General features: G+C 40.6%; 2 protein-coding genes across 4 annotated transcripts; one reads left to right on the forward strand and one right to left on the reverse strand.

The window, feature by feature from the left end:
* Nucleotides 1–2,875: 2,875 nt before the first annotated feature.
* LARS1 (leucyl-tRNA synthetase 1) lies at nucleotides 2,876–32,121 on the reverse strand. 3 transcript variants are annotated; one of them, XM_082006047.1, is made up of 30 exons: nucleotides 32,056–32,121; nucleotides 31,286–31,366; nucleotides 30,706–30,846; nucleotides 29,410–29,571; nucleotides 28,617–28,729; nucleotides 28,148–28,211; nucleotides 27,547–27,614; nucleotides 26,971–27,196; nucleotides 25,778–25,865; nucleotides 25,598–25,674; nucleotides 24,870–24,923; nucleotides 23,728–23,868; nucleotides 22,980–23,057; nucleotides 22,011–22,096; nucleotides 21,853–21,918; nucleotides 21,670–21,752; nucleotides 20,876–21,014; nucleotides 18,532–18,744; nucleotides 16,377–16,434; nucleotides 15,386–15,449; nucleotides 14,614–14,797; nucleotides 14,293–14,383; nucleotides 13,291–13,431; nucleotides 12,632–12,772; nucleotides 12,427–12,537; nucleotides 11,182–11,292; nucleotides 8,927–9,031; nucleotides 7,266–7,361; nucleotides 6,144–6,276; nucleotides 2,876–3,599 (listed from the first exon to the last, which is right to left on the reverse strand). In XM_082006047.1, exons 1-30 carry the CDS (start codon nucleotides 32,104–32,106, stop codon nucleotides 3,394–3,396), a joined length of 3,372 nt encoding a protein of 1,123 aa, XP_081862173.1. In that variant the 5' UTR covers nucleotides 32,107–32,121; the 3' UTR covers nucleotides 2,876–3,393. The 3 variants fall into 3 exon arrangements, with proteins under 3 accessions (XP_081862173.1, XP_081862174.1, XP_081862175.1); XM_082006048.1 differs by lacking the exon at nucleotides 31,286–31,366; XM_082006049.1 differs by lacking the exon at nucleotides 30,706–30,846.
* A 6,331-nt stretch (nucleotides 32,122–38,452) lies between these two features.
* Nucleotides 38,453–61,120, forward strand: LOC309409764 (RNA-binding protein 27-like; the record flags this gene model as incomplete). The annotated part of the gene is made up of 20 exons (XM_082005975.1): nucleotides 38,453–38,511; nucleotides 41,153–41,271; nucleotides 42,115–42,239; nucleotides 44,634–44,725; nucleotides 45,277–45,470; nucleotides 46,326–46,580; nucleotides 47,157–47,390; nucleotides 48,592–48,798; nucleotides 50,847–50,996; nucleotides 52,844–52,991; nucleotides 53,283–53,436; nucleotides 54,552–54,815; nucleotides 54,936–55,064; nucleotides 55,960–56,082; nucleotides 56,617–56,691; nucleotides 56,800–56,964; nucleotides 57,380–57,484; nucleotides 57,590–57,781; nucleotides 60,283–60,393; nucleotides 61,034–61,120. The coding sequence occupies 20 exons, from the start codon at nucleotides 38,453–38,455 to the stop codon at nucleotides 61,118–61,120; spliced, it is 2,988 nt and encodes a 995-aa protein (XP_081862101.1).
* Nucleotides 61,121–71,678: the final 10,558 nt, after the last annotated feature.

A 71,678-nucleotide genomic window follows, 5' to 3' on the forward strand; every position in this document is an offset into this window, starting at 1 on the left:
GCCGCTTCCCTTGGCTGTGCCGAGACGGGCAGCAGAGCAGCACGACGGAGATGTGCGCCTTCCGCTCTGGAAAACATTTGCAGAGAGGAAAAGTCTGCCTTCTGTCTCGAGCCGGTTCTCACGCTGCTGACATCGCTGCGCAGTGCCAGGCTCCGTCCGGCTTGTCGTGGCGTCAGGCGATGCAGCTGGTGGCACTTGCTCAGAACTTTTTCCAAACGTTTTAACTTCCTTCTGTAAGAAACATTATTTATGCCTCGGCACATCTTGGAGAAAAGCATCCGTGCGTTTTCCTGAACGGAGGACGACCGAGGGCCCAGAAAGCCAGGGAGATATCCCGTGGTGCTACAGGGAAACTGGAGGAGCCAGGAAGAGGAGCAACACCCCTGCTCTTTAGGGCTGTGCACGTATACACTTCAAAACCTGGCTCAGTTAAAAAGCAGAAAAATGGTTCCCTTTCCAGATTTCTCTAACCAAAATCATGACGGGAAGACTGCTAAGTAAGGACAGAATTCTGTTAATAACACGGGAAACCTAACACCAAGAAAGTCTCTTTATCCTGTTACTAGCTTTTACTGGGGAACAGTGCGCGTGAACTAGTTTAGTAGTGACATCTCCTGGAAGCCAGAAAAGCACTGTAGACAAAAATTCCAGCTTTTTAGCTCTATCTTGCTCATTAACAACATTTGACTGATTCACTTGAACACTGAGGCTGTAAGAAACACCGCTGCTGTTTAACTTGCCTCTTACGGCAGAAAAAAATAAACGGCACGTGCACCCCTCCCTTACGAACCAGCTCTCCCAAACATCCATGGGAAAGTCTTTGCTCTTGGGACAGCTGCTGAAGGGAAAAACCCCCATAGCTTATGAAGGAGTAAGGAAGCAATATTTATTTTTCTTAAACCCTGAACTAATTTTTATCTGCTCAGATTATCTGGCTGCTGCTTTGTCAACATGTTTTTATTGCTGTAATCCCTACTTCTTGGGACTAATAAAGCTGCTTTTGCGCAAGGAAAGGAAGGAAACCTTTCCGATCGGCTCGCGGCACCCGATCCTCGCTGCTCTTCGTGCTCTTTGCGGGAAGAGCCCCCACCGACGAGCGATGGGGCAGTACGAGGGCTGCAGCTCCACGACATGCCGCCTCCGCCACCGCGCAGCCGAAGCGCCAGCCTCCTCCTCCGGAGACGGCAGAGCCAACCTCGCATCTGCTTCAGCCTATCTGGAAACCCCAAATCCTGCTTCTTGTCTTCTGTAGGAGACTCTGCTGGCAGCCTTCAAGCCAGCTTTGCCGAAAGGGAGGCAGCCGCGCAGGACTCCTGCTTTGGTGAGCAGACCCCTCGCCACTCGGAATCTTGGTCAGACTTTCTTAAGCCCCTCTCCCCGCGCTGACCCGAGGCTGTGTCACGCCGTCAGAGCTTGCACGCTCACCCACAACAGAGCCGGGTATGAAGGTCTCCCAGCACCGAGGATATTTAAAGCCTCCACCCTGGTGGCTGCAATTCCTCCTCCCACGCGTGCAGGGTTCAGGTCGTGGTCCCGTTCCTGCGACGACAGATGCTCAGGAGGCACCGCAATCGCGACGCTGAAGTAACTTGTTTTCCAGCCACCGCTGCCGTCAGGGAGACGCTGGGGCAGCCTGGCTGGCTGGAGGGAAAGGGGCCCCAGCACCGGAGGAACGAGGGGACCTCTCTCACTGTCACCCCTTGGACTGGAAAGCAAGAAATCCAGAGGTGGTATCTGGGTGTGAAATGGCCACATACTGAACAGAAAAATGGAGTTCTCAAAGGCATCTACCAGAGCAGCACTAGCACAGGCATCTTGCCATCTTACCGGGAAAACGGCCTCCAAACACCTAATGCAATCAGCCACGTACAAGAAGTGGCACTGGATGTGTGCACTGGGGCTTCTTTTTCCAGTTTGGAAGGGAATTCACCCAGACCACACAGAAGTAAAGCTTTAGCAAGGGACCAAGTCCCAGCTGCAGTGGCACAGGGACGCAGCCAGCGCTCCCCTGCGCCCGGGGCTCTGCTCGCTCAGCGGCTGCGCCGAGAAGGCTCCGCCAGCTGCCCACCAGTCCAGCGCACCGAGGGACGAGCTCACCAGAACCAGCAAGCAGGCACCTCTGCCCACCACAGACATTCGCCTTGCCCAGGGGTAGTCCGGCAACTTAAAATGCCCTCCCGGGATCAGGCTGGCTAAGTTTTCCCCCAGGACCCTGCAGCAGCCTCAACCCTTCCACCTGCTGATCCCCAGCACCCAGGAACCACCTTAGACTGTGGAATCACCTTTTTTTCCCTCAACAAGCAAAGCTTTTTGGAGAACCACACGAGTATTTGCTTAGCAGGACTGGGGAGAAGCAAATAGCAAAGGAAAGCTCATATTGTGTCTGTATAACTACAAACAAAACCTGCCTTTTCAAAGGAGTAATAAAAGGAGGGGCAGAAAATGTCACACCCAGCAGCAGCGTTTGGTGCTTTCGGTACAGCAGTCTTGGGCTCTTGAGCTGCTCTTTCCTCCCACACCGTAGCATATTATTAGAGGAAGTTCAAATGTTAAGCCACATGGAGTATCAAGAATTGTGAAACTGCCGAAGAGCAACGGTGCAGAACAAAGTATGCTGTTTGTCACCAGCCACCTTCATGAATTTGCAGAGAGAAATCCTGAAGCTGTTTTGATTTGTGACTCACAAAAAGGGAAAAAAAAACAGCCTGTGATAGTCCTGAATTTACCAAAAAACATCAATTTAAAATCTCTAAAAAGAACATCTAACCTTTCCCCTTAAAACAGATTTACTAATAGTTTTATAAAAGAATAAGAAAAGTCAGTCTTCAACAGTGTTTGCCACAGGTGCTCTGGTTTTAAGAGCTGAGAAGCACGGGAACTTTCATACTGAACACTTGCTTAAGAGTTCTTCAGTATCGATTTACTTCTGAACTGCTAGTCCATGTAAGAGTGCCCTAATGGTGTTCAGTCACCTGGGTCATGGAAAAGTAAAATACAGAAGTGTGCAAGCAACTTTTTCCCCTCTATTAACAGGAGATTTGCAACCAACTTCTCTGCCCAGATCCTAGCCTATTTAGGAGGGACTAGAATTCTGAGTGTGGTAGTCTAGTTTGCTTCTGAAAATACTGGCCACAGCTAAAAAGGAAGATTGACCATGTTAGCATTCAGGTCAACTGTTTCTTTTCAAGAAAAGCCAAAAGGCCAGAGGAAAATAATTTTATTATATCCACATTTAAAAGAACAGGGGTGAACTTGCATGCAAGATAGGTTGTTTTGGGTGGGCTTTTTTTTTTTTTTAATAGAACAAGTTCTCATCTTTGTTCATTACAGGTTCTTTCAAAGTCACTCTATGAACTTTCTCACTGCCAGGGACCAAGCCAGGTATGCACCAGTTTAATGAACTAGATAAACAATTGTGTCTCCAATGTCCTTTGTCAGGCCATTCTCAGTAATGCAAACATGTTTCTCGTCCAGATCAATGTGGAAGATGGCTTGCTCCAGAATAGGTGTTTTCTCCGCTTCTTCTTTGCCAAGGACTGGAACACGGCGTGGCCCAAGCACAGGATCATCAAACCTCATCAGCTTCACTTTAGAGAGATCTGCAGTAAAGAGACTGGCTAGTTAGGCTACAGGATCTACACACAAGCTGTATCATCAACTGAATTAATCAAAACACCACTTAATACTTGGTACTTTAAAATATCTGCTCCAAGGAAATACATTATCTCAGGAAGCATTCATGTTAAGATTTATACCCGCTACAAAGATGTCGTTCAGTGGTTACAGAGCGAGTTACCAGCAGAAATGGGGTAAACCACACAGAAATACCAACTCCCAGTACCACACTAAGCACTAAAGTTGCCTTATCTGGTTTCGGGTCAGCTATGAGTAACTGAACAGCTATGGTATCATTTTCTGAGGAATGAAATTTCAGACACTGGGAGAAAGGGGAGGGTGAGAGTTGTTTTAAATACAATTCACTATTAAAATGCACATTAATAAAAGACTGCTAAGCAGACCAAGAAAAATCTTTAGGAAGCCTGGGATCTTTCAGCCAAGCCTTCCTCCACGTACAACCTTCTAGCCCTTGTGCACCAACAGAACAGTAACACCTTCTGGAAAAGGCACAGAGTGAGAAAGAGTCACTGCTTAATCTCACTTGTTTCCGATTATTTCAAAATATCCACCTAGCAGAAGGCTAGTAGATACACATACACCCTTACTATGTATAGGGTGCATTTCTCCCTCCCTATATTTTGCTACATACTTTATCATATATCCCTCTCTGTGTGCACCATCAGTGTGTAGTTGTCTTTGTTCTACACATAAACATTAATATAAACACAAGCTTTTGAAAGATACAGAAAGAAAAAATTACTGTGCTGTCACAAGCTTTTGGATGAGGTCCCGTTTTCCTTTTATACCCAGCTCACAGTGCTTCAGATCTGTTTGATTCTGAATTCCTGCATTCTTCAACAAAAACACAGCTGCTGTTCCTTTAAGAAAGCTGTTTTCTTTCATTACACTGGCCAGAAACTCAATGCTTGTTTCAGCAACGTCTAACATGAAATCTTATCATGCTGTTCTGTGTTTCCCTAAAATATCTTTCCAAGCAGGTGGAGAAGTGAGGAATACTAAAATTATCAACAAGTAGGCTAGAAAAATAATTGCTTATTTCCAAGAAAAAATGAGGAAAAGCACCCACTCTGAGATACTACTACTTACAAAGACCACCTTTAGACTGTCAAGATACCACAAACATTTAAACTGACCACTGCAGCACTCCTAGCAGGCAGCTTTTATTCCAACTCCAGCAAGGCAAAAAACCAAGAGAGGCTGAGGTTTTCTCAGCGCCACATGCCACACAGTGAGACAGTGACAAAGATGAGAACAGCATCTCTCCTCTTCTGTCTTGTCAGAGCACATCACCTCAGATGGCAGCATAAAAGCCCTGAATAAAGTCACTAGGCAGAAAACTATTTAGAAAGCAAAGAAGCAAGAGGAGGCAAAGTAATTATTTTGCCAAAAAAAGGGAGCTCCACAGAGTTGGATTTTTTTTTTCCATGATGTAATTCAGGTTCCTAAACCACAGTACACCAGCCACTCCAGAACTCGGCATGCTCTAAGTAGATATGCCGTAGCAAAAGCAGCACCGCCCAAGCTCTGCCCAGAGACCTTTATGACAGCCATCACTGCACCACCGAGGCACCAACTTCTGCTAAGCGAGCAGCGATGACGCTGTGACACGGCAGCAAGTCGTGGCTCCCTGGCTGCTCTCGCTTGGGTCTTCACTACTGGCAACCAGCTAACACCAGGGGATGGAATAGGTAGCATCACAGGAGCTTAAATGCAAAGTCAGGTGCACAGGTGATGAAATGCTTTTCTCTTAATGCTTTCAGACTGGAATCCACTAACGCCCATAGACTGAGTGCTCTAAAAGAAATTCTTCCATGACCTACTGTGTCTCTTACCACTGCGGAGTTCAACATTTAACCGCTGAGATAAAGTATTAGTGCATAAAGAATACAAGAGTAGAGAGGGAAGCAATAGCTCATAGGATTCAAAAGGAGTATTAAACTGGTTCCCGCAGAGGTTGCTAGTTTGAGTTTGCCATAAACAATGGTAATTGATAGGCTATTGAGCAATTCTTCAGTAATCCCAATTTTAAGTGAACAGATAGTTTTCCCACTATGGCTCCTAATAATTTCTATCCCAGTTCAAATGTAGCAACTGTTACATTAATTCACTTCAAGCTAAACAGAAAAATTAATTTGGTAAATTTTTTTACAGCCCTGGACTCCAAAACAGAAGTGGCAGAAGCTACCTGTAACCAGCTCTGGGACTAACTCTTTTTCGTGGAAATTCAAAGCACAAGGTGAAATACAATTCATATTCATCTCCGGCTGAAACTAGGTTTCAGTATACCACTGGCAGAACAAAAGGCTAATGAGGAAAAACCATTAGAAAAGCCTGCCTATTTGTAGATTATCTCTTTTTTTGTTCACTAAAACACGAAACTTCTTGCTCCTTTCTAAAGCATCTATGACAGCAGCACAAACTTCAGCAGCTTTGTTTCCACTTCTCTCCGGGAAACTTTAATCTAATCAGCGTGTAATAGTTCCATGTCTGTGCTACTATTTTACCTTTGATGCCTCTGTCCATTTTCATTAAGCGTCTGATCACTGTCTCTCTGTTGTCTCCTTGCCTAATTTCAATTTTCGTAGAGAAGTGGCCATTTGATGGTTGAGGGTTTACCAAAAATACAGACACACTGGGCTGTAAGAAAGTTAACACAAACGTTAAAGGAGAATCTGTATTTGTGATCCAACCGTCAGAGGAAACATGAAACTAAAGCAAATAAACATCATCTATCAACAAATATTCTGGATGGATAAACTTAATTTAGAAACACTGACTGCCACTGGCAGAATGCAAGCACTCCCACAACTCTTCAAAACATAAGCCACAGTATACACAAGCTTTTAGGACGTATTTAGGGAAATCAATCAAATTTTTACTGTTGAGAAGTATTAGAGCTAGAAATATTCATACATGATACCACTGTTGCACAGTTTCACTAATCTTACACATTACTCACTAATTCTTCCAAGACTCCATGACACAGCTGTAGCAATATTTTTGAAAGGTTTTATTTTTATGCAACTAAATGCTATTTATTAGACCATTATAAACTAACAGATAAACATAGAAAGTATTAAAACACACTTTAGGATTCAGCAAACAAGTAATACAAAGTTTCACATGGAAATTTATAATACCTTAAAACAAGTATACCAAGCAACACAACAATTTCTAAATAACAGTGGTGCCATACTTGCACAAGACCTTCTCAATTCTCTATTTTTGGCCTATGTTTTAACTAGAATATAATCTACCTTATCTAAAGAGTAGTAGTTGAGGCATATGGCTGAAAGAAACAAATGTAAGAATATGCTAATGCTCGTGTCACCCGTTTTTAACAGTCTTCAGGTCAAATTAAATTGTGCTGACTGGAAGAGCCTTAAAGCTAAGGTACAATCAGTGTCACATTTAGGGCTCTATACAGAGGAATAAAAAAAAAAAAAATCATAATTGCTTCAGAAGATGTCTCTTGTTTTGAAGGGGTGTTAGATAGAAGGCAAAACAATCCAATGTTCATGTCTGATTAAAGTTTTTAAATGGCCTATTTGCTTTTGTTTGGTTTGTGGGGTGTTTTTTTTTAAATTAACTTTTCAGCCTTCCAATACCTGAATTTCTGGTTTTACCTCAGTTCTGAATACAGAAAACGGTCTTCCAGGACAGCAGTCTTCTTTTATTTTATCTTCTGCCTCAGACGCAAACTTCACTTCAATGTGATCCAGCTGTTAAAAAAAAAAAAAAAGAAAAAGGGGTGGGGGAAGAAATAAACAGGAGTTTAATAATTTTGGAGGAACAACAGGAGCTACCAGGCCTATAAAACAGCTGTTCGCATAGTAAAGCGGAAAGTAAATGTGCGTTGACATAAGGCAACAAGAGCACACCCAAAATCACAACATACTGTTTGGAAGGGACCTCCCCCCAGCCATCTTCATGGTCCTCTGCTCAACATCTTCAAGTCCTCAAAGCCTTTTTAAACTGGGGGTGCAGAGTGGGGAAGGATGACAGGAAGCACAACACTGACACACACCCTGAATTCAGCCTCAGCAGAGCTGAGTGGAGATGGATGACTTCCCTTGACTCATCAAATCGTGTCCTATGTAGGTAACTCCTCTTAATGTAGGTCAACACGCAGTGTGGCTCATTTGCAGCAACAGCACACGTGCAGTAAGTCTACATTAATCTTGACAAGCCCACACTAACCCCAAAGTCCTTTGTAGCAGAGCTGATGGCTGGCCGGCCAGTTTCAGCTTAGACAGAAATGTGTGCTAATCCTGCCCTGGTACAGAACTTGGCAGTTCCTGTTAAACTTCAGGAGATTTTATAGCCCAGTTCAAGTTTCTCTAGATTCTCCTGCATGAAAGATCCACTGTTTAACAGATCCAGTGTTTAACTGCTCCCTCCCCCAGTTCAGTGAGTTTTGCAGATACTATTTTAAAACAGAAGTTGTTGCTCGCTCTTGACTTTGCTCTGATACGGGACAAGTCCAATAAAACCACATTTATTTCATACTGCACAGGTTACAAAATTAAGTTTTGCAATATATATGTATCTTTAAATTCTTGAAAAAGGTGCTTTTGTGCTTGTTTTTGGGTTTTGTTTTTCTTGTTTAGTTGGGGGTTTTTTGACAGAAACCTGCCCGAGCTGTCCCTTCATTAACATATTGCCTATTGAACTAAATTCTGGTTATCATATGAAGCAGCATCACTGCTACTAGACTGGCATCCATTTTACTATAGTTTTAAAACCATAGTAAAGTTTCAATACCACAGTTTTAATACCATAGTTTCAAAAGCCCTGCCCAGAACCTGCTCCCTGAAGAGGGAGGGTAATCTGCTACAGTTACCTCACCATTGCAAGAGTCCAAGGATACAAAGCTAAGGACTCTGATCATTCTTGCTAGTAATGCCTTGAAACATATCCTTCTCATTTCTTCAGCTGAAAAAATGTAAGCTACTGGTTGGCTCAGAGAAAAATGTCTCTTCAAACGTGTCACTGGACTTTACTATCACAAATGCAACCAGTAGTGCAGAAAAAGGCACTTCTCTTTTGCGGGAACATGTTTGTATACTACACACCTACCACTGTCTCATGCCTATATTCAGCAGATTTATAACCTGTATTTGACTAATTTAAACAACTAGATTGAAATACAGAAAGTTGGTAAAAAAATTGCTCGAGCAATGTACACCCAGAAGTTAATGTAAACAGCCTTAGAGCCTTAGGAATGGCTGGTCCTCCAGCTATCCTTATTAAAACCAACTAATGAATACACCAAGTATATACCAACCTCCAGGGAATTTGTCAAATAGACAATATTCTCCATAAGCACTGCACGTTCATCAAATTCCAGTTCCAAATCAAGAACACGTGAACCATTCTTCTCCAGATTTTCCTGGCAGAGGGGAAACAAAACAAAAAAAAAAAGGATTAAAACCCTCTAAACCCTGCAAGCAAAATGATGCTTCAAAATGGCAAGCTATCTACATTAGTCATGAAAAGAACAGGCTTTTAAATATGAGCTCTCTCTGCTGGAACAACATGCTAATGTAGGAGCAATAATTTTCTTGTAACAGGGTTTCTTCTACAGGGAGTTAGTGACACTGATGGGAGGAGTTAAGAGCAATTAGAACACATTTTTAATATAGAATTGAAAGGTGTTTGACATTCACAGTTATTTATAATCCCTACTTAATGTGCAGGTTGAGAATTCACAAAATAAGTCAGCATTTCAGTGGTATTTCACAGCAGGAAATTCATGTTATGACCTAGTTTAAAATAAAGGACAAGCATACAACAACTGGACACATTCACAGCAGTTGTAAAACAAGTTCTCTGCAGGGAAATAACAACTACTTTATATGTTAACATAAAAGTAACTTCATTAGTCCAAAAAGCCAACAGCAACAGTCACAAGACACAAAGTATTAAAGGCAATATAAAAACCACAAGAAATTTTTTTTTTTTTTTTTTACTAAAACAGAACTTCCTCTTCGGAATTTAATCTGTCCCTTTCTTGCTTTCATATGCTGAGCCAGCTGTCTTCTTTGAAGCTCTGTCAGACACTGCATGGATGTGGTTTCCTGGTTTCCTTGTCAGTTTAATGTGAAAGATTCCCTACGTTAACACTGAATTGCTTTCCTTTGTAAATCAAAGTTTCTTCTACATCTAAGCTCTCCTCTGGCAAACAGGAAGCACAAGCAGAAATGCTCCTTGTACACTGGAATTGCTGAATAATTGGTTTCAGAGAAAAACATACTGATCCAGGCAGTCTGAGCTCAGATGTTTCTACATCTTTACGTGAAATTGCTTACTGCTCTTTAGAAGTGAAAGGATCGATTACTGGGTAAGCCTCAGCATGCCAACCCATTCCCTGCATGCACCAGGATCACTAACTATTGCCAGACTAACAATATTAAAAAGCAGGGATGTTTCGGACCTAACACACTTGGACTGAAAGCTTGTCTGACCGTTTCCAACTGCATCAGTTGATCTAACACATCCCTACATCTCTTTACAAACTTCACCTATACAGGAAGCTTCATAGTCGCTTTGTGTTCCCCTGAAGGCTTTTGAGCTACTAGGCTTGGAATAACCCTAGAGAGAGGGCAAAAGAGCACATCCATTTATAAAATATAACAAATCTTACAAGTAGAAGACATTACTACATGCATTTTAAAAATCAGGCTAAAGCTTAATGAGAACGAGTAATATTTTTACACTCATTAAGATTTTTTCCATTACTAATCCCTCTCAACTTCTACAGATCGTAAGTAGAAGTCAAAATGGTTTTAAATTCTACTCTGCCCCCCCCCTTTTTTATTTAAAATTTTGCTAATTTTTTGCTTCTTGAACCTTTGTAGTTGCTGTAATGAATTTTTATCTGCAAAAGCAGGCACAAAAAGTTTCTTTAAAAAAATGCAAGCCAAGATTTTCATAAGCTTGCATGACTGGGAAAATAGTAATGATATATCAGAATATTAGTGATAAAAACCTAAGAAAATACATAAAATTCATAATTCCATTCAGGGATCAGAACAGTCCCTTTTTTCCCCTTCCTTAAATGTAGTAAAATCAGTTATCTCTAGCCTTGTTCTTAACTCTCAAGTGTTAAGCATTTTTTATGTCTCCAGAGCAACACCTTATTCTCATTTCAGCATGAAACACTGGAAAAGTCAAATATGATCCATTTGAAATGTAGAGGAATCCAATTGTATTTGAAGCACAGATTGTATAACCTGCAAAATACACAAACTACCAAGCCTCAACTAGACCCTTAGCTCACCTGGTCCAATTCATGTAGAGGCGTTTTTATTATATCCTTCTTCCAGTGATGCCAAAGAAGTTTACAATCAAAAACATGAAGATCCCAAATAAGCAAGGGTCAGGATAGAGACTGAAGTCAAAACTTAGTAGGAGAGCCAGGAATGAAATAAAGGAAACAAAAATACTCGTGCACAAAGTTACAGATTATCGTTGTCTTTGTCTGACATGTTTCATTCACAAAAGCTTTTTCTATACAAGAACTGTCCCACTGACACTTACCTTAATCATTGCAACAAAAGGCATAACCTTCTTCATATACTTCTTCAGCTCTGGCAAGGTGTTAAGCTCACTGGCAATTACTTTATTATCTGGCAGTTGGCCCCCACTGACCTAAACATTGATGAACATGCATTAAGAAGTATAAGTATCATTAAAAGAACTTGCTCTTTAATATCATACACTCTTCATGCTTTCCCATAAATACCAGCAATGTTTGCCAACATCATTGATTCCACATGTAATAATTTTCTCATCCCTTTGAAACGTTTCAAAAGTAAAATTTTAAAATGTTGACCAAAAAAACCCAGATAACTACTGCCATTCAGGCAACTCAGTATTATTTTGCATTTTCTTTATTCTTTTCGGTGACAGTGTATTAATGTATTTTCCACCAGAATGCATTTTAAATCTACATTCAAGCCTTACCACAAGCACATTTTTAAGCACTAGTGTCCTGAACTGTTTGGGTTTTGCATCCAGAGTTTAGGTATTTGCAACAATCCTATTTAGTGCATCGGGTCAAACAGCAGATTAACACTGATGCAGAAAAAAGTCTATAGAATACCCAAAGTTTAATACCCCCAAAAAAATTTCACATGAGGAATATCAGTTTATCTCAATACCGCAAGTTGGAAAAGTCACGACTCTCTAATCTATCAGCTACAATACTGATTTGTTTAAGGTGAGAAGGATGGTTCATCAAGATGCCAGAAGCCACTCCCATCAGTTTACCCATGTCAGAAGCACAGATGCTTCTGCTTTCAGAAAAGCTTATATTTCTTCTACTTATGACTGATGTATTCCATTTCAACATATTTCTTGTAACATCACTGAATAGTATAGACCTATTGCAAGGACCAAAACAACGCTTCTAAGCCCAGTTGCATAGTAAGGCAGCATTAATCTGTCAGTCAACAGTGTTTCCTCAGAAATATACTTGGGAATAATATTTTAAAAGCTATCCACTTACAAATGAAAAAAATAACAGAACATGGGCCACTTTTTACTCGGATTGCCAAAAAACAATGCAGTCATACTGTCAAATCAATTACATTCCTGGAATATTTTCATTAAGCAGCAAAATTTATTGGCCAGTTGTAAAAGCATAAAGAGAATTAAAACTATCTTGCTTTATAGTTCATCATTTGGTAACAAATTACAGCTTATAAGCTTTTCACAGATATTAAAAAAGAGTCCACAAAAAAAGCAGGAAAGCAGCCCAAAGAAACATGAAAGGATGGCCACCTGATAGTGCTCGCGCAGAACTGACAAGGTGGTGTGCTGCCAAGGTGGGTAGTTCTTTGCCACATAGATGGTACAGTGAGAAGGCTTCTGGGAAGGTTCTTTAGTACTTTTCTAAGGAAACAAAGAAAAAAATTGGGAAGGAGTCCTGAAGCAATATAGAATTATCAAGTACACACACTTAAAAAGATGACCTAGTACACTTCACCTTTCCTTTCACAGGTGCCATGTAGTTCTTTAGACGGAGTCGGAGGTCATGAGCTGCTTCCATGAGGTACTGAGAGGAGCGAATTAATACCTCATCCACAGGACCTGCTATTGGCCATGAAGCTCTCATGATGGAATCAGACTTTGAAGAAAGGAAGAAGTGACATGCACCGAGATGAAAACACATCAGTATCTCATGGTTTTTCAACTCGTTATAGCTTGACTGGAAACTGGAGTTCAGAGAGTCTGAACCTCAGCGAGCACCCAGATATAACTAGGTTGTAAAGGACTAAGAATACAGCCAACAAGCATTTATCTGCAAGTGTGTTAAGGACTATTCATACAATTAGATATGCCATATAGCTATATAACTTCACCTACAAACACAAGGCAATTAAAAAAAAAAAAACCTAAGTTACATGCGTAAGTGTAGGAATATTGTATTATCTGGGTTAATTTTAGATCACCTCTTTGTGAGAACACAACCAAAGTGTCTTGTATTAAAGTTGCATATATCATCACAATAACAGGCTAACTCTGCATATTCACTGTCCTATAGACAATAAGCTATTATCGCTCCTCATATTACAAGACAAACATTTCTTCTACTTGCACATGAAAGACATCCGTAAGCCTGAGACAAAACTGAAATATTCGTACCTTTCCCAGCAGTGACCAGATGTGCTCACACAAGTGGGGACAGATAGGAGCCAACAGCACAGTCTGAACTTCAATAAACTGAAACACCAACTCTCTGTGCATTCCTTCTATTGCCAGCTCACGATATTTATCTTTTGCTGCCTGAAACAGAAACAATGCAACCATCATTAACACACTCCTAAGTGTTTCTCCATGGCAATTGAAAACACACACAATTCTTTGCTCTAATATGCCTTTAGAATGTAAGCAGCTTAGAACTCAATGATGCATTATTACAAGAACTGTATTTTCCTGAAGCACCTGAGTGTGAATCTGTCAGTTGGCCACTTGATTTTTGCATTAATATGGTACTTTTAAAAAAGTGTTTATTGGCACAGACATAAAAGACAAAAATATCCACAACTGTGTATCAGGTACTACCATCCTGAATAGCTTGCATAAAGATACTAATAAGTACTAAGAAAAAGGCAGTGAATATGATCTATCATTACACATACAATTCAGCCTACTTAATCATATTCCTGCATATCATAAAGGAGCCACATAAAGGAGTCTCTGTAATTCATTAAATGAAGTGGCATGGTTCAGCAGACACTCCGGAGACATGGTTTATGGAATATATCAAAAAGCGCTCTGCTTCCAAACAATTTTGTTGATGTATCATCTGGATTTCTTATAAAGAGTTCCTTATTACAAAGGAGCTAAAGAAAGGAAACACTCTTTTTAAATAGTGTCTTTTTTTTAAAGCAGCTTTTTGCTCATATTAGATATCAGGTCTATTTGCAGCATCACAGTTGTCTTCCTCTGTACCTTTGTAAAAATGAGACAAGCAGACCTTTATAATTTCAGATTTATTCCATTAAAGTACTCTTGTTTCTTGGCACAATTCTGATTCCAATTCAGCTGTACAACTAAGGATCAGAGACATCAGGATCAAAAGAAATCCACAAAGTAACAAATCCCAAGTGTTAGTTTCTTACACCTGAAAAGATATCCCCCTACCTGAAATTCAAAGAAGCCAGTTTTCAGAGCTTCCTTGAACATCATCTTGTCATAACTTTGGTCGGTCTTCATTATGCCTGCACTCATTTCACTAGGGAGGGAAGTGAAAACATCAATATTGCATAGTTTACCCCACATAACGGCAACACTGTGTAAAACAATACTATCAATGTTACCAGTGCAGCACAACCACATAAGCTATTCTGTAATGTGTTTTGTTTTATGGAATTCATTAATTTGTAGGAAGAAAAAATAACTACAGAGATGCTCCCTGCAAGAAAAAAAATGGACTGAACTGTATTATTAGCCTTTTTACAGTACCTGGCAAAGACTCTGTCATTGAAGGTGTTGGCAGGACCACTTCTTAGGCTGTCTCTGTTTGCAATCATCTCTTTTACCCACTCCACCCATGTGTAGAGACGAAGAATACCAGCATCTGCCATGGCTTCCACAAAGTTGGCATCTTCAACAGTGTCTCCAGCATCAGCCAAGGCTAAACGCATGCCTGAAAGAAACTGGATCAGCTAACATGGCTGGCATGCAATTAGCTGGTAGATATAGATGCAGGAGGCATGGGACTCAAAATGAGTTGCAACTAATTTTTCATTATGAGTTAATAAAATGCAATGTGAATTTACAAACTGCGTGGCCAACTACAGAGAGATGTCTCAAAAGATGCACTTTCCCCAGGAGAGGTACACTACCCTCCTTAGGAAGGAAACTGAACACCAAGAACCAGGAGCCTAGTACAATCACTGTCCAAAAAACAAGAGCATGCAAGAAGGAACAAGGGCATGCATGTATACACACAGTGTGCATCAACAGCATGTGTTTTATGTTTTGATTTCTTAAGTGAATGTGGAAGAATGAAACAGGCACCCTCTAGGAGGTCTCAGCACCAGGAGCAGTTCTTGGCGGAAACAGGTGTTGTGCTAACATGCATCCCAATTTTCTAAATAGACTTCAGGAACAGGTAGTAAGCAGGAGATTTATTGCAATTCATTACACAAACAACCCACTGCTCCTTTGAGAGCAAAGCACAATTTTAGTCATTTTGGCATAATTGAAAAACCAGATGCAGGTCAGAACATACCATCTGCAGAAAACTTGTCAACAGCTTGAGTTAGGGTAAGAAAGTTGCCTGTAGATTTAGACATCTGAAAGAAATAGAAGAGTCTTTATTTTCTCACACATCCACTCTGTTGTTGGATAAGTAGACAGACACAACAAGGGTTTGGGCAAACCAGTGAGAAAGTATTTTCTCATGAATCATAGCAAAAGCAATTTGGTAAATCTGAACTAGGTCTCACAGTAAAAGCAGACTAAACTTCGCAAGCACTCATTTAATTCCTGAATGTTGAGCTTGTCTTGAAACTTGCGCAAGTTGTTACTACTAAGGTTCATACACACTACAGCTGCAGGGAAGTGGTAGCTGCCTTCTGCATCATTTGCGTTCCACCCCAGACTTTGTCAGGCTTTGAAAAACGGGACAACTGGTACCAAAATTTAATTCCAGAAATCACCTAAGTTAAACCTAAATACTACTTCAAAATTGGTGTTTTCGGCTCATTCTGCATTGATTTTTCAAGAAGGACTGGGGGTGGAGGGGGGCTTGGGAGGGGTGCTTCATATTGGACAGTCTCCAAAGCCTAATTCCTAGGCTCAGGCACTTCTGAAATGGAATTTAATTCAATTTCAGCACTTGCATACATTAACAAGTTATTGGCACAAACTTATTCCTCTCACTGCACCTATTCCAATGCTTAACAAAGCCAAAATTTAGTCCAAAAAAAAAAGTCATTCTACATTCTATATTACCCTAAAACTTAACAGAAATGCACTGAAATCTTTACTAAACTGGTGAAGCTATACAAGAGCTAACTTAAGCAAAGTGTTAGACAGAATTGGAGGAAAGGCAATTTCATTTATCTCCAATGAATGAAAAACTGGAGGGCACCAGTAATGAAACTAGAATTTTCACTATTTCCTCCTCTTAAATTCTGAGAAGGATTTTTCCACTCTGGCTGGCAAGTGCCTATTTTGACAACCACAAAAGCCATTTCATACATAAAACCTCACTATACCTTTTCAGAATTGAGAAGGAGATGTCCGTTTGCTCTCACACCTACTGGCCATTTTTCTCTGTTTGAAGAGAAGATACAAAGCATTTGGTAAATACATTTTCTCTTAAAAAAAACCCAAACTGCTCCAGTTTGAGATGAATACTTTAAGTGGAATCTTCAAAAAAATACCTAGGGGATGTCTTAAAAAAAAAATGAAGGAGTGTCTTTGCAGATGGAAAGAACTACAGTACAAGGGTTAGGGATTATCATTGCTGAAATGAGAAGCAGGGAGCACTGCACCTACAATTATACTTCATTTACTCCACCTCCTACTATTCAGCTACATTGCCATTCTTACACCTTTTTTACTTCATATTTCTAGCTTTGTGTAATCAGAATAGTCTCTTCCATTGTGAAATACATGAAGTTTCACACAATCTGGAAAACCAGTCCAACTTCTGGAATAATCAAGGAATTACTAAGTGTGCTAATTTCTGTTTAGCTCGGTAATTTTTTTCATTACAACATCCAATATCTATCTTAAAACTTCTTGCTAGAAAAATCTACCTTAAATTTGTTGTACTGGTGTCACTGGGAAGTAGCCCAATTTCTCCAAATTGAAATTCTCTTTATTCACTGAAGGTCTATATAAGTCATTTTGATCCTAACATCGGCCACAAATTCATTCAGCTGATTAGTACCTATGTTCATAATGGAATTGTTTCCAAAGTTCCATCACCTAAATATAATCAGTTTTCAGGCCAAGACCGAGTGGCTTGATGACTTGTCTTATTAAAACATACAGTTTGCTTGTGCCCCTTTTCCTGACTGATCCAGACCACTCCATATCACTGAACTCTGCTATTTGTTAAACCTCGAGTTCTTTGCAAATTTCTGCAGTTACAACTTTGTGGGGCTTTTTTAGCCCACTGATTTAAAAAAAAGATAAACAATGATTTTAGTGGGCATGGTGGTACTGGGTTGATGGTTGGACTTGATGATCTTAAAGGTCTCTTCCAACCTCAATGATTCTGTGTGATTTAATGTAAAGGCCAGTGACTGGCATTGCCCAACAGCACTTGATAGAGCTAAGTCCCACATATCTCTACCAATGGAGGAAGCAGATATCAAATTCCCCATGACCATCTTTACTATACATGAGAAAACAGCTTTTCCTATCTACAGTTTAATACAACTCTTAAATAGAGGTTCAAGGGAATGCAAACGTAGTATCTCAATGCACAGAACGATATCATTCTAAAAGCACCATGTGATAGAAGATTCTCAGCCTGTACTGCATAGTCCATGGGAATATGTATACATTGTTTTAAAGATCCTTAAGAAGTAATTAAGAAAACTTAATAATAAAATTACTTATAATCCCAGTGCAAGAGTATGATTCAATATTGGAAAATACAAAGGAGAAGATATTTGCAGAAGCCGTTTGACTTTTATAAAACAGTCCAATGAAAGCTAAAGTTAGAATTTGTTCTCCACTTTTACACATTTGGTTTCTCATGTGGTTACCTAACTGCGCATTCCTTGCCTCCACAGATAGCTAAAACAAATGAAAAACAGAATCAAACACTACAATTCCAACATCAGCTGCATTTGGATTTATCTCTAGGTGCTGCTACTTAGTATTCTCTCCACTCCCAAAGGAGGAAAAAACCCGAAAGATACACCAATGATGTTTCAGTATGTTTTTACACATATCCTCTAAAGAAGCACCGAGCCAAGGTACTGTTTAGTTAGGACATATAAATCACTAGGTTTGCTCTAGAGCTGATTGAAACTGACAAGTCAATTATGCTACATGCTAGAATCCCAGTGTTTAGAACAAACACGATTTCAGCAAGTCAACCAGAAGTCATATTATGCAGTTAGATTTCAGTTTTGCTTTAAAGGATGTTTTAGGATTTGTAAGTAAGAAACTTGCATCTTAAAATCTTTAAGGGATTCTAGAAAAAGCAGGGAAATAATGGTTACAAGCCTTCAATTTCAGTAACTCTTACTATAGACAACTGTAACAAGCAAGCTGCAATATGAAAGAATACATTTTCAACCCGATTCTGAATGTTGTATAGTCAAAAAAAGCCATTAGCAAATGCACCAGAACTACAAACTCTCCAGGTTTATTTCCTGCACGCCTGTTTTGCATTACCTCCAAACTTACCTTTGATCTGACCACATAGCCACATGATTATAGAGATAGTATGACAGATGATTTGGAACAAGATCTTTGCCAGAAACTCTGAGATCCACTGGATACCAAAATTCAAACTCCTCTTTTAGCTTGTCCAACTTTTCTTTTTGAATGTCTGTTTTAGGAAATGGAGCTGCCTTGAAGAAGATGTAATCCCAAACTTCTTTGCTCATTTGATGTGCCCTGCACAGAATTAGTCCCATATTAGGATGGCAGTAAAAGTTCCTCCTAACTCCACAGCATTTTGAATAAGACAGCTTGTAACTGTTGATTCATTCTCACAACATACTCCATTTGATAAGCAGAGCAAACATGGACAAAGAGTGTACAGGTATTTTGTCTAAGATCAGGTGAGTCCCACATCAGAAACAAAATCAAAACGCAGAACTGCTCAAGCCGTGCCCTGCTTAAAATGCCCTTTGATATCTCCCCATAAAGCATGAAGAATCCCTTAAAGAAAAAGTAATTAATAATTAAAGCATAATCTTGAATGTCTGAGAAACCTGATAATTTCTTTCCCAAATGCCACCCTCTCCCACCTCCAGCACCACTTGTGACCTTAACTGAATACTGAAAACCTATTACTAGCACCTCAATTTCTCTGCCCTCCCTTGCACTGGGTCATAGAGCCATTCCTTCTGTCTTCCATGAAAGTAAAAGAGCAGGAGTACAAGACAACTGCTGTGCCATTCAAGGTTGCCTCCTACATGGGAAAACTAGTGGTCTTTTCCCACTTTGAATGGAATTAATCCATTCAAAATTAACATTTACTGTAAGACACATTTTACCAGTTACTAGAGGTAGGATCCACAATTTTGAATGAAAACACTGACGAGATGCAACTTAGACCCACAGTTCTGCAGCCGCTGGCTTGCACTTTAAAAAATATCCTTTTTGTTTCTACAGAGACTTTTATTCCCACCTTCTTAGAATTTCACTGTAGTCCACCAGATACTACCTGCACACATTTCAGATTATATCATTTCAAATCAGTTTACTATTTATTAGCATCTACTAAGGTGCTTTGGCCTGTATTATGCAGAGAGGAAAAGTGTTCTGGATCCAAAGTACCTCCAGTACATATCAAACAGCTAGTTCAAATGACGGTTGATACCACTAGTCTAGAATTAAAGCCTTACATGCACCAGTTTGCTGGTTTAGATCTGGTAGTTATTGTTCTATGCTTTAAATTACTGTTGTATGCTGTGACTTAGCTTCTATGTTTGGTGCCAAAGATTGCTGTAACCAAACAGTGGCTGACAGGACGCACCATAAATCCTCTTTTACTTTACCCCACAGAGCAAGTCTTAGTAAAAAGTGCTTGCTAACACTATGAGAAAGATGTTATCTACTCGCGTAAGAGTACACTCTAATTGTATATACTTCATTACATCAAATCTATAATTCAGTAGTCGGGATGCTCACTTCAAAGTTTGTTTCCAAACATAACTAGTATGTTGGTAGCTTCTCTATAATTAGAGAGGTTTAAAACCTTGTCAAGTCTTTCAGAACTATTTCTGTTTGTAAGAACCTTCACTTTGGAAATGGTTTTCAGAATAGTTACAAGCATTGAATAAGGTAAGTTCCAGTTCCAATGTGTAAACTACTCCAGAAAAGAGTTCATAAAACATGCAGAATTAGAGCATAAGATTCAATAGGCAAGACTGGCAGCGTTTTTTTCAATTCCAGGTGAGTTGTACTTTCTCAACCCTCTGATCTCTATTACTGAAAGTTCACAACCACTCCAACCAAGAGGGCACAGAGCAGTCTTAGGAGGTATTTTGGTACAAATGCCTTCTTCCTTTTACTTTGAAGGTTTCCCTTCAACATACGAGTTGTGGGTAAAAGACGGTTCTGAGCTTCTAAGGAAGTTACCAACTTTTAATAGAGTGATGAAAACTAAGTGCTAATCTTGCCCACTTTGTACACTGAAGCATAAAGTTTTTTATAGTTGCAAAGCAGTCTCAATAAGCAGAGACACTTCAGCAGCCACTGAAAGCAATCACTGAAAAACACCTGGCAAGGACCATTTCAAAGCAAGTCAAACAAGTATTAAAAACTGATTTACTCTACACACAGTTCTGCTTTCAGGGATATTCCTCCCCTCTCTCTGGCCACCATACTCCTTCCTCTTTCCTTATTCCCCTTCTGCAGATTTGCTGTAATTTATCTAACAGGAGGTTAAGTTTTAATAATGATGCTTTTTAAAGACAAAAGCAAAGAATCAGCCTGCTTGGCAAGTCTTTGTCAAGAACAAATCAGGAGATAAGTAGAGCAAATTAAACATGAAAACTTAATGATCCACTCTCCTTACCTGATGCCTAGAGGAGATTCTCCTTGGCCCCTCAGGTTACCTCCCTGCAACAGATGAGCCACTGTGTAATAGGCCATGTAGATAGTTGAGTCGGAGAGAGACTCTATCAGCCACTGCTCATCCCAAGGTAACCGAGTACCTAGAGAAGGTGGAAGCCAGCTATCAGATACAGTCAGTATCATCCCTACTAACAAGCATGGTACTGAAGCATACACAAGCAGTTTATGACTTTCAGCGGAACGTGTATATATACACACATATATATGCAAGTACTGATGCTTATGCTTTTAAAAATCCTTTTTTTAAAAACTCAACTTATGCGTTTGAAAATTTTATTAAAGTATTTGCTATTTTTGTAGTCAGCTTCTTAGCACAACTGTCAAACAAATTTCAGCTCATGATGGTTTGCTGTGTATTATAAAGCAGTTACAACAGTTGTCCCATGTCACAGGCTACACAAGATGAAGGCCAGTCAGAATTTAAGGAAAACACTCAAAAAAATGGTATTAGTTCCTCCTTCTGAGGTCCCTTCCAAATCAACGGCCCAGGCAAAGAGCTACAGAGATGCTGCAAGGAATCACTGTAGTAGTGCAAAAATAAAGTTATTCCTGGCCACATGTGTTTTCAAGAAAGAGTGCCTTCTCTAGGATGCTGGGTCAAGATGTAAGTTGGATAAATCTGTTCTACACTTACCTATACCATTTTGGATTCTAGATAGCACTTAAGCCTTCCAAATGAAGTGCTGTGTACCGTCCTCATGAAGCACTGAGTGAGAAAAGGAGTGTTTTGCCTACCTAAGCCATATGTCCTGGAGCATGCATGCTCTTGTAGCCAGCCTAAAGTAGCTTCAAAATTTCTCCTAGTCTCTTCACAAAACCTGTAAGAAATAAGCTATTACTAATTACTCCTCTCAGTCCTCTTAAACGATCACCAGCAGCAAACAATCACCCCCCTTAACATCTGCTTTTATAACTTACGTCTCAAGATGTTTCAAGCACTCTGATGCCTGTTTCTTCCAGTTCACTTCACCATAATCTAAATACCTACAGTAAGGAAAAGTTTATTGTAATATAGCAATCCACAAGTAGGATATTATTCGTCAGTACCTTAGTAACTACAGCTTTACTTCACTTACCACTGATCACAAAGGGCCACAACACATTCATCAGCAGACCTCGATATAACTTGTTTCTCAGGTTCCATATAAATCATGGCTTCATCCTAAGAGTTGAAAGGGCAATAAAAGCTAAGATTTAAGTACTTAGCAGTCTGGAAACTCCTCACATCTTACTAAAAAGCACCCTCTCCATTCTAATCTGTTTTACAGTATTTATTGCATGGCTTTTATCACTGCACTGGCTCTCTACCTCAGTATCAGTAATGAGGGCAATGCTTGACTGTGTACTTCTCTGAGGTTATCAGTTCACATAATTTTGTAAAGAATGTCTCCATGCATGACGAAAAGGAGGACAGAAGCACGAAGTAGTACTTATGGACTATGTCCCTACTGAGTAAAATAGCTACTACAAAAACCTGAGGGAGGAGGGGGTTAAAGAAAAATATAATGTTGAGCTTTAATTCTACCCTCACAAACCACATATTCTGATGCAGAATGAAGTGTTATACTATAACCTGAACAAAACAATGCTGCAACAACAAGGAAATATTGCCTCTCACACTTCCAGTCCTCATCAGGAAAATTTTATTAGAGACACATTATAATTTTTCATTTAATACTCTTCCTTCTCCGCATGATGAACCCCAGAAATGGGGTGTCTACATCTCTCAGATACCTTGAAAGCTTGAAAAAGATTGACCATTCAGGTCCTACACATTCGCTATCTTCCCAACTGTATCAAACCATCAAAATATTTCCTAGACAAGGTGATGGGATGGAGTGAGTAAAAGGTCTCTAATTAAGCTGTTCATTCCACTTAGTCCAAGAACACAAGGTCCCTCCTTTATCAGTTATTTCATACTTTGTAGCTATCCAAAGCACCACTAAGAGGACTGCAGAACCAGAAAGGTTTCTTCAGCAACTTGGCTACTGTGAAAAAGACAAAATGCATAATTTAAAAGAAGGTGTGTGCATACTATCACATACATTATCCACCATCATCTTCTGAATAAGCTTCTTGACGTCTTGAACTTTTTGTCCTTTGAATCCATCCACCAACATTACCTGTAAAAGATGGGTCATAGGAGTTGATTTTTTTTTTAAATTGACAAGAAATAGGTAAATTAGCTATTTAGAACAACATAAAGAAATAGTAGTTAATGCAATATTTGACATGCAAAAAAATAGGTATACAGGTTTCTTTTTCATTAAACAGATGGCCATCTTTACCCAAAATGCATTTGTATACATGTCAGCATGAACACAGGCAATCAAACACAGCTTGTCAGAAATAAAAATTGTTGCCAGCTTACAAGAAAACAGCTGAGGAATCCGTCATAGTAAGTACACATAAAGACAGGAGATTTAAAAAAAAAAAGGAGAAACCACACCATACACCACCACATTGCTCTCTTCATATCAGTTTCCAAATCAATACTTGTAACAAAATTGATCAAATTCCCAGAATGTGATCACTGGCTACGAAACCAGATTATAAGTCTCAGTTTGCAGTCACACATCCCTCCATTCTCTTTCTTCAGTTCTACATAACTCCTCCAACTGCAGAACCTGACTGCAGGAGAAGTCTAAAGAGAAGTGGTCTGGAGGAAAAAAGACAAAAAAACCCTCCTTTTCTGTAGTCTTCTTTTTTAATTATTCTTTATCTTTACAAATTTTTTTCCTTCCTCCTAATCATACTCACCAAAAGCACGTATCAAAATCTTTTATTACTTACTCCCTCATAAAACCCTTTCAGGTACACTCTCTCCTTGGCCTCAGCAAGTTTCTCTCTGTCATTCTGGCTCTGGATTTTGAGCTCATCACAGACTGATGGAGCACAGAGGTTGCCATAGCCTGGGATTTCAATGATGGGCACCTGAGAATTAACAAAACAGTGTCAGATATTCAGTTCAAATTATCTCAGTGTAATAAAATCCACACAAAGATTTGTCTCCTGTATTTCACAAGCTTCACTAGAAGTGACACACTGAACGAAACAGAAACAAGTATATTTTGCTTGGTTTGCAGTCCCAAAGCTGACATGGGAGGTTGAACCAGAGATTACGAAGGGGAAAAAGGTACTTGTTATTACTGACCTGAAAGCATTTGTGCTGTGTGATATCTTGGCCAAAAGCTATATTAAACAAAGAACCCTAAAGGCAGCAGAAGCAGGTGCTAGGGCTAATGTCAAACGTCTACTGTATTGTGCTACTCTGTGTGTAAATTTGCAGCATCTATTACTAATCAAGTTACATAGGACTTACAAAGTATTAGTGCAATTCTACTCATCAAATCAAAAATTCCTAGCAATCCCCAGCGTGACTCCTGATCTGCCCTCCTACAAGCAATAACCCAGTTTTATTTCCTGACATGACACCAGTACCAAGCTGTACCAGTACTGAAGCTAGCGAGTGGAAGCAAGGGTAATGTAGAATATTGGGGTGGCTTTACTTGCAACCTATGTTTTCTGACAAAAATGGATTCAGCCATCAGTCTGCATTAACAGTAAGGGACTTTAGCTGTTTGCATAGAACAGATACAATAATGATCTGGCCATTAAGGTTGTAAGTTTTAATCAACCAACAGGTCATCAATATAATGATGCAGTCCATTCTCCTAAATAGTAATTCCCACAAAAATCAATACTTTGCTCATCTCTGAGGTATAGCATAGAATATAAATCTTGGTTGCAACCCCTAACAGACCAAATATTACAACTATAGCAGCACATGAAAACTTCAAACTTTTCAGCTCTTTCAGCTGAGGATGACATTAAACACATGTTCTGGAAAAGGCAGGCAGTTCTTGGCCCATTTCTCATCAGTGAACACAAAGTCACGTGTACTGCAGATGGACACATTTGGTAACCATACTTACCGGTTCAAATGGCAGGACCATTTCATCTCTGATGCCATATTTCACCCTCAAAGCCTTTGAAAGTTAGAAGAAAAAAAAAGCAGGATGGTTAGAAGAAAAATCTTCTAGATTTAAAGGTTTTCATCTATTCACAAGGTCTTTCTTGTACATAATATTTTGTTATAAAGCAGACAAAGCCAATTCCCTGCCTTCTCACCATTTCTCACACCTGAGTTTAATCCTCATCTCATTTCCAGGTGATTCTTTGTAATAATTGTCAAGATTTTTAAGAGGGGGGAAAAAAACCCACTATCACTCTACCCTGAAAATGAGTGGGACAAAAATTCAATAGCCAGGGATAGCTGTTTAGACACTGATGTACTCTTGAAACGGTAATAGCAACAGCTACTTAAGCCTCATTTGAAACTCATAGAGATCTTAATCTCATCTGTGGAAGTCACTTCCACAACAGGAATTTATTTCAGTTTCACTGGTACTCTTCTACACCTTAACGTGTGGCAGAAGTTACACGATTCTTGTCCAAAACTCTTCTTGAAGACTGAGAGTAAAAAAATCTGCCACAGCCCAGCTGGTTTTAACTTCATTTATTTTAACTACTTTGACTTCAAGTTACAGATGGCAAAACTCCAATTAAAGGAAGTTTCATTTTACCCATTGGATATCAACTTCTGATCCTCCACACTATGGAAAGGAAACAGGAACAGAAGCAATTCAGTTAACAGACTGACCTGTTTTTTTTTCAAATCTCTCAGGGCTGCAATGTCGTCTGGAGAATCAGAGGGAACACTTGTTACCACTCCAGTTCCTTGACAAAGAAAGAGATACAACAGATAAAAAGATTAGTCAACACGTACTGAATGCACAGTGTGCATCAAACAGGCTTTGGCAAGATGCTACTGTAAAGTTACCTTTATCTTCCTTGATCGTGAGCATGGGAAGAGCATATATAACTTTGTAGGTGGTGAGAGGTGCGGAAAGTGCAGCACCAAGAATCTCCTATGCAGGACAAAGGAATATCATTACAATAAGTAGCATTTTTTCAGCCTAGCTGAGTAAGCTCTCCTGGCTGGCGTTCTTCAAATTTGCTGCCATTCCTTACATATTACAAACAAATAATTAAAAAAACATATATATAAATAGTTAGACAAGGAGGAAGTAATATGAAAAGCATGCTTGTACCACTTGGGACAGTATATGGACTATTTACTGGTAGAAAAGTCAAATACCAGATAACACAGACAAAGTAATTTGGAGACAGCAAAACTACTTAAGTGTGGAGTTGGAAAAAGATAGTAAGCAGGAGCACAGTTTGCCTCCAAATATCTGAAGCATACCAGCATCAAGACAGGAATGAATTCGGAAGCCAGTGTCAAAAGCTAGACTAAACAAAAGTCAGGAAAAGCACATTGTCAAGACCATTTATGCATTGACAGGAGGTAGTCTAGATGTTGCAGGTGTCTTCTACCTCTCTAATTTGCTTGAATCCGCAAGTCTACTAACAAAGAAACAAAAACCGTATTTTCTACTTCATCCTGCAAAGCAGGATCAAGAAAGACAGTGTCAGGTTTTAGTGAATGGAGATCAAGTGATGTAAACAGCATAAAGATACCACTAACTACACTTATTCAAAGCACAGAAGTTAAGGATAATAAATATCAAACCCACTAACATTCAACTACTAAGCTAAGAAAGCTTAATTCACAAAGATGTACTGGAACTTTCAGCATCAACAAAAAGCCTTTTTCACAGAACCCTTTCTAGCTACCACTTTTTTCCATCCCTTTCTATCCCTTGTAGAGAAGTCATCACTCTTCCATGCATGCAGAAAAATGTTATTTAAAACCATTCATTCATCAAGTAACACTAAGGCAACAGTAATGCATTTGTCCACAGGTAAGTGTATCAGGTTAATCTCCCAGAAGCATGTGTAGCTCAACTGCCAAGAAAGCTGTCTTCTGCTTGCTTTTTTAGTCACTAAACACTCCAAAATTTTTTTAATAGTTCCTATATTTTCTTTATAAGTAGAATTCTACCATCACCTTTGTAAGTATAAGCTTCACAGGAACAGATAAGCCTGACCAGCAAGCCGCAAGATGCTTACTTCTCCCATCAGCTCCTTGACAACAGGTACGACTCCATTATCTTTTGTAAAGCCCTGGTAGGACATGTTCCTGGCAGCTCTTTGGGTACAGATAAAAATATCCCCATTCACAGTTTCAAAGCCGATGTACTTCATATCTGGGCGAACCCAGCAGTTAGTCTGTCCAAACATGGTCTCTGGTCTCAGTGTAGCAGCCACCAAGAAGATATTTTTTCCTCTTAGGCCACTGGGGGGAAAAAAGTATTTTATAAGTCACCAAAATAAAAACATTCAGGGCAATACAGAACATGCTTTTAAGCTAGTATGAACTTTTAAGAAATGTTTCCTACAGGATGAAAGTGGGGTCATTAAGTTTTTTGTGGGTTTTTAATTTCCTTTTTTTTTTTTTTTTAACTTCAATTTGAGTTCCACACAGACTACTGAGTATAGCAGCTCAAAACAGAGACCAAGTCTTTGAAGTGACAGAAATAACAGGGTGAAATTAAATTCTGCATTAGGCAAAACAGACTGTCTAATCTAATGGTCACTTCTGGCCATAAGATAGAATCTATTTGCCATTACGAATTCAAGACCTACCTTAACTTGGCAGGATAAGGATCCAACACCTTCATTTTTATTAGCGTATATTCTTGAGGCCCAACACCCTACAATTCACATACACAATGCAGCAATCAATATAGTACATTGACTCAAGCAGTAAAGAAAATAAATTCTATTCTGTAGTAACCTAACCTAAAGGCTATTTAAGTTACTTTCTTCAAAGTAAATCATATTTCCATCGATACAAATGGCTGTTTACTAAAATGCAGACTGGAGAGAGAGGTTATACTTTATTCCTATGTCCAAAAATTTACTCGTCACAGCCACTATCTCAGCAACATACAAGTTAATAACAGCTTATTTGCTTTGCTTCAACATACAGGTAATGATATCATGCAGTTGTGCTGCTGGCACAAATTGCCAAATAATCACAGAAAACAGCTACAATGGAAAATACTATCCACAGTTCAAGACAAATATTCTCAATAGAGGAGTTCATTCAATTTTCACATGTACTGACAAGTCAGAACTCATAACTGTACATACAAAATACATTTTGCTCCAAAATACAATTTATTTTCCCATTCAGTATTTAAGATCATAAGCAACACATTAAAATGTCAATTAAAAATAATACCTCTCCTGTTTGCCTGTCATGATCCATACAAGGCTGTCCATCTTTTGGAGAATAAATTGTGTATCTAGAAAAAAGTATATTTTCATTTAGCAGTAAATAAAATATGTAGACCAAGAGAGAAAAAAAAAAATAAAGATCTTTATGAAAAAGAGACCACTTAATAGTATTTTCAAACTTTGCATCAATCTGTTGCCACCGACGTCAATGCTCAGTTTTTGCAAGAGTTTTCAGTGTTGGCCCTATTTTTCTTTGAGTTGGCATCCATGGAAAAACTAAAACAGGAACACAATCTCACACACTTTGCTAGCACAATAAATAGACTACTGTGTCTAGTAGAACATTTGAAATGAAAGAACTTGAGTTTAATGTGTTATAAGCACATTCTAGAGACTTGTCTAGGGTTCCATTTTTGGTAAAGCTGAGCTTATCCATATTCACAATAAACTCAAGAGTTGAGTGGCAGGCTTACCGTTTCCCAAACTTAATCTTATTTCTTTCCTTTAACGTAAGAAATTGCCATCGTACAAAGGAGTCATAATAAGGATTAACATCTGTAGTAACAAAAGAACGCCTCCAATCCACCTGGAAATGCATAAAATACATATTGTATTTTATATGTAAATACAATAAAGAAATTCAAGGAACCTCACAATAGCAAAGCTGGTATTTTAAAAATAAAAAGAAGTTTTTCTCCAAAAAGATAACGCAAGTACATATCACACAAAAGGTACGTGTTTAAAAACATAACTATGCAGTCTGTATGTGCATGGTCTTTCAGAGATGAGATGTCAAAGACTCAAGGCCTTGTCTGCTGACTGTAATTTTATATATTTTGTAGTAGTTTTAACCAATTGCTCCCGCTAAATTTCAGCACTACCTTGTTTTGTAATCTCTACCTTTTTTTAAAAATCTGTTGCCAGCAGGAATAGCATCTTTATTTAGTATCATTACTCTTCCTAAAACTACTGTCAATACTGACTACAGAACTGTTATCCAATATGGAAACAAGAAGGGAAAGTCATAATTCCTTTATTCAGTTCTTGTTTTCAGTTGTGATCATTGCACAGGGTATAAGCTCTATATAAGAAAGCACAATTATCACCCAAGACTATTAAAAGACTAAATGAGTAATTCCAAAACTACCAACTACTGTTGGTATTATGCAGAAAATCTTCTCAAAAGAGAAGCAGCATATCCATAAACACAATGACAATACAAGTATAGCTGCTTGCATAATTTAATTTTAGATTTCATATAATTACCTTCAGTCCCATGCTTTTCAGATCCCGGACAGCAAGGGGAGGGAAATAATCCAGCCAATGCTCAGCTTCAGAAAAACTGACTACTTCTTCATCAGAAAGACCCAAAGACTTCATGATTCCCCACTGGTATTTGGAAGAGCCAGTCTTGGCAGCAGCTTTACTCTGAAAGGACAATTGTCATTAGGAAAAAGTTCACGTTCTTGTATTCACAATAGCTTTATACGCTTGAGAGACTTTTTCTCTAGTAATGTTACGATTTCTATTTCCAGGTATACAAGTTAATACAAATATTCTAGCATCCTTTCTCTAGCAGTAAACATTAATAATCAGACTTTCTGATCTACACCATTTCCTAGCTTGTATTCAACTGTACATACATTAACCCTCCTCTTTTCAACTGTTACACATTTATATCTATCTGATAGATCTGCAGAAAGGCAGTGCCATGACAAACTGGCAAGAAACAGCCAGTTCACTGAGGTCCTGGTCAAACAAATGGGAGTTTTTACCATGAACAGGTGGAGCAGTCCTGCACTATATCCTTGTATTAACCTTTTCTGCTGTTACTTTGCTCCTGTTACTTTCTCCAGCTATTGTCTTTCGAATATCTTATGTCTCTACCCAAGAGCAACTCACTACCTGAAACAATAGGCAAGATCACATCTTCTGTTGATGTAGAGCAGACAGAATTCCAAATCTAATGCTTCCAGTGTGACAAGCTCTTCAGCATATATACATAAGAACATCTCTCTTTTTTCCTAGATTTGATTCTTTTCCTTGCTTTGTAATACTCACAAAATCGTAAATCTCATTTAAACACCTGATAAGCTAAGATAGTTTGGATTATTTTACTTAGCCTATCTAGAGAGAATAGGCTAGATACCAATTTACAAGAGAATAATCAAAACAGTAGGTGTATATGTATCCCCTAACACTGAGAAAGCAGGGTTATTTCCTACAACTTGTTTGTGAATGCTTTGTGCAGAAAAAAACCAAACAAACAAAAAAATCAGAGTATTACTCTGGATGATCTCATATTTTCTCAGGAAACTATTAAACAGTGCCCCAGCTCACTGTTAAGATTTCATGCACTAAAATGACATCTCTGGAACCATGTAGCTGATGCATTCTTTTCATGTCTACGTTAAAAGTACCTAGCTCTCTTGGAAAAAAACAATCTAAAAATTTGTATCACAGGTTTCTCTGTGGAGTGAGAAGGAGGAAAAAGCCATAATGCACACTTTGAAGCTTTGACAGCACAGCTACCAATCCAGAAAGTCTTGGTTTAAAGTTTACCTTTTTGCCTTTTGCCTTGTCTTTGATAACAATTTCTTCTTCTTTTTTAGCAGAATTTTCTTCCTCTTCTTCCTCCTCATCAGGAAATTCAGGTGGGCAGCCATATAATTCCATTTCTCTTTTTAGCTTATCTGCACAAGCCTAAAGAGAGTTATTGGTAGTCTATTAGCACTTTTCGGTAGCTATGACTGAAGAAGTTGCCAAGAATTGCTTTTTACTGATAACATTTTGCATTGCACTACAATGTTTTAAACTTTTTCTGGACATTGCATTAAGTTGTAGGAGATCTTGCCACTTCAAGAATGCCTGCCACTGCAGGAAGAGATTTACAGCGAGGATTTTCTTGCAAATGAAAAAACACAGTAGGTAAACTCAATTTTAAAGCATTTTATTTTAAAGTCGTCATGTATAGTTCAAGCACAACACATCTTGACTATAAATTCAGGTTCCAAATCACACTATCTTGATGAATTTTTCAATAAATTAACATGACGTTCTGGATGGACAGCAAGCAATGCTCTAAGTAGTCAAGTATAAAAAAAAAATTAGAAAAAGCCTTCAGGAACTCAAAGCATCTTACCTTTATAGGCATCCCAGTGCAGTGTAGGCCAAATGGAAACAAGCAGTTCTTTCCCTTTAGCCTCTGATACCCAACTGCGAACTATATAAAGTGGAAAAACGAAACAGATTAAACATGAAAGGTGTAAGGCTATATTAGCACCCATCTCAAAAAGAAAGTGCAATTCCTTCTTTAATGTGAAACTACTGAAAGATAGACAAACGCAGCCAACAGCACCTAGGAAGCTAATCAAAGGAAAAGAAGGTCAAGCTAGATTTCGCTATCAGGTCTGCCACTGCCTGGCTGCATCAGTACAAGCTTTTCTAATTTTCAGGGGGCTGTTTTTGACTAGAGAAGAATGGGTGCAAAGAAGAGATCGAATTTGTGGAATCCTATTCACTAGTACCTAAAACCTGTTAACATACAGGTAATAGAGCACAATATTCACAAACAAAAGAGACAATAAGATTTCTTGTGAAGTTTGTGCCACTTGGCAGCTAGACAAATGGTAAGAAGCAGCATATCCTAAAAATCTTGGCAAATCTGAAAGAATGAATAGGGGAAAACGCCTGTAGTCTAGTCTCCTAGAATTAAAAACAGTCATCACTGGCATTTCTCCTCAACCAGCAATACTTCCACTGAAAATACAGGAAAAAAGGTAAGTTTTAATTAAGTCATTATTGAATCTATAAAGTAATTAACAAGGCATTCTGTTAGCTCAAAATGTAACTACAAAATTAGCATTTGTTCTAGAGTAATATTTAAAGGTATTAGCAAAGGAAAATTTTTACCTCACATTTAGATAAAGAAAATGTGTGTCCCAGGTGAAGGCGGCCATTCATGTAGGGATAAGGAAAGGTAACAAAGTACTTTCCCTTGCTGAGAACAAATTCAAAGGATTAAAACGTGATTAGCTTTGTAAATGATGATCAGAAGATGCACAAGTAAATCAGTTAATTCAGCTATTATCAGTCCACAATGACATTAAAATAACATTTTTTCCTGCCATTAACACGAGCCTTTGATTTTAAAGAATTGTTAGCCTAACAGGTTTTATCATCTTTAAAAAACAAAAAAACGCAAAATTAAAAACCCACATAGAACTGATATCACAGAGAAACCTTGAAACAGATACAGCATCTCCTCAAAGGTAACAAGTTCTAATCCTGCTTCTGTGAATTAATTACTGAAAGGGCTTAAAGTCATTTATTTAATCTCCCGCTGTCCAAGTTCAGGTCTTTGAGTGGCACACTGTAAATAATTACTCATTTCACAGAGATACGTTGTTGCACAGTGTTTTGAATGTATATCATATAGTTGTAACCTGACCTCTCAAAGCAACTCAGATAATTTCTACATCGTTAGGACATTGTAAATTTCTACCTCCACCTTTGCACCTCGCTTCGTGCCCTGTCTTTTCCCCTTCAGACACCACCACTCAGGTATAAACTTGCATAAATAAAGGCCAAGTCATTTGTTTGCTTGCAAAATATTACAGTTTAAGAACCTGCCACCTGTTACACCGCTTCAGTTATTATCATGGTTTAGTTTGACTTTCCCACATGACAAATAACTAACCCATATTACCAAGGTCACTGCTTTTTCAGCCAGAGACCTACTCAAATGACAAATGCTGTTCCACAAGGAAGCCTCTCTCTACGCTGCAAAGAGGATTGATCCTATCGATGTGAGAGGAATTGTGCTCCCAAGCACACTAAGCATTTCCAGAGGTTCTGTCTTAAGACAAGTTTCTCAGGGTTATTTTGGAACCAGAAATAAACCCAAGAGTTAAACGGTCTTTCTTAATTCCGCAGGACGCTCCCTTCGCCCATGAAATACGCTGCCTCCCAGCAGCTCTGCTCCATCCCTTCCTTGGGCTGTCAGGAACACAGCTCACCACGGGCTGCCACCCTCGCAGTCCTGCGCGAGCGGCGGCCAAGGCAACTCAGCAGCTGTCCCCCATCAGCGGACTCAAGCAGCACTGCACCCATCACCAGGGAACGCCGTCGCGACAGAACATGAAGGCCTGGTCGCTGCTCAGGCGCTAGAGCAGACTGTACCTGCCACACAGAAAGCAGTCCAAACCAGCACTACACCTGCCCGCTATTTTAGAAGAACCAACTTCAGAAAGCTGAGAACAATTATGAAACCAACCAGGTGGGAGAAAATTTAAGCAAAGAAATAAGCACCTTCTACAATCCACAGACAGCAGCTCAGGAATATTTTACCACAAGACCAGAAAGCCATTATCAAAGCAAAACCAGTTATGTTGACCAAAACCAGCAGAGATTAAAAGTAGAATACTCTATAAAAAAAAAAAAATTCCTTAACTAACAAGAAAAACAAGGTAAAATTCACAGCAGTATGAACTGAGAGGCAAATACCAAAAAGGAAAGGAAAAAGACTCAGCTAAATTCAATAGAGATTCACACACAGAGGTGGTGTCAACAAGAGGGTTTCTTCTTTTATTTTAACACAATAAAAGAACAAAGGCAATGCTATCAATGGCATTATTACATGGAAACAGCAGAAAACAAGAGATGACTCAGACACAGTTCCTCTAGAAACACAATGAAATTAAGTTCGCAGAGGAAGCTTCAAGCAAAGAAGCAGAAATACAACAAATGCAGTGACTGGAATTGAAGTTAAAAAACTTCATAGTGAATAAAAAACTTTAGATAATAATAAAAAAATAAATCAGGAACATTGTTAACCATTAAAACAACGAAGACCTATGGTGGAATTCCATTCCTTTTAAATAAGGGTTAGATTTTTTCCTAGGGAATCTCCTCTAGATCAAACAGGAATTCTATCAAAGAATTTATTAAGTTTGATTTTTGGAAAAGGCCAACCACATTATAAGTCATCTCTCCTGGTGCATTTTCTTTGAATAACTGTGATCTTAATATTGATACAGCTGTTCCTGCTATCGCTTCCTAGGATTGAGTTTTGTATGAACAGCAACAGACCTCTTACAGCAGTTCCATCTACATCATAGTAGAGCTTTACTATCTCAACGCAAGATAAAACATTGTAAGTAAAGTCTTTTCCTGGCACCGGATGAAATCCCACTGCGACTACATAAGGACTGACTGCAGAAATGTTCATGCCAGCATCATCTCTTTCACCTCTAGGGTAGCTTCTAGTAGTATCAGCTGTTTTATAAAAACAGAATTTTAAGACAAAGTTCTGAAATAAATACATGGCAATTTAACTCAAAGTGTAAGAACATTAGTTTAGCAAATGTCCTTGTTTCAGCTGGGATGGAGTTCATTTTCTTCCTAATAGCTGGTATAGTGCTGTGTTTTGGATTTAGTATAAGAAGAATGTCGATAACACGCTGATGTTTTTAGCTGTGGCTAAGTAGTTGTAGTGCTTATACTCAGTCAAGGACTTTCCAGCTTCCCACACTCTGCCAGCACGGAAGTGCACAAGGAGCTGGGAGAGGGCACAGCCAGCACCGCTGACCCAGACTGGCCAAAGGGATATTCCCTACCAGATAACATCACGCACAGCGTGTAAACTGGAGTTGGCGGGGGGGTGGGAATCACTGCTCAGGGACAGGCTATTGATCACTGGGTGGTGAGCAAGTGCTGCATTGTGCATCACTTGGTTTTGTATATTCCTTTATCAGTAATATTATCATGATTATTTCCTCTTCCTTTGTTGTCCTATTAAACTGTTTTCATCTCAACCCACAAGGGTTTTTTTTCTGATTCCCTCCCCCATCCCACCTACGGGGGGAGGCAAGCAAGCAGCTGCATGGTGCTTAATTGCCGGCTGAGGCTAAATCATCACAGCAAAGCAGCTTTTTCTCTATTTATAAGGTGGTCACATGCTACCACAATGAACACTGAAATTTCATATTAAATTGCTCCATGTTGTAAAACTGACCTGCTACTTCCATCTTCAGTCAGAAACTATTAATTACAGCCTTAAATTTCAACCTATAAGACAGTGAATACTTAAAAGCACAGACTGCATTTCTTTAAAAAAAAAAAAAGTTCTATAATGTGAGCAAGACATACCGCCACACAACAGTTTTTATGACACCTCCTACAGTAGGTAGCATTCCAATATTCTGACCCATTTGGGTCCTGGGACTAATTTTGCTGGAGCTGCAGATCACAACAGAAGTGGCAAACTGAAGCTCTACAACTAACAAGGTAGTGGGACAAACAGAGTTCACTTACTAAAAGATGTCACAGCACCTCACCTGAGGAATAGTAAAGATCACATGCCTGGCCTTCATCTACTTCTATGCAAAGTAAAACAGGTTGGCCTACACCAGGACCCAAGATATTTGTTTAACAATCTTCTTTTCTCAGCGAAGCAGAGCAAGTACACACCCTCCTTCAGATAAAGGAGTGGTCCTTTCTAACTGGGCGAGTAAAAGCCCTCCCAGGCTCAGGCATCACACTGAGAAGCCTCCTCCATGTCAAAATCTAGAAGTCACCAAAAAGAATCCACTTTTAAAATCTCAGAGGGTACTGACAGTACTAAGGAATGAGGAGAAGGCTTTTTTCATCCTACCGGAACGTGGCAAACATATGTACAACACTGCTTTATGTTGTGAGCTATAGAAATGCAACTTAATGAATAAGTACCTCCAGATGATCCAAGAACACTACTCATTCAGAAGAGGCCACTTTTTCTCCTCCCTGCAGCCCCGTGTTTTGAAGGAAAGAAGTTCCCTTGAACAGACATTTCAAGCAGTTAAAGATAAAACCTGTAGAAAAATGTAATGATACCTCTTTTGGTTCCGCCTATCTGAAGCATCAATCTCAAAGACTCGGTCATCATCCCACTTTTGCTGGATCTCTTTTTCAATTTTCTTCAGGAAATCAACTTTTGCTGTCCCTTTACGTTCCTGTTAAACAGGAAAAGGAAGAAAAGTCTGGCTGAACGGATTAGCAAATACAGAATTGTAATGTTACAGACCACTCCTACACTCCTTTCATTACGGGCAACCATTTCTCTGGATTCCCTAACACTACAGCATAATCTCACAACAGATCATCATTAAAGCGATCAATGATCAGTCCACCTAAGCCTGTATCCTTAAGAGTCAGCCTTCTGAAACAAGATAAAAAATCTGCCAGGAAAGGGTTAACAACCTTTTTCCAAGGCAAAAGACTCTATAGTAGCCACACACACTAACAAACTGATCATCTTACCAATAACTAACAAATTTAAAGGTGTCTGAGTTGAGGAGCTAGGAGTGGGTATAAATCATAAATGAAAAAACCCATGGAATTCTACTTTTGTTCCAGACCCTTCAAAAACCCCAGGCAATGTTTCTTCATCTTACTGTACATTAAGTGGGAACAGTATTTTCTATACCAGGAGAGGGGTCTGGCATACAAGTCTACTCTAATTGTAGTTCATAAAGAGACTTCTTCAGGTAAAGTATTTAAATTATTTTAAATGCCATCGGTGTTTAAACACCATCATTAAGTGTTAAATGTACCTTCTCCATATTCCTTTATCATACAACATATTGCAAGTGATAAAGGATAAGCGCACTACTGATACTGTAAATCCTGACATACACAAAGTCTGAGGATTTGGTGGCGTTTTCCCCACCAAGATCAAAGCACTATGAAGATATTTGGGGCAGAAGTTGCGCCTACCTTTACTCATATAAGCAGAGCTCTGACTAACAGCAAAAGCACTACAGCACACCTCATGACACCTTAAAAGAAAAAGCAAAGATACTGCAGTAACTTAATTAAAGGCTCTAACGCATGCCAGAAAGTTTAATCACTAGCCTTTTATTCCCCTATGCTACCGAGTCATTTACCTTACCATGGTCTACCATTTCACTAATTAGTATGTCACTATGAAAAACGTGAAACTAGCTACTGGTAGTTCGGGCTTTCAAAGCCTGTATCAGCCGGGTACGTTCCTCAGAAATACTGCCCACCGGCACCGCGAGGCACGCGGGGGCGCCGAGAGCAGCTAACGAGACTGCCAGACTCCCGGGGGAAGCCTGCCCTCGGGACCGCTCTCGGAGGCGGCCGTCCCCACGCGAGGGCCAGGCGGACACCGCGCACAGGCCCCGCCAAGAACCGCGGCCCCCGAACGCCGCCGCCGCCACCCCGCCGGCCGGGCCAGGGCCCAGCGCTCCGGGCCAGGTCCGCCGCACCCCGCCCAGGCTCACCGCCATGCTGCCGGGCCGCCGCGCATGACGGGAGACGGAGCGGCCAGGCCGTACCAAGGCAACGGAGCCGGGTGGGGCTGGGCCATACCGACGGGGCGGGGCGAGGCGGGGCGGGGCCGGGGCGGGACGTACCAAGGCGGCGGACGGGGGAGGTAGTGGCCCAGGAGGGAGCGGGCCTTTTGTAGTACGAAGGCTGCTGGCTCCTGCTGAGTGAGACAGCTGGGGCGGAGGGAGCGCAGCCCGACCTAGCGGAGAGGCCGTGCGCCTCTCAAGGCCCCGCTACCTACTCGTGCCCGGGGCACGGTGGGAGCAGAGCCGTCCCGGTGCGTAGCCACAGCCGCGCTCCTAGGGCCAGGGCCAGCGCAGTGCCCTGGCAGTGCTGGGGTCAAGCAGGGGCAGGGCCGCCTGCCTGCTCGCTGGAAGCGCGGCCGCGGCTCTTGGACAAGCGGCCTGTGAGCGGCGGGGGCCTCGTGGGCCTAGCCGGTAAGGCAGCCAGGCCTGTCTGTGCTGCGCTTGCCACCATAAAGGCCCAAGTCCTTAGAGCAGCACACGGACGCGCCTGGGCAGGAAAAATAAAGCGAATGCACCTGCCCGTGTGGGCCGCGCTGCCCCGCGCCGCGGAGCTCCCGCCGGGCCGCTAGGGGCGCCACCTCGGCGGGCTGCCCGGGCGCCGAGGCGCGCTGTCCCTTTAAGAGCACCCCCAAAGATGTCGCACCGGGGGGGGGGGGGGTTCATGTGCTCGCTCGACCTAGTTTGCTAGTTCTCCTTGGACCTTCGGGACAGGTTCTTCGGGGTTCCTATTGGCTCGCAGCTACGAGCGCCGCTGTCTGATTGGTGAGCGGCGGCCTGATCCCGCCCCGGCTATGCCCAGCAGGTTTCGTTGCTGGCTGGCGGCTAGTTCCTGTACTAGGCCTCGGCGCGGGGAAGGGGCTGGGGCGAGCAACTGCTGTGGGGAGTGGGCCGGGCCGGGCGGCGGCGATGGCGGCGGCGGTGTAGAGCAGAGCCGAGCGGAGCAGTGGGCCACCATGATCATAGAGAACGTGGACGCTCTCAAGTCTTGGCTGGCCAAGTTGCTGGAGCCGATGTGAGTGAGGGCGGGGGCAGGGCCGCTCCGGCCGGCGGGGCGGCGGGGCAGGGATGGTCCCCGCCGTGAGGTGAGGAGGCTCCCCGCCGGGGCGTGGGCATCCGTGGAGGGGGAGAGCGTGGAGGCTGGGGCAGGCAGCGCTTTCTCTGGGCGCCGGGGAGCGGGACAGCGTGCGGGGCCGGGATGCGGGCGGTGTGGTGCCGGGCCCTGCCCTTACACGCCCCTGCTGCGGCGCCCCGAGCCCGGGGCAGCCCCGTGTCGTCAGGCTCCGGGAGAAGACAGGGCCCGGCCCGGAGCTGCGCGGGCGGTTCGCCCGGTGGCCAGCAGCCTCGCTGGGCCCCGACCACAGGCTGCTCCGCTGCGGTGTGAAAGTTTCATCGCCAGCTGCGTAACGTCCTTTCATAGCACGGCCCTTAAAACAGAGCTGCAAGCCAATTAACAAGAGTCGCTGGAACGATTCAGCGTACAGCCAAGAATGTCTGCTGGAGATGTGTTGGAACTTTGATTAACTCTTGGCGGAGGGATGTGGGAGGGTCGGTTGTTTCTGGTTTTATGAGTGGTGGGAAATGATTTTTTCAAGGGGTCTTGTGTTGGTAACAAAAACTGCGTTTCTGAAAAGCACCTTGCACGCTGACTGCTTGTGAGATTAGGTGTTGGTGGGGTTTCGTCCCTAGCAAGGGTCTTTTGACGGAAGATAACTTGTCAGTAACTCACTAACCTTGTAGTTTCCACAAAGTAAACCTAAGACCCATTTGAAGTTACAGGATGTATGTTTACAATGTGAAGTGATATTTCTACATATATTTTTCTATTTTTTGTATTTTAAATAGGCCTTGGAACTACTCAGTTGTAGTCATTAAATAGCAGGCCTATGAAAATTCTTCATTACTTTTCTTTTTTCTTTTTTAAGATAACAAGTCTCTCTGATACTTGGTCAAATCCTTCTGGAATTCTGTCTAGACTGGAGCATAGCTCTTGCTCTTACGCTTTCACTGACAATTCCAATCCACTTTCTGTCATGCTGTCCAGCATTCCTTTGGTGCCTGAGCTGCACTCAGGAGTATGAGTTGGAGATGAGGTTCATGGCAGAGAATCATAGAATTTGCTAGTGGGTCCTGACAGTCAAGGATTCAGGAGTGAAAATAGAAAATGGTCAACCCGCAGAAGCGTACATACCTTACACATGCTCCTGTAATGAATAATGTAATGTAACACCTAAGAGAAACTAATATAGAGAGAAAGGAAAGGGAATGGTTATAAGTAAGGGATCATCTTTATTTTAAATTGAAGGTTTAGAGTCAGTTGCATGTGGGCACTAGCACTGAATACATTACATACAGTTTACTTCTTTTTGTGAGCGTGTGTGTAAGAACTGTAAAATCTGTAAATTTGTGGTTTCTTTGTTGTTAATTGCTACATTTAACACTGCTTTCTTCGGATGTTGGAAACAGTGAGCAAATAATTTGGAGTAGAGCTGCTTGATTGGCTGCTCATTGAGGATTTTTATTTTCTCTGACCAGTTATCATCTGCATGGGTGTTTGAGTTTTGTTTGTTTGTTTTTTGGATTTTTTTTTTTTTTTATTTGAGATTATTTTTAGGTTTACGTACTTTATACTGTTTCCTTCTATTTCCATAGTTAATGTTCTAGGAAGATACACAATCCCCTCTCTAAATGTTAACCTTAATTTAAAGATTACTTTTTTTTTGTTAAACTGTTTTAAGTTCCTACCTAACATCTGATAGCTTGCATCTGCATCTTTTGAGAGAGGCAAATGAGGAGCTATTGCTTAATCATTTAACACTGTTAATCTAGTTCATACTTTGAGTGTTTTTCTAGTAGCTGAATAATGGAAAGGAAAGCAATATCCAATTTAAAGATTAGTGGCAGAATATTGCTGCACGAAGTTGGCTACCTTTGGCCATCATGAGGCTAGATGAGGGCTTATGTAGTGTGGATAGTGAATTTGTGTTAATAATTGCACCCCTTTAGACATTTTACCAATGTTAAAGAATTATTGTAAAATTTGTAGGCATGGAAATAGTCCTTGGGGAAGGAAAACCCCAGTATGTTAGGCACAGTAACTTAAGCTGTACAGAATGTATCTATGAGTATATTTAAAATGTGCTTTTGTGCTATGTCTTTCTGAACTGCTTTTCATTGTAATAATGTTTTAATACTTTAAAAACACTGTAAAACTTTACAATATTTGTGCAGTGACTTTCCTGGTACTTGCTCTGCTATTCTTGTAGAGTCATACTTGATGGTGGTTGCTGTGCTTAAGGAAAGTTAAGAAACAATGGCATCTGCTCAGTTGCCCTAGAATTGGATCTTTCTGTAAAAAGGAAGAAATGTCATTTTTTTTCTAAGCAAACCTCAGGAAGGAGCAAAAGAGTGAGAACATTGTCAGGTGTGGGCTGGTCATACAGCAACTAAAATATTGTGTTGTAATTGAAAAAAAAAAAAAAAAACTTTTTTGATGTCTCAGTCATCCCAGTGCAGCTGTGTTGGTGCTAGATGTCAGAAAAGCATCTGACGTGTGTTGCCAGGTTTTCTTCGGTGGCTCTTCTGTAACAGTGATTGTCCAACACGGTTTTTTGACATGCTTCAGCAGAATCAAGAATGGTTCTTTCTCTCAATAGATGTGATGCAGATCCCTCAGCCTTAGCCAACTATGTTGTGGCATTAGTCAAGAAAGACAAACCAGAGAAAGAGCTGAAAGCTTTCTGTGCTGATCAGCTGGATGTTTTTCTGCAAAAAGGTAGTGTGCTCTCCACTACTTTATCTGTTCAGGGGTTTTCATTTCATTGTGGGGGAGGAGAAGGGATGATGGATGATTGTTGCCTTCAAAATATTTCTTATTATCCATGCATTGAATATTTCTTACAGAGTGTGAAGGAATAAAGATCTTGTGATTAAAAAAAAATAATAACGTTAAGTTTTGTAGCTTGGTCTTATTCGTGGTGGGTGGGAGAAAATCCTCAGAAATAAAAGCTAGCAATTTCATTTTAAAGTATCAGTCTTGCTGCCAGAAGTTTCTCTGACAGATGTTTGACAACTTTTGAAAACCTGGTCCGTATTAATCTTTCAGGCTTCTGGTGAGCTTCTCATAGCAATTTGGTTCAAATTCAAAGTTTTAAACACTTGACATGCTGACACTCACTGGGGAAGTTATTGGGCATTTTTTGTGATCTGATGTGGAATTGATGATTAGTCTTCTGTGAATGATTTACTCTCATAAAAATTGCCATAAAGAGGCTGCTAACTGTAGCTAATAGAATAACTGTGGGCTTACTCCTCGATCATAAGTTTCAATCACACTTGCCCCGTAGTACATTTCAGAGTTATAAATGTGATCGAAGGAAAAGTCTCTCTTTCTGTCTCTGATATACCTGATTAATTTCTTTGTCTTAAATAAACAACCTCGAGTTCCTCAAATGTAATTCCACCTCCTTGAAAGGAACTAGTGTTTAATAATCTTAAGATGCTGCTGCTGCTGTGAACAGTGCACCAGGATGACTTTTTTTCAGGGACTTCTCTGGTAAATCTAACAGTGCCCTTAAATCAATGTGTAACAATATTTTCTTGTGTCCTATATCCTCAGAAACTTCAGGTTTTGTAGATAAACTTTTTGAAAGTCTGTACACAAAGAGTTATCTTCCTTCTGTTGAACCCGCAAAAGTGGAATCGAAGCCTGCAGGTCAGGAAAAAGAAGAAGTCAAGGAGGAGGTAACATTATTTTTTCTGTCTGCCTGCCTCTAACTTTCAAATAAGCCATCCCATACATTCGTGAGGCAAAATGTGGAAGAAAAATCCACTTTGTTGTGACTAATGATCTTTAATCTCTGTGCATCTGAAGAAAAAAACGTTCAGACAAGAACGTTTTAAAATCCCTTTGTAGAGTCTACCTTTGATCTAAATTGACAGTATTCAGAAATCCTACTCGGATGTCTCTGGCAATACCAGCTGACAATGATTTGGTTTGAGAGGGGGAAGAAGCAAAAACATTCCAAAACACCTCCTTTTCCAATTTCATATATTCTGTGAGGAATATATAAATTATTTTAAATGTCTTCTGTAATACTTGAAATTGATGAAATACGGTGACCTCTATATTGATTGGTGATTACTTTTTAAAAAGTGAGGTAGCATTCATTTGCCAACAGTTTCTTTTATCTTGGTTTTAAGTTTTATTGACAAAATCTAAAACAATCAAGTTTTTGAGAAAAAGTAAGATTTCCATAGCTGTCTAAATCTGTTTGTATATTGTTTAATCTTCTGCTATCACTTGTCCAAGATAGAAGAAAAAAAATAAAATCTAAGTTGGTGATTTTCTGAGGGAAGAGACCTCTTCTCTGTGTTTGCAGCATCCTAATGTACCAGCTTTAAGAGAGAGTGGGAGAAAAAGTTGCTATAGAAATAAATGTTCTTTATTTCTGTGTGCTCTGATAGCAGTTTGCAAAGATACTTTAGGCTGAATATGCATTTTAATTACTATAGGAAAGATGCAAATAAATTCAGAGACTATATATAAAATTCTAGTCCTTTCCCCTCCAGGGATGCTTATGTCATGCAGTGTTAAGAGCAAAAACTGTTGCTGTCATTATAAATGGACCATGGGAAGCATTTTCTTCTGACAAGTACTCTAAATGGGTATTCAGATTTGTGGTTCTGTCTGTGAGCATAAAAAACATGAAGAAAAGACCTTGCTGGAGTTATTTTTTCTGTCTTTAGAGTTAAAACTGTCTGATGGTCCTGAAGGTGACAAATAATTGGAGATTGAAATCTGTCAGTCAACCAAAACAAAGCTGTATTATATTATATTGTGGAATGCAGCTTCTTATTTGACAGAACATGATTCATCAGTTAAGTTAAAGTTGTTCTTCAGTTTTTTCCTCTCTTTTCTGATGTCCTCTTTTTATCTGACAGTGAGACCCATAATTATGACAATTTATGGAAGTAGCTTTGGTGATGGATTTATTTCATAATTTGCAACTATACAAGATACTCACTTTAACAGTTTTCCGATCAATTCTCAAAGTACTGTCATAATTTATAAAAAGTGTTTCAGAATTACCTTCAGTTGGGTTAACCAGTGCTCTGGTGGGGGGGAAAGGGGAGGTTTTGGGGGTTGGGAGTGTGTGGCAGGGATAAGGCAAAAGAAGATACCTAGGACAGCTTTATGGGACAACAGGATCAGGACATTAATTAGTTACTTCAACAACAATAAGGTCTTGATGATTTGTCATATAGGTCAGTGTATTATGTGATTCCTGCAAGTGGAGGACACAAAACAAGTGTCGAATCATAACTAAGCTTAGGTTGGAAGGGACCACAGATACCATGTGATACAACTTGTGTTGAAAGCAGGGCCTTAGGTTAGGCTATCCAGAGCCTGTCAGGCCAAGTTTTGAATATTTCTGCCAATTCTCCTCAGATAATACTAAACAAGGATGCAGGAAGCCTGCCTTTTTGCTTTGTTTTAATTGAAAAAAAATACTTTAAATATTATTGCATGTAAACTTTTGACACCAAAATTTACAGTAACTTCCAAGCAGTGTAAAATGGCAGCAAAGGCATCAAAAGTACAAAATGGATTCAGAGTGGTTTACAGTCATGGTATAGCTGGCAGGCTTCTTCGACTGCTTTTGTGGAGGCCAGCAAAGAAATGTGACTAGTTCAACTATGTGAACTTCTTTTGCCATAAAGCATTTATTTCAAAGTGTAAGCTAGTGATGTATCTACTTGGAGAAGTAACTCTCCTTAGTTGTGTTCCAGTTATGAGATTCAGAAAATACCTCATGTATAGAATTGTTTACTGTTACTAACGAGAGAGAGTGGATAGAGAACTTGTCTTTCATGAATCCTGTTTAAAAACAAAATATCAAAGTAGTTTTATTTTGGGGCATCTCCTCTGCAGAAAAACCCTAAAGATTTGAAACAAAAAGCCCAGCAACCTCTAGTGCTTTATCACTTGCAGTGCTGAAGTATTCTGTGCAAGTAATACTTAAATATTGTTTTTATACACAGTGCTAACTGTATCTTGAATTAAATCTTGGTCTTATTTTCTTCATTTAAAAAAAACTGATACTCATTCTTGATTGGTAGTTGTCTATTAAACAGAATTTTCAAGAGTCAGTTGAAGAAGAGCGGGATGGCAGGAAAAAGAAGTATTCCAGTCCACAGAGAAGCCGTGCAGATTCCAGTGAACAAAGGTTAGTTTTGAACCAAAGTATTAATATATTCTTCTGTATTTGCTAGCAATCGTTAACTGTGGATTTTTACCTTGTAGGTAGTGATTTTTCCTAAAAATAGTTATTTCCTCCCTACTTTTCTCTGTCTGCAATGTATTATCTGTATGCTGATCACATGCATGAGAGGCCTTCACTAGAAGTTGGCCTTTTCTGAAAAAGGGACAGTATTTTTCAAATGTTAATACCTAGGAATGTCATAAATTCAATTCTTTCCCATGTTAGGTACATGAAAAGCATTGTTGGGGAAGTGACAACATCACTTTTAAAACACATTCTGTTTTGGTCGTCTAACTTTTTCACCTTTCCAATTCTCCTCAGTCTTCCTCTTGCTGGTTTCTATGAATTAGTGATTCAACTTTGAGATTCTGTACTTTGCTATGTAATCTGGGAAATTCTGACTCGAATGTTTCGCTGCCCAAATTGGATGGGAAGGGTGAACAGTATCTTAACTTCTTGCAAGCTTGTTTTTTGATTTGGTCTCTCTTTTCATGGTCTACATACATCTTTTCTAGAACCAGAGAGAAAAAGAGAGATGATGGAAAGTGGAGGGACTATGACAGATACTACGACAGGAGTGACTTGTACAGAGAGAAATCTGGCTGGCGACGTGGCAGGAGTAAAAGTCGTAGTAAAAGCAGAGGGTTAAGTCGAAGTCGTAGCCGCAGCAGGGGTAGAAGCAAAGACCGTGATACAAACAGAAGTGCTGGTGAGTATCCAAGGTGCTGCTTTAGGAGAACGTCTAATGTCAGTGATGTGTGGTGACCCCTACATACTGTATGGTCTAGAAGGCTGTAGATGTCCTTGAGTAGCTGGAACAAATTTTGAGAGCTTTGTGTTCTGAAATGATTAATTAGGGTGCTGTTCTTCAGAGTAGAACAATTAAGGGGATTGTTTTCTTCTTTGCTAACACCTTAATTTATCCACAGGTGTATACCAGTGGATATCGGTAGCTGATACTTTGTGCTGCATGTGTTGACAAAGCTGTCGATTTCTTTTCTTTCTTTTTTTTTCCCCAAAAAAATCTTTTTGCAAAATAGTGTTACCCTCTTTTTCACTTTGTTACTGTGTATTTTTTAGAGACTATTTCTTTGTAATTGAAGGTGGTTATTATGTGATCCATTGTTCTTTTAGGGTTAACTCAGATCTGTTGGAAAAACAAGAGGCAGAGATTGCAACAGATTTCAATGCACATTGAGACCACATTAGTTAAGGGTGGGGGGTAAGTTTGTTGTTTCAGGCTTCCCCTCCTCTTCCCCCCCCCGCCCTTTCTACTTTTAAAGAGAAAGCTGTAATCCAGAGTGGAATACGGAGTAAAGGAATGAAGGTGCATTTTGCAAATAAAACACTTAGATTACTGAAGTAAAAACCCTGTTTGCGTTATATTTAGTTCTTATTTCATTGGTAAGACTAAGGTCCTTTAAGAACAGTTTACCATGCAGAATACTGAATATTTAAGGACATTTTTATACGGTTGTGTATTATCTTTTTCTCAAGGCTCTGATATACAGAACGAAGCTTGAAGACTTTACATAACTTTTATTATTTTATTTTTTTTAAACAGAGCACCGAGAGAGATCAAAATTCAAGAATGAAAGAAATGATGAAGGCTCATATAATCCAGTTTCCGTGTCTCCCAGTAAATCTACTGAACAGTATTCCTCTGCACAATCTATTCCCAGTGCTGTTACTGTAATTGCACCTGCACACCATCTTGAAAACACAACAGAGAGCTGGTCGAATTACTATAACAATCATAGCAATCCCAGTTCATTTGGCAGAAACCCTCCTCCTAAAAGAAGATGTCGAGATTATGATGGTAAACTGTTTCTTAGTTTCCAGTTTCATACCTTGTTTCAGTTATTCTGTGACCCTTTTTTTAGCTATTCACTAAATGTAGGCAGCAAGTCAAAATGTAGTAGCATGTGGAGTATACCTTGTATGTAAAAGATGCATATATGACCTGTATTTTACTGGGGAAATGACTAGTCTTACTGGAAGCAGTTTACTTAAAATCTGATAGTTGCTGGATAAGAACATATGGAGTTTGTTCACAACTCTGTATATGCTTGGCAAATATTTCAATGACTGGCAGTTCTGATAAAGATTGCAGTATATGTGTTTACTATAAAACAGTACTTCCGTAGTTGTTTAGTATAAAACTAGTACTTCTGACTTCTTTTTTCCACAGCTTTTATGATGGGTGCATGTATGTTTGTATGCTTTTATGGGAGATTATTCTAATTTGATTTATTTTGAAACCTCATCTGATAATGTAATGCTGGATTAGTGATTGCATGTTTTCTTTAGTAAGAAATTCCAGCAAAAACTGAAGTGCTACAAATCACTGACAATTTTTTTTTCTAAAAAGATTATTAAATGTCCTGTTTTGCAGAGCGAGGATTTTGCGTACTTGGTGATCTTTGCCAGTTTGATCATGGAAATGATCCTTTAGTAGTAGATGAAGTTTCCTTGCCAAGTATGATTCCTTTTCCTCCACCACCTCCGGGAATTCCTCCTCCTCCTGGTATGCTTCTGCCCCCTTTGCCAGGTCCAGCTCGTAACATGAGGTTGCCAGTTGCACAAGCTCATCCACAGGCACCACCTCCTGTTGTCCTTCCCGTACCAAGTAAGTCAAAACATTGTTCTGTGTTTCTTTGTCAATGAGTTAAAGTGGTGGCTCTTTCTGGAAGTTCTATGTGTATTCGAAGTAATCAGTTCAAGTTTCTTTGCTAGCCATGTGCTATTCAAAATATTGCCAAAATAGTTCTGAAAAATCAGCTTGTAAAATCTGATGTTCCTAGCACTCCAAATTAAACTAGATAAATTCGGCAGGGAAGTGAAGGGGGGTGTCTTTCAGATTATCTCAAAACCTTGGTGGTGTTTGGGTTGATCACTGACTATTGGATTACTAGCTTTTTTTTCCCCTAATGCAAAAAATGTTTAGATTTAATCTCCTAAAAGTTCTAATAAATTTCTGTGTTTGTGCTATATTATCTGCTATTAAAAAGCAATACATCATTGATACATCTAAGATCTATTTTAGCTCAGAGGTAATCTTTGAGGTGTTCAGCCTTTTTTGTTACCTTAATACAATGTAAATTCTATGAAGAAATAGAATATTAGATACGTGGTTACTCTGTTTCAGTACTCTATTCCAATAACACAATACATGCTGTGATAGTTGTATCAAATAGCAGCAGCTATGGGATGAGAAATAATTTTATATAGAATTAACCCTAAACTTTGCATGAGCCTTTTAGTGGGTGGAACTGGCTTGCTACTGAGTGAACTGACAGTGCTTTCCGATGGTCGTCTTAGTAGGTTGTGTAGTGTAGTGTAACTCATTGTCCTTTTTTTGGGCACATAGTAACTAGGCATGTATGTATCATATATGGTGCAAACAAAGCAAAAATATCTAGATAAATTCCTTGTCTGTGAATGCCTTTTGCCCTCTAGTTCTTGTTTTAGAACTGTAATCTAAATGTTGCTGATACGATCTCTTGCTCTGAGCTGAGCAATCCTTGATTCTCCATGGCAGAGCTGCTTTAGTTAATGCAAGCTCTAACAAAACCTCTGGGGAAGAAAAGACACTTCTTTTTTGTTTGTTTATTTAAAGCTTTGCCCTTTCTGGAAAAGAGAAAAGGTGTTGGAATCAAAGTAACTTACCTGAACAGGGCATCTCAATTTACTTTTACTGCAGTGAGATTGTAAATATTTACAATCTTGACCTTGCTCAAAGCCAGGCACAAACAAATTCCATTGAATTGTTTGCACATTTATCTGTGGAGTTACAAGTCTTAGTGATGTATTCTATGGTGTCATTGTAGGACCACCTTTAACACAGTCAAGTTTGATAAATAATCGTGACCAGCCTGGGACAAGTGCAGTGCCCAGTCTTGCACCTGTAGGAGCAAGGCTACCTCCTCCATTACCCCAGAACCTACTGTATACAGTATCAGAACGTAAGCAAATACTTTTTTTTTTTTTTTTTTTTTTAAATCTGCTTGAGATATATATTTTAAAATTCCTCTATTGATGTGTGATTAGAAAGTATTACCTCTGTCTTCCTCCGGTACATACAAATCTAAAAAGAAGTCTGATGGCTTTCCTTGTGGTCCGTCCATCATCTGCTGTTACTGTGTGAAATAGCAGTAGTGTTCTGTCACTGTCTGAGGAAACATCATTTGTGGAGAGCTTCGTTTAGGTTTCACATGCTCAAAGCAGTAAGATAGTTGCATAAGAAAGGGATCCCTTCATCTTCAAGCTGTCTGGTAGAACAGTAGCAGGCAAAAGATGGATCTGCAAACCTGTAATTACTGTTTAACTTGGTCTTTTTTCCTATCTGGTTTTGGCTACTACAGAGGAGAGAGTTTGGTGGTTTGTTTGGGTTTTTTTTCCAGCTGTGTATCACAATAGTCTCTACAGTCTTCATTTGCATTAGTACTTTCTATCTTTTTTTCCCAGAATTGACTTAGTTCTAGCTTTCTAACTTAAAAATGGATGGCTTTCAATGGGCATGTCCATCTTCCTTAACAGCGCTTAAGTTATTAAAAGTGTTTTTTTATGAGGGGAAATAGTAAAAATACGTAGAGAGTCCTAGATTGCTTGATTTAAATCCAACAAAGCTTATATTTCCTTGATAATGAAAGGAGTAATAGCATTTCCATGATTTACATGAGCAAAATAATATAACTAAATCTCAGTGTTTTATAATATTCCCGTCTGGGTTTGTTTGACATAATTATTCTGAATTTTATTCAAAGGAGGGCTCTAATTCATGATCCATGTCATTTCCTTTGTGACTTTCATGCTTTTCAGAACTTCAGTCACTTGCATATCTTGTTAGATTATCTGTTCAATTATCTCCAAATCCTGTCAGGCATTTACATGTTACCATTTGATTCTTTCAGCTTCAGCGCTTCTTCTAATGGGTGATTCTGTCTGTCTTAGCTCGCAGGGCATCACTGACTTCAGTTGCATTACATAATTCTGTTCTTGAGAACATCTGTGGACACTCTCATGTCCTATTCTTGGATTCTTATGGTAACAACTGCTGGTTGCCCTCTTGCAGTCAATCGTATGCCAAATAATGGAGGAGGAACTTCTGGTTCAGCTCGTGCAAGGTTAATGAAAGTTCTTGGCAGAGTCTGAAACTAAACCGTAAAACATCAGTATTGAAATTCTGGGCATTTGTTTTAAATTGTAGAGTCTTCATTGTTGCTGTGGAATAAGGAGCTGAAACTTGGAGCGCATCGTCTTTGAACTCCCCTTATGTAGGCATTCATTTCTGTTCCAGGATGTACTGTGTTTCTGTGGAGGCTTTTCATAGACTTTATTCATTCTAGTTCTTGTATAGCTTTTCCTTTTTATGGTTGGAAAAATGCATTATCCTTGATTTGGACCATGGGCTGGAGGAACAATATGAGTCAATTCTGTCATTTTGGGTTCTCATGGTTACCCCTTTTAGTTAAAATAATCATTAGCACCCTACTGGAGCTAGGCAGCTGATCTCACTCTTACATAAATTAAGAGAATTAATAGGTAAGTATTGGTCAAATTATCTCATGGTCAAATTACCTATGATTTCTCATCTTTCTTTGACTGGAATCATTTAAGTAGGTTCTTCCCCAAAAATCCTTTTCTGAAGTAAACTAGACTGTTCATCAACATAGACAGAAAATCTCTTCGCATCTTAGGCCCTACAGAATACATGCTCAAACTAAACATTTTGTTGCTCCCCTTGAAACACTGTCAGACATTGTGAAGGTTGTCATACAGACAGCTCGTTCCTTTTTCAGGCAGCTCACCAGCAATACTCAATTACTGTGACCTATGTGCTTTTGACAAACAGTAACAATCAGATTAAAAGACAAAGGAGAATATGCCCAAATAGACTTAGGCATAAAGTTCAGTGGAGGGTTTTAAGTGGCTACACACATTGGCTGTACGACCTCTTTTCTGTCTTCTCTTCATCCAAAACAACTTCTGATTCTTGGACATCCATGCATTTCCTTAAAGGAAAATTAACCCTGAGTCTTAAACTCATTTGAAAAATTCTTTCATTTCTCTCCTTTTTTTATAGATACATATGAGCCAGATGGCTATAACCCTGAAGCTCCTAGTATTACCAGTGCTGGTAGATCTCAGTATCGACAGTTCTTTACAAGAGCACAAACGCAGCGTCCAAATCTAATTGGCCTAACATCTGGGGAGATGGATACAAATCCAAGAGGTAGGAAGGGTTTCTAGTCATGCTGTTGCTATTTTTGTCCAAGACCGTCAACACTTATTTTCCCCTTTTTCAGGCTGAAAGCAATAGTTTTTTCTTACTGATCTAGTATTTCAGAGCAATTTGCAGACATCTCTACCTTTTTTAAAATGCTAATATGACCATATTAAAGTCAAAGCAGGCTTTTTGATTAAAAATAACCACGTGGGAATGTTACAAGGGTTTTTTGTTTGGTTGTGGGTTTTTATTCCTCCTTAGCCTGTGAAGGCACTTTTTGGGTGCTGGATGCTTCTAGAAAGAAAAATGGTGCACAAAGATGGCACTAAGCAGTACAGTCTGGAGACTGCTTTTGGTTTGCCAAGGGTATGTTTAGGACCTGGGGCACAGAGGTGATGATCTACGATACTTGCCTTGGCTGTTGTGATGGTAGTGAAGAGGGGAACTATCGTGGCATGGTTTTGTACTTGATGGTCTGACTCTGTCGGCCAGATGTTCTCTCTGAAGTGAACACTGCAGGTAGCATTCTGATTCTCCTAGCCCGTGGAAATACCAGTCTGCATTTAAGTAATTCTGAATCCTTAACTGGACGGACGTAGATGTAGTCTCTTAGTGGTGACATGTACAGAGTATCTTTTAGGGGAGAGAACAAGTGAAGGCTCTTTAGAGAAATTTTTGTTCTGTTAGCATAACTTTCTTTTTCCCTCCTGCTTTCACCGCCCTGATCCTTAAAAGAAAGATGGTAAATTTTAGTATTTACTGTTATACTTAAGCATTTCTTATTCGGTAGATAAGAAAGATTTTTCAGTATTTCCTTCCAGTGACTCATCCTGTAAAGAATATGGTTAAATATTATTGCAGAAATTGCTGTAGCTGTTTTCATCTTAATGAACATCATAAAGGCAGGGTTGGGGCTTTATTGCTGGCCCTCAGATTCTCTCTGAGAACCCGTTCCAGTTGTAAGGCGTGGGTGAATGTTTGGCAGTGATGCTTCAGGCCACTTGTTTTACTGTCTTTGTCTTGTGTGTGAAAGGTTTACTCTAAAATGATCCTCCAAAGTAAGATTAAAAGTATCGCCAAAAATGCCCAGTCTTTGTTCTCACCAGTGTAATCAGCAGAGCTCTGGCATATATAAAAGCCATAGAAAATTGACTTATGACTCAGACTTCTTTTTAGGAGTTGAATATTTGGCATACACAGGAGACTAACAGCAATAGAATAATCTTGAAAAGGTTTTAAATAAATACTTGGCAAACTGTGATCTAGTGCTTTAGCTTTGTGTTTGTAGAAGTTTCTTCAAACTTTAAATCTAATGTCTCTGAGAGTATAATTTCATGCCATGGTTGTGCTCAATTAACAGTTTATTGCTGAAAACTGGATAGAGGGATGACAAGGGGGATAGCAGTGGGAGGAATGGATTCTTGGTTGCTTTTTCACTGTCAAGGGTTAATACAGGGGAAGTTCATTGTTTATTCAGCCCATGACACATTGCAGAACTCTAACCTGAAGTCTGGGAACCTAGCCTTGTTCCTCCCCCCGCCCTGCCCCTTCCTGCAGAATCTGAATTTTCAGTACCTGAAAGATGGAGTTTTAGCTTTGTTTCTGCAAGCTACTACTAATCTTAAAGGTGAAAATCTCATCCCTACTGGCTGGACTAAATGTTTGTTTTCCTCAAATTGTTTAGTTAAGCTAGCAAGTGATTTCTGAGATAACTTCATAAACAAAACTGACCAACTTGATAAAGTCTTCCTAATTTTTATGTTTTTAAACTCAACACTATTTTGCTGTTTAAATGAAAGCTTTTCTGATATCTCTGTTGATAAGAGGTGAATAACCTTTTTCCTTTCCTCCAGCTGCCAATATTATCATACAGACTGAACCTCCCATTCCCATTACAAATAACAGCAGCAATGTAACTAGAGTTGTCCTTGAACCAGACAGCAGGAAACGATCTCCAAGTAGCATGGAATGCCTACCAATAAAGAAACCGTGGCTGGGAAAGTAAGAATTGTCAACTGCAGTTCACTAATTGGAATGCACTTTATTGCTATCAATGCTGTGAACATTGCTATTCACTAGTCCCTGTAATTTGAGCTGGTGGGGTCAGAAAATCTGTGTCGACATAATACAGAGACCGGATATTTGGTGGTGGGAGGAGGTCTTTTTTGTTAATGTCTAGAGTGTATACTCTTCATGAGAAAAATAAAAGTTAAATGTGTGTTAACATTTTCTGCCTTACTTAAGTATGTGTATGCTTATGTAAATTACTATCTTGTTCTCATTTTTTTCTAGGCAAGCAAGTAACAACCAGAATAAGCCAGGATTTTTGAAAAAGAATCAATATACTAATACAAAATTAGAAGTTCGAAAAATTCCACCAGAATTGAACAATATTACACAGCTCAACGAACATTTCAGCAAATTTGGAACTATTGTAAACATTCAGGTAAAAATAAAAGTTCAGTTTTATGCCTGTATATGGGTATTTTATTTTCCCTGAAGCCTTCTTGAATATTGCAGCTGAACTGCATTCCTTGAAAAATCTTAATGGATGATAACTGGGAGAGTAGGTAATCAAATGCAAAGAAACCTTTTTTTTGTCTACTCTATATTATTATCTTAATTCTGTAAAAGTATGTTGGCTTCTGCCTTCATGAGGTCTTATTAAATTTGAAAGACTTGCAGGTTTAACTTGTGTATAATTTTTGAAAGAGATCTTCCAGCAATTTCTGTCTTGTGTGATAGTCCTACAGTATTTCGTAGCCAGGATTTTGACAAAGATGCTACAGGAGAGTCTCTGTATGCATCAGTTTATTACCACTTTGCATCCTAGAATTGGCACTAGTTCAGTGGTGTTCCTTGCACTGTAGGAAGGGGAAAAGCAGTATGTAAGCAAAACACAGGTAGTTACATGTTTAAAATAGCATTTATTTTCCATTTATTTTTCTAGGTCTAAATAGGACAGATACCTGGGAAGCCTCTGTATTTCTTGAGTTGATAATTTTATGTCTTAGCCCCAAAGATACTGTGGTGCTTTCTGCACCTTGATAATGAAATAATGCATTTAAAACATGCTATCTCAATCATTATACTAGAAAGTCCAAGATATATTTTTATTCCTGTGATTAATTTTTAGAGATAAATTGTCTTACTCAAGACTGTTAGATGATGCTTTGAGAATGTGGTGAACCTTTTGCATTGTACATCCTCGGACAGCAGTCTTCTTTCAGGAGGTTGGAATAAAGAGCTTTTGAGTCAGCACTAGGGTCTCTTCAGTCATACTCCAGTGGCAGTTCACAGTGCTCTGAATATATGATGCTATTTGGTGGAAGAGTCTCTTTTTAATTTTATTTTACTTTTCTGTATATAGGCTTTGCTGCAAGTACATGCAATATTTGCCAGAAGGTCCTTGGCTTTAATTGCCTAGAAAGTTTTACCTGTATTTTGAACAGTTAATAATATCCCACTCATTATTGCAGATTATTTGTACGTTGGTTTGCTGCTGGTTGAGATCATTTTCTTCCTTGAGAAATAATGCATTCTAATGAACTTTTGATTTAGGTTGCTTTCCAGAACGATCCCGAAGCTGCTCTAATCCAGTACTTAACTAATGACGAGGCTAGGAAGGCAATTTCCAGCACAGAAGCAGTGCTGAACAATCGGTTTATAAGGGTACTGTGGCACAGAGAAAGTGAGCAGCAGCCCCCATTGCTACAGCAACAGCAGCAGCAGACACCCCCACAGTCTCTTCATCACCAGCTTCACCTTCAGCAGCAAGCCCTGACCGCGACTCCAGCTGTAACAATGCATAGCAGCCTGTCAAAGGTATTGTGCTGTCGTAAACTAGTGATTGAGCGGTGGAGGTTATCAGTGTTCTTAAATGACTGCTACTTCAAAAAAGCAGAGTATATAATCTTTCATTTTTTAATATCCATTGATAAACAGGTGATGAATAAACCACTGGCATCTGGTGCCTATGTCCTTAATAAAGTCCCAGTGAAACGTCGCCTTGGAGCAGCAGGTGGAAATCAGCCTGACTTAAGCCAGTCTGGGGCTGTGGCAGAGGATTCTCAGGTATGTTTATGAAGGCTGACCATCTTCATACTTTCAGTTAAAGCTTTGACGTGTTAGCTGAGAAGGAACTAGCAAATAGAACTTGTGAATTGTTCCCAGTTGGTTTTGTTTCTTTTCACCAATGTTCTATGCAACCCATATCTTAACGTGTTTTACCCAGAGGGCAAAAAGGAAGTCAGTGACTTCTTCCTAGTTTCGTTAGCCGTTTGTATAAAATGACAATGACTTCAGAAACAAAGTATCAGTATTTTTAAGTAGCATAAAATATTTTTGACAGTGCTTTATAGTAAAGAAATTTGACAAGCCTGTATGTGATGTCAGCTTTTTGTTGGCAAGTCTAATTGCTTTCCCAGTGATTTTTGACCTTATGCCATGCTTTTTAACGGTAGTGCTAGAAGCTTACAGAATACTTCGGCATAGAGTTCAAGCTGGTACAGTTAATTCACACTGATATCATAGTGCAGCATATGTTCTTGGCCACAGAGAAGTCATTTTAAGAAAGGCAGTATGCAGGTGACTTGCTGTCTTATTTGATCAAAAAATGTGATGTTAGACTTGCAAAGCTGAATATTATGCAAATGCAGAAGATCAGCTTCAGTGGTCTTCCTAGTGGCTATCAGGATACAGAGGAGGTTTTGGATTAAAAAGGAAAGAAAATACCTTTTGCAGAAATCCTTTTAAGAAGTTTTTAAGCTCATTGCTTGCAAACAAGTTGACTGTTACACCAATGCCTTTATGCATGCGTTTTAATTGCCTTGGTCTTTTTGTCTCCTTGCACAAATCAGGAAGTTTGTGTTCATGTTTCACAGAATACATTCCTCTGAAATTCATTGATGGTATATCACATTTGTTTTAAGCTATTACATATTTTTGTTCATGTGTTTTACTGTATCAGACATTTCCTACTTCTACAAGCCACTCAAAAATGGTTTACAGTTCTTCAAATTTAAAGACATCTATGAAGCCTGGTGCAGGATCCAAACCTCACGATGTACAAGAAGCCCTTAAAAAAAAACAGGTACTTTACTATTCATTGGCTGACTGACAGTATAGCGATAGAAGTACTTTATAAAGACAGGTTTGATAGGCAACTTTAAACCTCAAATATTGCTGTATAGCTTTCTACACAAGTGTAGTTTTTGTCATCATTGCCGGACTATCTTGCAAATGCATGTTGAGGTTAATCATGGGTGAGGGAGTGTTCCTTTTGGGGTGTCTTACTTGACACACTTGGTCGTGTGTGGGTTTTCTGGGTTTTCTTGAGGCATTTCTCTGATTTTAACCTCTGCAGGTATGAGACAATGAAGGATATGTTTCTTAAGAGGTGTCTGAAGGGGCAAAAATTTAGTAGAGTATTTCACAGCAGGAAGCTAGTAACTTTTTACTTTTTTTTTTCTGGATCAGATATGGAATATACACTTTATACTTGTGCGTTTTGCAGGCTAGTAGTTTTCATTATGGCCTTCACTTCTATAGCTTGAAGAAGCTATATGATATATATGAGTATGTACAATGCTATTTTACTGATTGAAAGAATTTCCTTCTAATATAGGAGGCAATGAAACTCCAACAAGATATGAGGAAAAAGAAGCAGGAGATGTTAGAAAAACAAATAGAATGCCAGAAGGTAAGTGAAGAATGTCCTCTAGTGAATACATTCTGATTCTGAAGATGCCTGTCTGTCCAGTGTTGTTTTTTCTGGAATTTTACATTCCTGCTCTTTGATAATACATAGATGTTGATAACCAAGCTGGAGAAAAATAAGGCCATGAAACCAGAAGAGAGAGCAGAAATAATGAAGACCTTAAAAGAACTAGCAGGAAAAATATCTCAGTTAAAGGATGAACTAAAAACTTCATCTACAACCTCTACACCATCAAAATTAAAGTCCAAGACAGAGGTATTTATTGCGCAAGTTACTTACCTGCCTGTCTTCTGCAACTATTTCTAATACTATGTCCTAAAAATGCAGCAGCATTAGATCAAAGCACTTCCAACCACTATTTTGAATTTGAGAGTGATAACCATGGACAAGCAAGCTATGGATTTAAGGAACTTGGATGACCTAGTTTTGCATGGAGCTCATTCCAATTCTGAAGTGGAGAATTCTGGGTCCCTCAAAAAATGGGTTGGGGGAGGGGCACGGAGGCAATTAAAACAAACTGAGTTTAGAGGGAAGTATGGGTATTGTGTACTGATCTGTCTACATCATCTACATAAACGTATTGCTGAAGAAGTGGAATAAAACATTAAAAGCATGCATTACAGTTCTGCTTTTCCCTTCCATTTTCTCTCTCTGCACCTTTTTCTCTAAGGCACAAAAGGAACTTTTAGATGCAGAGCTGGACTTTCATAAGAGACTATCATCTGGAGAAGACACAACTGAACTGCGAAAAAAACTAAATCAATTACAAGTAGAGGTGAGTTTGTCTGGATCAATGCTTTTAATATATTTATGATATATAAATGTTTTAATCCTTTCAAACTGAGGATGGCGTTGTACATTATTTGCCTCCTTTAAACAGGCTGCCCGTTTAGGCATTTTGCCTGTTGGTCGAGGAAAGACAGTGCCAGCCCAAGGAAGAGGTCGAGGACGGGGTCGTGGTGGCAGAGGAAGGGGCATGTTGAATCATATGGTGGTGGATCATCGTCCCAAAGCACTGACAGTTGGCGGCTTCGTTGAAGAGGAAAAAGATGAATTGTTACAGCACTTCTCTGTAAGTATGAGGTCACATTAAAAAAAAAGAAAACTCTGAAGAGAACTGTGATGGAACTATAAATCTGAGATAAGTAGGTAACCAGTAGCCTGGATGTATGCTTATTTGCAAAGACAGACATGCTAAGAACTATGTAAATAACTTTCTTTTTCAAATTCTTGAAGATGCAAGTCTTTGTTAGTGTAAACGAATCAAAGACTTCATCCTGAATTCGTGGAACAGGCTATGGATAAGCAAACAGTTTCAAGAGTTATCAAGGGTGTAAATGTGATGTCTTTTATAGTTGCATTACAGTAGCTGCCCAATGCATTCTTTTAATGGGCAAATCTAAATAGCTTACTTCTATTAATTCTGCATTAAATTATAAAACAGACATTAGAAGGCTGAAAAACACCAATCAGCCTCTCTGTTTACAAATTACTTTTCAGATTAGCAATTCATACCATTTATGTTGTTTCTCTCTACCTCAAGAAGCAAAGCACTGTGTTGCTAAACAGGACATCAGTTTCAAAGCAGTTAAATTTGTCTACGAACTCCTGGCAGAGCAAGTAGCTTGCTATTTTGCAATCTAAGTTACCGGATGTGTTAGCATCATAACTAAGTTAATAAAGGACAAACTGATTTTACATTTCCCTCAGTTACTGTTTCCAGAATTAAATGTTTTCATTTGCAAAGTTAGTAAACTTCTCAGAGAGATCATGCAATACTCCATAAGTAGATCCAGCATGAAATCTAAGCTTGATCAAGTCAGTTTGGTGTTTCTGGCTGCTGTTTGCAAAGCAAGTGACTGATACAGAAAACTAATTTTGTAGAATCCTACCCTTTAGAGCTGGATACAGAAGGGCTCTTGAGAGAACTTGTAATCTGAAAGCTTGTTTGTTTCTGGTTTGAGTGGGAACAGAGAATTTCACAGTTCTTCATACAGTGGGGTAAGCTATGCTCTTTGGGGAATGATTACTCTCTGCTTTGGCCTCATTACTCATCAGAAGATTAGAGGACACTATTACTGCTTTGATAGGTAAATTCAGTGAAAAATGTTGTGTGTTTTGATCAAAAAAAACAGCCTGGCTTATGGTATCATAACAGTGCCATGAACCCTGGGAAAAGTCCTAAGAGGGGACCAGAGTGCCTTGTTCAAAAAGATCTTTGCTTTAATTCTATTTCTGAGAGACTTCATGTTTTTGAAAGTTTTGGCCATGCTTAGCTGCTAGAAGTTTTTACAAACAACTAGTGCTGTTACTCAAGCTATTATTTTACTGGCTTTTAAACTACTGTTCTTCTGCTATTCATATTAAATCTGAAGTTGACTTCAATTTTCTTTTGTGCTGCTCCATGCATAAATCCTTTTTTTGTTTGTGTTGGGTTTGGGGTTTTTTTTTTTACTGTTTAACTATCATTGCTGTGGTCATCCCAATTTCTACCATTATGCAGTATATAAATTCTAAAAATGCAGACGACTTGTTAATCTAGCCATACTAGATTATATTTTTTTCCTCCTCCCAGTAGTATACTTATAGAACATATTCAGCAGCTCTGTAGCAAAGTTTGATTCCTGTTACTGAAATCTCTTTTCCAAATTAATGAGCTCTAAAGGACTTGCTTAACAGGTCTAAAGAACAACAATGAAGGGCAGAAGAGAATAAGGAAAATAGTTAATTCAAAGAACTCACTTCTGAGCTTTAAATTCGTACACTTCATTTCCTCCTGCAAAACTAAGCTCCACTTGTTAGAATAACAATAAATCTGAGCTTTTGCCCAAAAATGCAGGTGCAAGTGCTGCAATATTGCTGGATGATGCAGCTGAGATTTTTCTGGTTCTCACTTTCTGTCCAAAAAAAAAGGCTTCAGTCACACTTCAGTACTGAATACACTTCACGGCAATTGTAGCACATGACAATTATGTTTTTGGAGGAGAATATTACTACTGTTCCTAATCGATTTTTCTCTCATAGAAATTTGGAGATATCGAAGACCTTCAAGAAGAGGATTCTCCATTAAGTGTTGTTCTAACTTTTAAATCTCGCTCAGAAGCTGAGAATGTAAGTAGAATAATGGATATATTTTTTCCACGGTTCTAAAATAAAAATTTTTAACTGCTTGTGCCTGCCTTTGTAATTTAAATTTAGCAGGCTTTGATCCCACTAGTTTGAACTAGATAGTGTGGGTATTTGTTGCTACTGCATATAGTGTCACTAAAAGGAGAAATACCTCCTGTTTACCTTAATCGCAACATAGGTCTGTTGCTGATAAAGGTTCAATGTCAGGATAAATTCAGAGCTCTGTTAGCCTTTTCTGATTGCTGGTAGATGAGCATTATTTAGCAGGTTCAGGTTTGAGTGAAGTTGCTCTTAGACTGTAGTGGATGATTGTGGCTTGTATGTTTGAGATCTTCAAATGTGCATCTGCATAATGTTCACTGGGTCTAGCTCATTGTCAGCAGTGTTAAAAATTCCTTACTTCACCCTCTTTTTGAAAATATGTTCATTTAAAATACAATCTAGGCTGCTAACCAAGGATCCCGGTTCAAAGACCGAAGGCTACAGATATCATGGTACAAACCTAAGGTACCTTCTGTGTCCGCAGAAATCGAGGAAGAGGAATCTAAGGAAGAGGTATGAAAACATGTTAATAACCTAACCACTCCTTTAGGAATCGAATAGCTAAGAGCTCTTTTGGGATACGGTTTTCTGTTTACTGAAGAAATTTCATAAAATATGTTTTTGCAAACTAGAAACTTAAATGTTTTTGAATAGTCAGATAACATTTCCCACATTTTAAAAAAGGGAAAAGGAGAAAAAAAAAATACATGCGTTCTGGATGGGGTGTTGATTTGTCAACTGTGAAAATAAACCTCACATTCTCTATGTGCAGGCTGCTAATCTTCTCACTTCACAGTATTAATGCTCCACTGTAGGATAAGTTATATATGTTCTTGCCTGTAACTATGAACACATTAAGCTTTTAAAGGTTTTTCTGTCTAGGCATTTAACAGAAACCTGTTGCTTCTGTTAAATTGTTTATTTGTTGTTTATTCCTGCTTGCTTTGAAGTTTGAATTTCCTTTCCTTTCTTGATGTGTGAGGCGCTACTGTTCTTTCCGTAAAACTTGTTGAATGTAAGTGTGTGCGTTTCAGTGCAACATACTGTAAACAAGAACCTGATACAAAGTACAAGTGATGTATGTTGTGTGACATGTTTCCTAGGATACAGCATGGAACTTCTTTGTTTAAAAGTACGTTTTTTCTTCATCTAGGAGACTGAAACCTCAGATTTATTTTTGCACGAAGATGATGATGATGATGACGAAGATGAGGATGAATCCCGTTCTTGGAGAAGATGAAACTTGATGTTGGAAATGTGTAATTTTAGGAATATAGTTCAAGCTACATCTTTTAAACATTTATTTAAGGAAGTTGATGAGCCAAAAAAAGCTTTACTTTCTTTTCAAACCACAAGATCTAAAGTGAGAAAAGTTTGTTATAAAAACATTTCGGACATAGAGCTGTGATACTAAGCTAGCCAAAGGCCCAGTAACTTTTTACATAATTATCAAGCTCACCAGGGTGGTGATTTTTTTCTATTTAAGAAGGATTAAGGGGGGGGGGGGGGGCGCAAATTAGTATTTTCTTGTCCTCTTTGTGTCACCTGTATTACCTTGGTTTGTTTTTTTTATAATGTGATTGATTTGTTAGTTTATTATTGAAAAGATACTACAGGTTTTATTTAGCAATATTATGGGGTTAGGTGAAAGATGCAAACTTTCATTAAATGTTATGAAAGAAAAAAATTGCCTCATTTGCTAATTGAAAAAGGGTAGCATTTTATTTCATATGGAATCACTTATTGTAGGAATTATTATGTGGCTAGATTCATAAATCCTTTATTTCAATATGTTTGAAAGCCACACAGTTTTTGTGTTCTGCTTTTTGTGAGAGGAGATGGAAGAAGCAATTTGACAGGGTATTATTATAATATTGTCCAGTTCTCTCTGTTTCTTCAAATTCTGCTTCACAGAAAACATCATCAATGACACATACTTGAGTGAATTTTCACTCACTGTTGATTTTCTTCTGTAGTTTCAGTATGAGGTTCAAGTTTAAGTTAGACTGTTTGTTTACTGCATTTCAGTATTTGTGAGCATGAATGTAATGAGTTTCATACTTCCTAAAAAAGAAAAACAACTAAACTGGCAACTGCCTACCAGCCAGTAGCAATTCTTCCTCCTCTCCCTGTTACCAACTGTTTGTTTATGTTCAAACCAAATCCAGGAAGCGCTCAGAGCAAAATGCTTTTTAGCCAACAGAATGTCAGTGTCCTGCTCAAAGACTGGCGTTAAACCCGTGCTTTAAGTGCTGAGTCTTCAGAGGAGTGTTCAGAGCTGGTTTTGGAAGGTTATTAATTTATCTCCAAGTATAGTTTTGTTCAGACACATTTAAGATGAACACCATTACATTCTCAGTTGCCTTATTGTTGTACCGTTCTAAAAACACACACACCCCCCAGAAATGGTGTGTATTATGCTAGAAATTAGGATAACAAGTTCAGATACTTGAGCCATGTATCTTAACTGTTACACGGCTCTTGCGGCTCATGAACGTGTTATCTAGTAAGCATTTTCCTTGACTCTGTCCATTTGTACCGTACACTTTTCAGTACATTTTATGTACATTTCTATACAAAATAAACAGAATGTCGGTGCAAAAATGCTCTCCTCTTTTGAATAATTAGCTTACCAGTGTATTTCCCAGCAAGCTCCCGAGTGAAGAAAAATATACATCAAAACCTATAAATCACAATGGCTCTGAACTTGGCTAGTGACATGTAGTTGAGCGTGCCTTTGGGTTAACAGGTCCCCTAACGTTGTTATCCTTTTGCCGTGGTGTATCAAAAATCAAAACAGTATAATTCTCTGTTTCCTTGTCAGTTGAAGGGAATATGTCTTCAGTATTCTGTCTCTTCACATTGAAACCTCGTCCCTTTCTATAATCAGGACTTTCCTGCTAATACTGAGGCTAAATTACAGACATGAAGAAATGAGGGGAAACCAATCCTACACACTTAGAAGAATGTCTTGCTTTCCTCCCATCATCTCTAATTTTTTTTTAATGTCTGTGGCTCAGTCAGTGTATATTTTGAAAAATCCATTGCAGCAAACATATTTGAGTCCTGACAGTTTAAAAAATTGTAGAGGGAACAAAAGGATTTATATATTTTTTTGTACAGAGTTTTTTCTTAAACTGTATAATTTTGTAAATATTTTGCTTTTTTGTGTACTAAAACTACCAGCGTATAGATTTCAATAAGAATTGTTGTATTTTTGTATTTGGAAAATTAAAATTACAGTGAATGAATGAAGCTGTAAGAAAAATTGCAGTAGCCTTTGACACACATAGAATGGGATTCCTTTTCATATGATTTTAGCTCTAAAGTGACACCTGACTGGCACACTGTGTTCAGGGATGCTTGCCCTTGCCCAGACATGCTGGCTGCTGAAGCTGGATGAGAGAGGAGGGAAGCGAGTGCGGTAGCTTTATTCAATGATTATTTTTTTCTTTTTTTAGAGCTTCATATGATTTCTCTTTTTTCTTTTTTCCCCTTTACAGTATACGTTGGCAGGCTTGCATAAATCCCCAAGTGACATCCCAAACGTGATTTCTAAATGCTGAGGCACAAAAGCGAGTTGTGCCTCTGAGCGTAGCTTGCGTAGTGAAAGCGTGCTATTCTGTTACTGGGAATTTTAAGGGATGGGCAGTGTAGTGGTATCTGACTTCTGGTGTTTAAGGAGGAGGAAAGCTGTTTGAAAGTGACCTTCATTTGGCCAACACTTGTGGATCTCCCCGTATTTTAGGGTGTACTAGGCTATATTAAACTGTTTGAGGTTTTTTTGGTTGGTTGGTTTTAATAGGTAACATGACAGTACGGCTTGCTTTATTTTTATGGCAACACTTTTATTGTGAAATTCACATCTACTTTCAGAGAGTACCTTAGGCAAAATTTATACTCAACGATGTAACTTGTGTACACCAGCCAGTATATTTACGAGCGATGTGTATCTGAACTGGGGATATAAGCATTGAAAGAATATGTGATAAGAAAAGAAACTGCTACGAAGATTTACCTTCCTTCATTGTTGAATTAACCTAAGCAAAAAGAACGAAACAAATGCAAGAGTTGAAAAGACAAATCTGAAAACAGTTGCCTGCTTATTGTGAAAACAATGCTTTTTTTAACAAAATCATGTGAAAAGGAATAAAGTTCCTCTTGGTGTATAGTAAACTTGTACCATAGTTTTTACAAATTGTGAACTTGTGTAATAGTATAATAGGAGATATTGTTGAATTTCTAACTGTTTATACATTTAAATTCATATATGTAATGTTTGTTTTATTGATTACAATCTGAATTTCTAAGATGCATGTTGACTTTTTTTGCAATAAAGATATACTATGGAATGGTTCAAGATTTAGAAAAGACAAAATTCTAACTTAAATAAATTGGACAGCAGAACCATCCAAAAAAAATTACAACTATCACAAAAAGAGCGTTATCACTTTTGGGGGGGGGGGGGAGTATATGTGTGAAGGGGGTATTTATTTGTGTGGAATGTGTGTGCAAGCTTGTTGTACTTCATAGTGAACAGCTAGGAGAAAAATCTTCAAGTGTATCAGTGCTCTGAAATAGTTACTGAAATTAAGACAGCCAAATTGATGGGGAGGATACGATGGGGTGGGAGGGATTCCAGTAAAGGCTGTTTTACATTTTTGGGGAAGGCTCAAAGTTTAACAGAAATGAAAAATGTTTTATAGACCATGGTGTGTTCCATGGTCTGTCTTACAGATTTGCAGTAGTGCTGGGTTATTGAAAATAGTGTGTACAAAACATGAAATTATATACATGCAATTTCCAACCCCTTTGCAAGTTGCTCTGAAAACTAATTTATTTGATTTCTAACCTTATTCTTGGTCTTTGCTTCTTTCACTAGTTTCCATTACTCCCTTCTCTTTCCCGTGTTGCTTTTGTGAATATGAATGTAAATGTTTGTGATCCAAGTTTTTTGAAAGCCTTTTCTCTTGCATTCCCTTTTCTTACCTGTATTGTTAGTGTGCTGTGATAAGTTTGGGTTTGTTTGTTTTTTTAAACTGACTAGAACTTTTACAAGGATGGGAATTTTTCCTTTTCCTTTCTTCACTGAACTCTGGTTTTGAGGACTAGGGGGAGGAGGGGAAGGAACCTGCGCGTATATGTAATAACTGTATTTGTATTGCCATCTCCTTCACATCACACTGTGGTCCTGCAATGTAAATGTTTTAAAACATGAACTGGCTTTTCTGTGTTGATGAAAAGCCTCTTGATGATAAACCTGTGGCTTTTGGACATTTTCTCATTGCCAGTAATTGAACTTGAGAATCTTTCCACAGTCCGCTTTCTTGTCAATAACCACCAAATAATCCTGATTCTGCAAGATGCAATACAGTCCTTTACGGAGATGGAGTCCTGACGTCGCGTAGGAAATGTTTGGCATTCAGTTAAAAATACTTGTTTCTTCCTACATGATCAAAGTTAACAGCAAAGAGGAATAAAAAGAACCTGAAAGGGGGCTAGCATTTCTCGGGGCGGGGCGTGCTTTGGATTTATTTTTTCCCTCAGCCACTTGAAATATCATCTAAACTTTTCCCCTATTAAAGAAGTACTGTTTGGCGGGGCGTGACAGCTCTTCCCACGGCGATGGATCAGAACCTTGCTGAAAGCCATTTTGAAGACAGCAAGACATGTTAAGTAACTACAAATACATGAAGGTAAATTGCTGCTATAATTATTAGGCCAACAACCTCTTCAGTAGCTACAGTCAAAGCTGTATGAAATGCAACAATAATTGTACATAGAGAGGTTTCTCAGAGATGGAAATACAATTTGTCTCTTGAAACGTGGGACCCAGTTCTGTCCCGTGTAGCCCATGAAGCAGGTTGTGAACGTTTACCTGGGTCCTCGGTGAGGAGATCAGTGACACGAGCGCATGGCTGAAAACGGAAAAGTAAGTTTGATGCTTCTCTGAAGTTTTTTAGGTCTACTTGCGCTGCTTTTTTTTTCCATGAAGGATCTACAGTTGTGGTGATCAAAATGTAAATGCATTAACTAGAGGTTTTTTCCTCCTCTTCCTCCCCAGGATTGTTCCACAGACTATTTCTAATTACTGCTTGTTAATTTTCAGTTAGGTTGATCTGTGCTAGATCCTGGACGTGTGGAGCCAGAAGTGGAGAGCCCCTGCAAGGCCGACAGCGCGGTGGGTGGGGTAAGGTCCTGCGTGGGACAGAACCTGGTGCTCGATACCCACATAGTTACAGCCACTTGCGCAGAGGCGCTGGGAGGGTGCGAGGACGGTGCGCGTGACGGCACCGCAGCTGGCGTGCAAGGACGGGGAAGTCGTCAAAGGGCACTTGAGCTTCCGCCGGGCGGGCCTGCCGCGATCCCAGCTCGTACAAGAGCCGGTGGAAGTGGAGCTTGGAGAAACCGATGCAGCGTTTTAGGGGCTGCCCTGCGGAGGGCAAGAGGATGCAGGGACCCTTCCCAGCCCGGGTCGCCGCGCTCCGCTCCTTGGGGCGGCGGCATTGCTTCAGCTTCAGCTTCTCTCAAATTTTCTTCCTGTTTGGAGACGGGTTTAATTGAAAAGTAAAAGCATCAGAACCTAATGGTTACCGAAACACCTTTTTTATTTGTAATCTGCATCTTTAGACATCTGAATACTTGAAGTATCTGACCTGTCCTACCTAAGTGAAGTTTTTCACATCACTCGGCTCAAAGGCAGAACGCTGAGTGAGGTGACCGCAATATTGCCTTTTAACCCTTAAAACGCTGCCTAGACTGACTGGCAGGTAGTAGCCCGCATGCCACTCGGCTGCTCAACGCCGGCTTTCTTTGAATGATGATGGTTTTGCGGTCCAGGATTTATTTGTAATAGATCTGTGGGCATCTTACGTTGACCTTGGACGACTGGAGCTCAGCACTTCACGCTTACACCGTGTTTCCCGGGTGACGGCTCTGGACCATTTATTCTCAGGGGGGCTCGGAGCAGCAGCAGCCCAGCAGAACAAGGCACCCCCACTCCCTGGGCTGCTCCCCGGCTTGGTTCCCGCACGCAGATGCCGAGCTGCGTTTGGGGGGAATTAGTTGACGCCATTTTATGGGGAGAAGCAGCAGTAACTGGGTAGGTTGAATGAACAGACAAAATATTTGCCCAAGCGAAGTGTGGGATTATTTTCTCTGCAATAATAATTTTCCATCGTGAGGGGCCATAACGGGACACTTCAGAGATTAGCGTGCCGTCGCCGCGGTCAGCAAGAACTGGGCTCGCTTCAGAGGCGTGGGGGACGGAAGCGTCCTGGCACGGGTGCCCCCGGCGTTGGGGTCAGTGCAGGCAGGCGGGTGGGTTCGGCGGCGGCGCCGTCCGCGGGCTGCGTCATTCCCCGCCGGAGCCCGGCCGTCCCAGCCGCCTCTGTCCCACCGGCGGGGGGGACTGCGTCCCCAGAGAGGAAAAGACATGCAGAAAAGTTTATTGGAAACCGCGTAGAACAGGATTTATGTTACCCTCCAGATAAACGTGTTCTAAAGCAATCTCTCCTGTGACCCTAGCAATGTTCATCCTGGAAATCGAATGCATTTTACTGTGACTTTCTGCTTATTTTATTTCCCATTTTATCTTGACTGTGCTTTGACAATGGTAAACTCGGTTATGACGACAGAGATTTTTACACACTGCTTCTGTACTCTTTCAATATCTTCTGCTTGCTGTCTTGCTTTTAACCCTAGTATAAATGGAAAGTTTATGAGCTTATTCAGCGATGTTCTTGCAGCTTTCACGTGACCTAAAAATTGTATAAATAGAAAAAGCTGATGCTGTGTGTGTTAAACCTGTGGTTGCACGAATGCTGCGCGTGTGAGGCAGGCTCACCAGCGATCATTTCCGCTCTGGCCGCGTCTCAAAAGCGGCATCACTTACCCTGCGCCGGGACGGGTAGGTCCGTGTTTCCGTCGGTTCGGTAACGTCTTCGCCGTAAGAGGTGTCCATGTGGATACGCGTGGCACGCGGCGAGTTGCATGTTGGTGCTTGGCCCGGGGGGTGGCGGGGAGGCCGGGCCCCGCCGTGCTGCCGATGCCGGTGTTAAGGGGTACGGGGTGGGATCGGGGCAGCGCTGACGCAGACTCCCCGCTGCCGCTCCCGCCTTGCATGCGTCACCTAAACAAACCCTCGCGTTTCGCTGAGAAATACGTGGAGTGAAGGGCAGAAACGGTTACGGTGAATCGCAAGAGCAGTTGTTGCTCCGGGAAGGCGGCGGTTACCCTCTGATGAGAAAACCTGCCCTGTGCCGCCAGCCGCGGCCCCCGAAACTGCCGCCGCTCCCTGGGCACGCGGGAGGCGCTCGGCTCTGGTCCGGGCGGGCTGCGGCACCGGGCTGGGTCCGGTGTCCCCCCAGGCGAGGGGCCCTGCACGGCCCCGAGACCAGCCTGAGCGGCTGCGGTGGGCAGCGCCGGGGCGCGGGGTGAGGGGCATCCCTTAGGGCCGCTGTGTGAGCGCGGGGACAGCCGGGTGCCCAAACCCAGGGAGCAAAGGGAACCGGACCTGGGGCCGAGGGATTTCCTCGGCAGAGTCGCTTACACCCTCGCTGCCCTGCTTCACCCGCGTCTTCCCCCAGGGGTCTTTCGCTGCTACTTCGTGGCATCTGGCAAATACCCTTTTTGTCAGCAACAGCTCTTGGATTTGAACTTAAAACCCACGTTTTACCCGGTCAGTACGCGCCGGCGGCAAGGAAGGCTGTAACGGAGCTTGTGTCGCCGTGCTCGGTGCCTCCAGCTGCGGTGGAGGCGAGCGGCAAAGGCCAGAGGCGAAATCCCCCGGCAGAAGCGGTGCCAACCTGAGCCCCCAGCCGCGGCCGCAGGGACCCCCGTGCCAGCCCGGGGCGCACGGGTGAAGCGGGGACGAGCGCGGCCGCCGAAGCCACGTCTCCTCCAGGAGAGGCTGACCCGGGCGGTCAGGGCTCTCGCTGACGGACAGCACACGGGCTGCCGTCCTGCCCCGATGCAAGTGCTCAGGAGGGAAAAACGTGTGTCCCGGATGCCGGGGAAAGCCCTGCCGGCGCCAGGGAGCCGCAGGAGCAGCCCAGAGCCAGGGAGGCACGAGCCCGGCCCCAGCATCACCCCCCAGCCCCGGGTTTGACTGCTGTGCTGTTACTCAACTTTGTTTTTAGGAGTCGAACCCCTTTTGGTCTCGTCGCGCCCTGATCGCGCTGGCGCGGCACCGCTGACAGCGCTGCGCTCAGTGACGTTTGCGGTTAATTATGGCCCAGTCTGCGCCTCTTGCACCGATAACCTTAAAGCACTCCTGCTCTGTGATTTATTTAAATGCTAATAAAGTATACATTTCTGGCACGTTAGTAATTTATGTGAAAATTATTTGGAGTCAACTCAACATAACGTACCTCTGTGTGCTCTCTGGTGGCTAAAGATATGTCAGACAACAATTTCATCCACTCTTCACTTTTTAAAGTGACTTTGTGTTATCTGTGGGTCACAGAAGAGCGAGGAAGACTTCTTGAACAAGCACACTTCCAACTGTTGGTGTCTCCATTATGAAAGAGTGAATTAAGTCTAAATCAGGATAAAAGTATATGTGACTAAGCATATCTAGGCCTATAAGAAAGTATTTTCGGGCTGCGTTTGTACACAGCGGAAGCTTTAATTTCAGCATGCGGAGACTGATGCGACAGAGAGAAAAGTAATGAGACTTGTTAATTTAGCTACAAAATCCGTTAGTGTCTGAGGTTTGCCTGCGCTGGACGGAACAGACTCTTACAGATTTACACTGCCCCAAAGCTGATGGTTCATTTGGGGAAAAGCCTCATAAAGGGCTGCAGAACCTGACGCCATGAGCTTCAGGGCTCTGTGCTCCCCTAAGCCAGGGGAGGAAAGGCCTCCAGGGCACAAGGCGTGTGCCTTCAAACAGTAAAACCGGCAAAGCTTTGCACGGGCCCGAGCCCCCGCCGCAGCAACGCAGCCTCGCGCTGCCGCAGGCAGTTCTTTCCCGCTTCCTCTGCCGGCCGCAAACCCTCGCAACCGGCCGCGCCGTTTTCCAGCTCCCCTCAAGGCCCGCGGCGCGCGGGGGAGACAGCCCGCTCTGCCCCGGACAAAGAGCTGCTGCAAGCAGCTGCTGCAAGCGGAGCGCTGCTGCGACCGGTGCGAAACCACCGCTCAGGGTCCTCCGTAAGCGAGGGTGTAACCTGCAACCCACCTCCCTGAGCAAGCCTCGCTCCACCACGAATTTCCGTGTAGCTGTTGACGCGGCACCTTTCGGGACGCTGCTCGGAGCAGGGACCCGACCCCTTCCCGGGCAGCCCCGGCCGGGTGTGCGGCGCCAGCCGCGGCGGCACTGAACAGGCGACGCTGTTGCTGTGCTGCGCCTGCTTCCAGACGGGGTGCCAGCTCCTGTCCATGCCCGCACCCTCGCGCGGCCGCGTATTGCCCTCGGCCCGCTCCTCACGCCGCTGTGGCTCAGGGACGGACTTTAAATAGTTGCCTCCGTTGCCCGAGCTCTCGCCGGCTTTGGGAGGAGCCAGCACCTCCGCTGCAAGGTCTGCGCTCCCTGGGTCGCCCGTCTCTGCCCAAACCCAGCTGCACGTGTTCCCGGACGCCTCACGTGTTTGCGCAGGCACCATAAACCTTTCCACCATAAACCTTTCCACAACAGGCTCGGGAGCCTGTGCTGAGTCACACGAACGCGGGGCTGGTGCTGGGTAGAACCGCATCCGCCGCCTGCGCGTGCCGGGCTGCGGCCGAGCGCTGGACTGGGAGCCGAGCGGGATGTTCCTTCAGGAATGCTCCCCAGGGGTTTCTCCAATGCTTTTAATATGGAAACCTTGTACTATTTTAAAAATATTTCTTGCCTACGGGGCTTTCTAACCAGGGTGTTTGCGTCTAAACGTAAAGCAGGTTGGGAACTTGAGATTTTCCTGATCATAGCAAGGCGTCTTGGTGCATCTGACAGGTGAAAAACTGTGCAAGAAGCAAAGAGATGCCACACCAAAGACAAGCCGAGCTGCTGAAACGCCGTGTAACGCGTGCAGGCAGCGAGCATCTGCCGTGGCGAAGGGCACTCGGAGGCGTGCGGACAGCCGGCACCGTGCGGCTACGCGTCCTCTTCAATAAAATATTGCCAAGAGCCATGGGAAACCACGGCCCGTCAGCGCTGGCACCGACGTGGGCTCGCGTGGGCGCGTTGCTGACGGCACGCGTGCTCTGGCCGGTGGCCGTGTGTTTTCCCAGGGCTCGGATGCAGCAGTCGGTGTGGCTTCTTCAGTTAAACCGCAAGGAACGCGGCCGTGGAAGGGATGAGTTTAACGTCAGGTGACAAGACTTCTCCCCACCCCCTTTGATAGTTACGTTTTAATTTCAAATTTTAATGAAGATTTCAGGGAGAATTAACGTAGCAGGGATGTGAAGGCAGCACAGAGCTGAATAATTTTACAGAGCTACAGGGCCCAGCAGCACCCAACAGCTTCCCCACGCCCGTGCTCCCCGCAGCACTCGGCCTGGGGGCATCGGTCGCCTCCAGGGGTGCAGACCCTCACCCTCCTCTCCTGGAAACAGCCCCAAACCCTCCATGCACGAGCCCATGGTGCCTCACCAAACTGGAGCAACTTCAAAATGAATCCCGAGGCAGATGCAATGGAAAACTGCTTGTTAGAGCACCCGGTGCAAGAAAATTCGGGGTTTGGTTATTAAACTGGCAATCGGCTTGTTTGGGGACCCTGGCAGGGAAGGGCTTTACCTGCTGCGCCTACAGCCCTGACAGACCTCCAGGATTTAAGCAGCTTGACCTTCTTCTTGGACTACTTTTAAGATGCAGCAGC

The sequence above is a fragment of the Phaethon aethereus genome (assembly GCF_964289735.1).
Source record: "Phaethon aethereus genome assembly, chromosome: 14".
NCBI classification, from domain to species: domain Eukaryota; kingdom Metazoa; phylum Chordata; class Aves; order Phaethontiformes; family Phaethontidae; genus Phaethon; species Phaethon aethereus.

What these genes read in the sequence shown, in the direction of transcription:
- LARS1 (XM_082006047.1), bottom strand. Translation starts at nt 32,106, where the DNA reads ATGAATGGCCGCCTTCACCTGGGACACACATTTTCTTTATCTAAATGT. An exon ending in GCACTGGGATGCCTATAAAG is followed by an intron (nt 30,847 to 31,285) that starts GTAAGATGCTTT and finishes AACTCTCTTTAG; the next exon opens with GCTTGTGCAGATAAGCTAAA. An exon ending in TGGCACCTGTGAAAGGAAAG is followed by an intron (nt 12,538 to 12,631) that starts GTGAAGTGTACT and finishes TTGTTTCCTTAG; the next exon opens with AAAAGTACTAAAGAACCTTC.